Below are 72,089 nucleotides of genomic sequence, written 5' to 3' on the forward strand. Positions count from 1 at the left end.
TAAAATTAATTGCACCAAAATGTCTGCCACTTTACAAATCCTGTGTCGGAAATCTTTACTAACAGGTGAAGAAGCACATTCGCCGAAGTGCCCTACTCTTATCTCGCAGCAATGGCAAATCACAAGTAGGAATGATTCAGTTAAAGTACACATCATAATCCATAATCAACTGCAGGCTCCAGCTTTAGAGAAAATGGTTCGAAATGCAAGGTTTACCCCGAAATAGTTGCCAGATCGCCAAGTTGTTTACTAAATGATATATAAATAAAAAATGTAACACCGCAGTGCAGATAAAAAACCTTTTGCACCATCCAAAATTTTTCAGCTTTTCATATCCGTTGATAACTAGTATTGTACTTCTAATTCGGAATCTCTAGACTTGCATTAACTATATTTAAAATGTAATGGATGTAATAGTTATTTATTTGTGAATGTATATAACTGACTGTCCGCAGCTCATGGTCTCGCGCAGCGTTCTCGCTTCCCCTGGGGTCGTGGGTTCGATTCCCGGCGGGTTCAGGGATTTTCACCTACCTCGAAATGACTGGATGTTCTTGTGTCGTCTTCATCATCATTATTCATCCTTATTAGGGTCGGAGGAAGGCAATGGAAAACCACCTTCACTAGGACTTAGCCTAATCAGCGGTGCAGGTCTCCTGCATCGTCCCCTACGCTTTGTCGAGGAGTATGGGACTTCATCATCACCATATAATTGATTGTAAGTATAATGCAAATATTGTAAATTGCTGGGTAATAGCTAAGGGAACTTTATTGTAATATATCGATAGCAACGATGAAATGGCGCGCAGTTGTTCATTTTAGAGTATGGAGAGTCTGTGTTGCACTGCGAGCAGAGAGGAGAAAAAGGAGCTTGGGTCATGAAAGAGTGCAGAAATGTTTGTTGGGTGCTCCCGTAGACGCGGGCGGGTTCTCGTCGGACTGTGTACCTCAGAGCGGGCTGGATTTTAACTAGCTGCTGGGATTCTAGTGGTAACTTGTTTGCCTTGTGTTTGGAGGCGAAGACTGACATTTTGTTTCTCTTCTGTCAGTTTGAGGCACCGTTGAAGGAGACGAACCTGGGACACTAACTGAGGAGATGGTGTCTGAGGGCTCGGCTTCGTCGCACGCTGATGGCACCTTCGTTCACCACACAGCGAGTGGAACACCAAAGAAGAGTTAAGCTGGTGAGGAACATTCTTTTTACAACTGAATTTGTGGACCTCAGCTAACTGTTGTCACACATTTAAGCATCTTTAGCTCTGTCCCTGTTATTACAAGACTGTTTACCTTTGCAGGTGTTATCATTCCTGTAGCTTCCCTGCCAGAATAACGAAAAAAAGGTTATATGTGTTAAATTACCACTGATTCGATGATTATATGTTTATAATACATTGTATCTTGGATTCTGACATTATTTGTTGTTACTGGATTTAAGAAAGTGTTTTACAAGGTTGAAGGTAGTTGAAGGGAGTTCGACTTTCATAAAGTTGCAGCGCCCAGATACATTTTGACCGAATCTTATTTTCTCTCAGTGCCTAAACGCCGGCGACACAGCAGTTGTACACCAGTATGTGTGCTGAAGTGCGTAATACTGAAACAGGAAGCAACTGAAAGATGAATGACAGACAGCTGTATTGTTACTACTTTTACAGATTCAAAAATTTTCTTATTCAGACTTATGAATGCTTCTTGTTGTCTGTTTTGTCACATTACTTTTATTGACTTTACTTCATCTGTTTGCATGCTTTATAACAATGTTCCAAATATTGTGCCAATCCTCTACAGCCAGTTTAGTGTGACCGTGTATTGCGCTTGGTAAAATTATTTTGGTGCTGCTGGAGTACGTGACTAGTACTTATGATTGAAGCCACGCGCTAATAATATTGTGTAGACACTACGGGTTCTGTGCAGCCGTCACCTCAAAATAGTTGTTTTTCTCTGAGAGATTCCACTCCCAGCTCTTGGCCCTCTACCCTTCCACTAACCTGTCAGCAGCGATTTCAAACGAAAGGCGTTCAACTTTCACAAAGTTACAGAGCCCAGATACATTTTGACCGAGTCTTATTTTGTCTCAGTGCCTAAACGCCGGCGACATACCGAATAGTATTCGGCAGTTGTACACTAGTGTGTGTGTGTTTAAGTGCGTAAAACTGAAATAGGACGCAACTGAAAGATGAATGACAGACAGCTGTATCATTCAGAATGCAATAGAAATACTCACACTGACGATACGAGACTGTATACATCACAACCCGAAACGGGTTGTGATACATATAAAGAAACAAAAAGCGGATAGTTGCTGTACTTTTCCCGTGCCCAATGGCTATGAAGTTTTGTATGTGAATGCGCTTCCAGTTAATTCGATTTTTCTAATTTATGAGCTCTGATCAATGGTACTTGGTCAGTTATTTCATTTCGTTTTATGGTGCTGCGATTATTATTTTAGAATTTTGTTACGTACACCTAACCACTAAAATACTAGTCACGTTTACTAGTCTTTGTGTGTGGAAATTCATGAGCTTATCCGTAAAGACCCGCTATCATTTAAAAAATAATAATAATTTAGAAACTTATAGAGATGGGACATCGGGGTGTGTTGTAAAACTAAGCACCTCTTAAACTGTTTCTTCTGTATCGCCAGATTTCAATGTGGGCCCCACTCGCCGCTCGCCGATCATCAAGGTGATATTCGAGTTCAAAAAATATGTTCCAATGTGTATGAAATCTTATGGGACTTAACTGCTAAGGTCATCAGTCCCTAAGCTTACACACTACTTAACCTAAATTATCCTAAGGACAAACACACACATCCATGCCTGAGGGAGAACTCGAACCTCCGCCGGGACCAGCCGCACAGGCCATGACTGCAGCGCCTAAGACCGCTCGTCTAATCACGCTCGGCGATATTCGAGTACTGCCAATGTGCTGGTCAGTACTGCAGCATCAACAGTTCTGACTGCTTCATTGTGTTGTGTACATTCGATCCCAAGAAAAGAAGTCTATAGCGTGTCTTCGGAAAGCTCAGGGACCGCGCGCTGGAACCATCAAGACACATTCGCCTCTCAGGAAATGAATCATTCTGCACGATGAAACTCCAACATGGGGACTATGATGGACGGCTGCAGCTCTTCGAACTGTGGTGGCAGGAACTGTTCGGGCATGTTCACGTAAACGAGTCCTATTATTGCTTTCTCAGCGCAGGAAAACGGGCCTATAGTGCTTTAGGCTACACCAGACTTCTATCATAGTTGTGTTCAAGTGTACTGTATGGGTTTTCTGATTCCTAAATCCTAATACTGACTTACACATTCAGAAATGTGGTACGTATCTTCATCCGAAAACAGGCATTTTTCATATTGTCTTTGTCAGCTTTGTGGAGGCCAGCATGGAACACAGGAATGCATGCCGCAGCGGCTGCTGTGCTGGGACCAGCTGCACTTTGTACGCGGAAAGGCGTAACCGCTGACATAACGCTTTATTGTTCAATGATCTTGCTTCTTGAATTGGCATGATGCACGACGATTTGACTTTTATTGGGAGCCAAAATGTAGCTTGCACGCTGTGAACACTTGCCTGTAATAAAGGGGCACAACCACTGAGAGGAAGGTCTTTGGCACCACCTATCTTGGTAAAGTTTGAAAACGACGTCATTATGCTTGTTTCTGCAGATGCTCGACTCAGATTCATCTTAAGGAAAGGTAACTCATCCACGAAGGATGTGGCTTATAAGGCGCTTGTTCGACCGATTCTTGAGTATTGTTCATATATCTGGGATCCCTACCAGGTAGGAGTGATGTAAGATATAGTGAAGATCCAATGAAAAGTGCTGCGTTTCATCACAGGATCGTGTAGCCGGTGCGATAGCGTTAAAGAGACGTCAACCGCCTCCATTGGCAGACGTTACAAGAGAGGCGTTGTGCATCACGCAGAGATTTACTTTCCAGGAAGTATCGGACACCATATTACTTCTCCCCACATACGTCTCGCGTAATAACAATGAGGAGGAAGTTCGATGAACTAGAGCCAATACAGACGATTACTGACAATCGTTCTTCCCACGCGCTATTCGCGAGTGGAACAGAATTGAAGCGCTCAGTTAGTGGTATAAAAGTACCCTCCGCCATACACCATTATGTGGCTTGCGGAGTATGATGTAGATGTAAACTGTGTCCTCCCAGACTGGTGTCGCTAACTTGGCTGGTATTTATCCCGAATCTTTTAGTGACTAAGATGTTGATGTTTGGATTTGGCAACGATGGTGCTAGAGTGTGGCTGGATGCCCTTCCAGTCGCCACAAAATCCCGTTGTCCCCTTATTTCATCAGATTACCTATTTGACGCTCTTTTCTTTGCCACGTGTAGGTAACGATTATTATGATCACTATGGTCTTGTGAAGCGATAGTCACAGTGTAGTAATTAACTTTGTTCTTGATAATATCTCGTGTGTAAGTTCGTATCGAGATCTATATAGACCCTCGTTCAAGGTTCTTTGATATAGTTCTCGCAAACATTGACCGTAGGCTATTTCCTATACCGTGGACAACGCTTCGATCATCGCTTTGCGATGAGGAAGCCTTTAGCTTCATCTGACGCCTTCGAAACGGCTCCAGCGAAGCATGGTTCGCTACTTTCCCTACCCACGAAAACACATTTGTTATTAGGCCTTATGGTTCTGCAACATGGGTTAGTTCTTGGAACATATTAACAGTATTTGACAAAGGAGGTGTGTTTTAAGTAATAGTGCTCGACACGTTTTACGTGGGATTGATAATCAGTTCAGGATTTTCCTACATGAGCACAGGGGCCGCCTGAAACCACACACTGGCTGGCTAATGTAGCAAACCGACAGTCACTGCTCCGATACGGAATATCGATGTTGATCTGGCTTATCTACCTGTCTATGAAGTTTGAACATCATGCGTTACGCTACACGTGCAAATCTTCTTCCGCCTCCTTTACATTTAACGTCTTTTCACTAGAATGGTGTGTCTTATTTTACCATTGTATTACGTCGATTCAACCAAACAATTGGACAGAATTTTTGCCCTCATAAAAGTCCGATTAATTTTCTTCAAAACAGTTTTTACGGTCGCATTGATAATAATTCTATTATTTTGTTTCCTAGAAGGAATCTCTTATTTTGTCTTGGGCAATAACGAACCCATGTACATCATTGTAGCCCTCTGTCATATAGCTTTTGTTGTTGTTGTTATTGCGTTCAACTAGAATGTTACGGGCAAGGGGGACTTTTCATTCCATTCTGCAATTCTAAGTTTTTCTTACTGACAATCAATCAGGCATGCGACTTATTCAATCCTTAACCTTATCATCTGTTCCCGCTTCACATCTGTATTACTTCTTGTTTCCCCTATGTTAATGCTAAAGAGTTGTCATTAGCTGCTTATTGGTATTATAAATGATTTTAATGAGATGGTCTTTATTGGTTTTTCACTGCCTTATATCCACTAGTTTTTGCTGATATCCTAAGTTACATTTCTTTTTGTGCGTCACGTCCAGTCTTTCCGATTTTGCGAAGATGCTAATACATCTGTCATCGCAGTAGGCATTGTAAGGTTCACTTACGTCATTTTGGTGTAGCGATTTTTCTAATTTCTTGCCTCCATGACGAAGTTTAAAAGCAAAATTCTGGGTTCAAACTGTTTATCGTGTCGTGGAGTACGTACTCACTTGAAAGCTGACGTCCCCGAGACGACAGAGAGTACAGTGTCATGGCTGAAACCGGGGTCAATGAGGCATCAGTCAGCGCACTGCGGGTTAGGGCGTAACCCGCTGCGTTACAATCGCAGCAAGAATTGAGCCTGAGGAGCAGCGTACGAAATAGCAATGTCTGTGCCATTAAGAAGCACGATGCAATGTTCCTTTATTGCATCGTACTTCTTAATAAGACACGTACTGCTGTTACGTGTTTATTCACGAATACCAGGCCCAGGCCCTCAACTCTCAACAAAGCTGTCTTTCCTGGACAGGAATGTACGTAACGTAGGAGTGCAGGCTGTGACACATGGACGGACATATGGAAATTTGGGATCGGCTGTAATTCGTGCTAGGATGACTGAAGTGGTTTAGGCAAACGCTTACGGCAATGGGGAATCCGGGGTCCAGTCTGGTGTTTGGCGCCGTGCAGGTGAGCGCCACAATCAGGACTGCATACGACCGAGGCACACAGGGCCAACACCCGGCATCATGGTGTGGGGAGCGATCTCCTACACTGGCCGTACACCTCTGGTGATCGTCGAGGGGACACTGAATAGTGCACGGTACATCCAAATCGTCATCGAACCCATCGTTCTACCATTCCTAGACCGGCAAGGGAACTTGCTGTTCCAACAGGACAATGCACGTCCGCATGTACCCCGTGCCACCCAACGTGCTCTAGAAGGTGTAAGTCAACTACCCTGGCCAGCAAGATCTCCGGATCTGTCCTCCCTTGAGCATGTTTGGGACTGGATGAAGCGTCGTCTCACGTGGTCTGCACGTCCAGCACGAACGCTGGTCCAACTGAGGCGCCAGGTGGAAATGGCATGGCAAGCCGTTCCTCAGAATTACATCCAGCATCTCTACGATCGTCTCCATGGGAGAATAGCAGCCTGCATTGCTGCGAAAGGTGGATATACACTGTACTAGTGCCGACATTGTGCATGCTCTGTTGCCTGTGTCTATGTGCCTGTGGTTCTGTCAGTGTGATCATGTGATGTATCTGACCCCAGGAATGTGTCAATAAAGTTTCCCCTTCCTGGGACAATGAATTCACGGTGTTCTTATTTCAATTTCCAGGAGTGTAGGTTAAGAGGTGTGTGAGCTTAGGGACTGATGACCTTAGCAGTTGAGTCCCATGGGATTTCACACTCATTTGAACGTTTTTTTTTTAAAAGATAAGTTTTCCTTCTTCTGCTTGGCCATAAATTCAAAGGTCATGCTTTGAGTTCCAGTCTGGAAAACACACAATTTTAATTTGCCAGGAAGTTTCATACCAGAACAAACTCCGGTGCAGAGCGAAGAATAACTTCTGGAAACGTACCTCCTGCTGTGGCTAAGACTTGCCATCGCAATAGCCTTTCTAGAGTGTTAGCCCCTCATATTTTTCAGGGGAATTGTGATGTTAGAAAGGTAGGAGACGAGGTAGACGTGAAAGTATAGCTATGAGGACGTGTCGACTGTTGTGTTTGAGTGGGTGAGTTGGTAGAGCACTTGCACGCGAAAGGCGAAGACCCCAGTTCGTGTCTCAGTGATCATTTTGATATGGCAGGAAGTTTCAAGCAAATATTTGTGATGTCGGACATTTATTCAGTACAGCGAGATATTGATAAAAATCTATTGAAAGTAATGAAATATGTATAAAAATATAAATTACTTCAGTGTCCATAAATATTGTCTTCAAGCTTGTGTGTTACATGTTTATGTTCTTAGTAGATGTTATGACGCAAGTAGGTAGCCTTATGTCCCAGGGAGTCAAATGTTGTATCCTCGTCGCTGAAGATAAATGGGTGGAAGGTGGCCAAATGAACGTATCGCGGTAGGAATCTGGGCGGCCAAGCCATAGAATAACTAAATGCACTTTAAATAAATATAATTTACTCAGCTTATGCTAAAGATCTGCTACACTGTCAACGACTTGTAGGCACTGTGGCTAGCTATAAGAAGAGGCCCAACACGGGTGTGCGCCTATGTAACACTGAATGATTGCCGATATTATTTATTTTTATTTTGCACGTATAGTTCCGTAGGACCAAATTGAGAAGCAAATCTCCAATGTCATGGAACGTGTAAGTTCATGAAATTACAACATGAAACTAATAACACATTAAATAAAATGTTTATGAGCCCAAAAAAGACATGCCATAAGTTTAAATAAACGCAATGAACAATATAACACAGGAATCATCTTAATTTTTCAAGGAACTCCTCGACAGAATAGAAGGAGCGTCCATGATGAAATTCTTCAGTTTCGATTTGAAAGCGCGTGTATTACTGCTAAGATTTTTGAATTCTCATGGTAGCTTACGGAAAATGGATGCAGCAGCATACTGCATGTCTTTTTGCACAAGAGTCAAGGAAGTGCGATCCAAAAGCAGGTGGGATTTCTGCCAAGTATTAACTGAGTGAAAGCTGTTAATTCTTGGGAATAAGCTCATACTGCTAACAAGAAACGACAGTAAAGAATATATATGTATTGAGAGGCTAATGTCAGAATACCCTGACTAGCGGGCAACGGTCGGCAAGAGGTTCGCGAACTTACAATAAAATATCCTTTGAGAGTGGGAAGAGTTACTCAAAATATAATACCATACGACATAAGCGAATGAAAATAAGTAAAGTAGACTAATTTTTGTGTCGAACGGTCACTTACTTCAGATTCCGTTCGAATAGTAAAAATAACAGCATAAATTTTCTGAACAAGATTCTGAACGTTGGCTTCCCACGACATCTTACTGTCTATCTGAACACCAAGAAATTTGCTCTGTTCAGTTTGAATAATCAGAAGCCCATTCTGTGAAATTAAGACGTCAGGTTTTGTTGCATAGCGTTAGAAACTGTAAAAACCGAGTCTTACTGTGATTCAGCGTCAGTTCATTCTCTACAAGCCATGAACTTATGTCATAAAATGCACTATTTGAAAAATGGCAGCATAAATTTTCTGAACAAGATTCTGAACGTGGGCTTCCCACGTCATCTTACTGTCTATCTTAACACCAAGAAATTTGCTCAGTTCAGTTTCAATAATCAGAAGCCCATTCTGTGAAATTAAGACGTCAGGTTTTGTTGAATAGCGTTAGAAACTGTAAAAACCGAGTCTTACTGTGATTCAGCGTCAGTTCATTCTCTACAAGCCATGAACTTATGTCATAAACTGCACTATTTGAAACAGAGCCAATTTTGCAGACAACATCCTTTACTACCAAGCAAGTCTCATCAGGAATCAAAAATATTTTAGAATAACCTGTAATATTAGATCGCATATCATTTATGTAAATAATAAATAGGAGTGACCCCAACACTGATCCCTGGGACACCCTGCATCTAACCATGCCCCACTCAGACCCCACGTCACATCCATTCTCAACACTGTGAATAATGACCTTTTGCTGTCTGTTGTTAAAGTAAGAGCTGAACAAACTGCGAGATACTTCCCGTGTTCCATAACAGTCCATCTTCTGGAGCAATATTTTGTGATCAGCACAATCAACTGCATTAGTTAAATAAAAGAAATATGCCTAGCGTTCGAAACCTTTTGTTTAATCCATCCAGTATCTCACAGAGAAAAGAGAATATAGCATTTTCATTTGTTAAGCCATTTCTAAACCCGAACTGTATATTTGATAGCAAATTATGTGATATAAAATTATCAATTATCCTTGCATACACAGCCTATTCCATAACTGTATCAAAGAGTAATACCATAGAAATAGGCCTAAAATTGTCTACATTACCCCTTTCTCCCTTTTAATAAAGCGGCTTTACTACTGAGTACTTTAATCGTTTAGGAAACTGGCCATTCCTAAAGGAAAAATTACAAATTCGGTTAAGTACAGGGATAATATGTTCATCACAGTACTTGAATTTTCTACTAGGCACTCCATCATATCCATGAGAGTTCTTAGTCTACAGTGATTTAATTACTGACTTGTCAGTATCACAGAGGAGCATTTCAGACATCAGTCTCGGAAAGGCATTTTCCAAGAGAGTTATATGATCTCCTGTAGAAACTAAGTTTTTATGTAACTCACCACCAATGCTCAGAAAATGATTGTTAACTACTGTACGTATAAAAACTTAACAGTAACAGAAGTATTTTTACTACGAACGGAATTTATATCGTCGACCTTGTGTTGCTGACCAGACACTTCTTCCGCGATTGACCATATGGTTTTAATTTTATCCTGTGAATTAGCTATTCTGTTTTTGCCTTCCTAATGACTTGTTTAAGCTCCTTACAATACTATCTGTTACGGGTTAGTGTAGCTTGGTTGTGACTTCTAACACTTGGACACAATTCCCACTTTGCTCTACTTGATATCCTTATGCCACTAGTCAACCACCCAGGCTGCATTTTACTACTAGTACTCTGTTTAGAACGTTCTAATGGAAAGCAACTCTCAAGGAGCATGAGAAATGTGTTAAGGAAAGCATTATATTTGTCATCTATGTCATCGGCACTTTAAACACCCTCCTACTCATGTTCCTTATCGAGGTTTAAAAAACTCTCCATTGCCGTTGGGTTAACTTTCCTAGATAGTTCATAATTATATATAACATTTGTTTGAGTACAAAAGCCGTTTAGCATTAAAATTTGTGCATGATAATCTGAAAGGCATTTCACCCTTTTACTAACAGAATGCCATCTAGTAAAGAGGAATGAATAAAAATACTGTCAATGGATGTGTTACTGTTCGCCTGCACCCTGGTTGGAAAGAGCACAGTCTGCATCAGATTATATGAGTTTAGAAGCTCTTCCAAATTCCTTTTTCTTGCACAATCACATGTAAAATTAATATTGATGTCGCCACATACGAATAATTTTTGGTACTTACTATAAAGTGAACCGAGAACCCTTTCTAGCTTGAGCAGAAAAAGTCACGAGTTAGGGGACCTATAAACAACAACAATTACAAGTTTAGTTTCACTAAATTCAACTGCCCCTGCACAACTATCTACAACTCGGTGTAGCGTTCGGCACCAAATAGCAACTAAAAGTAAGTAATCTTGAACTATACGAATGGTGTCCAGATGGCAGTCGCTGAATACAGCCTCATGGTGGTCTTCATTCATTGGCGGCCTGGAGGTTCTTCATTGGTTGCGATGTCCAAAGTGCAGCTAGCGGCGCCCGCAGGAAATTTTGAGGCGTCGGCTCCGGCAGTATCGATAACCTACGGTACTACAGTATAACAGGTCCCTTTTTACACATCAGCAGTAGTCAGCCAATATTTTCTTGCTCAGTGTTCTTTATAACACTGTTCAATATCTTGATGTAATAGATCCCCACGTTCACTTATAATAGTTCCTAGATTCTCCACTTACTAATCCAGGTGATTGCAGAGAATTTTCATATTCAGATAAACGTTTTACCAAAGCTCACAAGTCCACAACATTCTCCAATCACGTCTGCATAGGTGTTTTTGTTGTCAACAAAGTTCCTCATAGTTTCCTTAAAATGAAACCTAGCTGCCATTTCCTTGCTGCTCATATTCCTAACGAATTCTTCGTCACTGGCAACGATGCAAGTTTGATGTCCGTTCAACACCCTTCTTTTGATCTTCTTGAGCGACGAAGCAGAGAAAGCGGAGACTGTGGTTGCAGACAATTTCCATTAAAATTCAGTAATGTTGTCTAACTGCTGCATCAAGTCATCTATTGTGTATAGCAGTGGAAATTTTATCCTGCTGGGGCTAACAACTAGATAATTAACAATAATTGCCATCTCTGCTTCCACAGTTTTACGGATGGGTCACTCCTCCTGTATTCAGTACTTCTGGTGATCTTCAATCGCATGAACAGATGGTGACGTTTCTCTTTTGTTACAGTAGGAAACTGACTATTTTCATAAATAGACTAATGTAACATTTGTGCTCCTGGTATTTATCAAATTGGGTTTATGCATTACTTTTATGTTATTATGCATTATACAAATTAAATATAGATTTTTTTCTCCTTAAGTGAAGCGCATCTGTGTGTCATGTTGTGTTTCGTATGACAGAAAATGTAACTAACCTGCTTAAAAAAAATGTTTTGCGTAAACTTTGCATGACTTGTTTACACTCATCCTGTTTTTTAGGCCAGGAACATATTTCACCTGCTGGTAGAGTGTATCACGCATTTCTTTACCTGGCGTGACGTATGTGTGACGCTCCGCCGACTGTAGATCTGGTACAGCAGCTTGCCTTCGGTAATTTTTTTGGTGGTTTTCCATACAAATCTAGGCAAACGCCTATCTACTACTAAGAAAATACAATAAACAAAAAATTAAAATGCGATGACACAAAGAACGTGAGTATTTGTGAAACAGGCATGGCAGTCGATGTAAGTCATTAAAGAAATACCAAGCAGATTTTTATTAGATTTTTATTAAACTAAAAATCGATAAATTAAACTAAAAACTTTGGTAACGTAATAATAGGCAGTACACCTTGACCAGAAGAAGGGGTCGGTTGGTAGGACATGTTCTGAGGCATCAAGGGATCACCAACTTAGTATTGGAGGGCAGCTTAGAGGATAAAAATCGTAGAGGGAGACCAAGAGATGATTCAGAAGGATGTGGGTTGCAGTGGGTTCTGGGAGATGAAGAAGCTTGCACAGGATAGAGTAGCATAGAGAGCTGCATCAAACCAGTCTCAGGACTGAAGACCACAACAACTTTGGCATTACGGAAAAATGTTGGTTCGACAACTGGCAGCTTCGGCATTTAGTTTCCGAAGAGGCGTCGGACGCTGGTGAGCGGCGAATATCCAGACGCGACGCAGCGGACGTGCTCGGCTACCACCTGTGAGAGAGGCGGACGCCCGCCGAGTACTTTGGCTTGCCGGCCGCCGGCCCGCGGTACACCCTCTGCCAGGAGCCGTCGGCGTCCACGCGGGTCCTGCCGTCGCCGCTCTTCCACACGTTGCCCTGGCCCTGCACCCCCACCACCGTGCCCACGCCCTTCTCCCTGTGCACGTCCACGTCCACTCCGCCACGGTCCTCCTGAAACGAAGACATCCATCCGGTAAGCAGGTTCATCGGCTTCTCCGATTTCAAAAAATGAGCTGCACCATCTGATCCCTAACGTTGACATATTTCTTATAGATCTTATTCGAATACATCATTGACAATACTATGGGATGTCAATGAACACAAAATGAATCAAATGAATAAAACAACTTATCGTAAATTTCTTTATCTGTATTACCATCACCATATTTGTTTTGGGTGTGCTTAAAGAACTTATAAACAGTCTGTGTGTTTTTCCTCGTGCCTAGAAGGCAGCCAGCGAAAAACGAATCAATCAATAGGATCGCAAGCAAGTCAGCTTCTGAAATATCGCGCCATTTGTACGACGCCATCCGTTGCAATAGCACGACCTAAGCTACCCGCCCTCCGAATGGATCCCCATCTCCAATAGTTTATAGACAAACATTTCATGCATTATAGCCTATACAGAACCAAACCATTAAACTACGAAATAACCACAAAATCAAACGACCGCTGTAGCACACACACGAACTAAATGACATTTAGGAAAGAAAATACACTAGCCACATCTACAGCAATAGCAAACTAGCAAAACGTGATACACAGCTTGTATGTAACTTACGAAGTCATGATTCGAAGAATATATCGATGGATCGCGTTCTTTACTAATGGCGACTTCCCTCGAACTCGCACGCGTATGACAACGATTACTAAACACGTTCGTTTGAGGAGACTCCGCCACTGGGTGCCGTTTGTGTGCTGTACGTAGAATACGAAGAGGAACCGGCCACTCTGATAGCATTGGTAGACACGTAAGTCCCAACAATCTTAAAGAAGTGTAGTGGGGCACGCCCAGCAAACTAAACATACGGCCACTGACGCCAGTTTATTGTAGGCATATGAAACGTGTTTACAGCTAGACCATAACTTCCTAAGCACCGAATGCATGCAACTCAGCTTCCTCTGTTCATTCACGAGACTCAGAAAACTGTAGACATTGCACTACTAGTTGTTGCCGTGTTTCTTCCGGTTCAATAAAGGCTTCGGGTTAGTGCAGAACTGTCGCCCGCAGTATGAAATACGAGCTTAAGCAACTTAGGAGAGAGATCGATACATTTAGTAAAGATGGTGAGACATTCTCAAGGGCGAAAGTTGCATCCTGTGTGCCTGAAGTGAGCGTGAAAGTTGCTGTCTTCGATGCTCAGCAGATACATAACAGACGCCGTTTGTAGCCCCCAGAGACTGGCAACAGAGCGGTAAAATCGTTACAGAATTGGTGCCTAATAGGAGAATACTTGTTAACGACTATCGCTTGGAGCAAAGAATAAATGCAATAATAAGGCACTTAAATCGCATTCGACTACACTGTTCGCGATCAGATATTCGAATGAGTCACAATCGTAAAGCACCCTCTAGTATGTGACCGACGTGATTGAGGATGAAACGATGAGAAAATAAAGCTGGGAGAAGCTATTTTCACAATGAGATTTCACGGATGGAAAAGGTCACTTTCAAGTCGCGTTCGACGGTTTGGGGCTATTACCAAATTGGAGCAGCTCAGGTTTGTGTAGTCGACGCGAGATCTTCGTATAAAAACTCATTAAATGCCTATAGGAGGTACCACAAGAAACACGTTGCACATCATATAGTGCCATACTTTCAGTAACTTGAGATTCAAAACGTACTACGTCCTGCAACATACAGCTTGAATATTGACCAAAACGGTAAAATTAGATAAATTATATGTAGAGCCACCGACACATTCACTCTCCGTGCAGTAGGAAAGAGGGGGAAGGGGAAAAACGATTCAGGTACACTATAGGCCCTCATACAAAAAAGTGAACAACGGCTTACCGAAATTCAAATTTAAATGAGGATTTAAAAGTAATCCTGCGAAAGAGTCCCATCTTGCATTTGTGTTTATTAATAAATTTCATTGTCTTGGTACACACCATAGTCGATTACTGGAGGGATTAAGAGTTGTTGCTACCAGAAAAAGGAAGTGTACGAAGAGTAAGGCGCTCACCTTTTCCTTGGGTGAAGGGAACGCGCAGCTGAGCGCTATGGCACTCAGTAAGACGAGGAGCACCGCTGCCTTCATACTGGTTCAATCTGGAACGGAAACATTTACGGTTAGGTTAGCACTACATTAGCACGTGAACGAACACTTGCCAATAAACGTCCAATAATGATTACTTTTGCTTAAAGCTTAACATTTATATATCTTTAAATATCCAGCCGCCTTTTGCATCATGCCTAAATATCCATCTTTTAAAGAAAGAAGTATCACTGTCACGATACACTCTATTCGGACACCCTTACGTAATGTGAAATTGAACACTAGATGCTGTGAGAGGCGAACCCGCCAGTGTTAAAGGAGGTGGGGAGTAATCGGATATCGCCTGAGCAAAAAATCAACTAGGGACATTTGAGACCTTCTGAAGCTGCCTAAGTGGACTGTTACTAGTGTGATTCTGAAGTAGAAAAACAAAGAAACAACCACAGCGACATCCATAGTCACCTCAAGACCAGGCAGACGTATTGGCGGACAGGGACCGTCGAACATTGCGGACAGCATTTGTAAAAATAGCATGAAAGCAGCACACGGAATTACTCGAGAGTTCCAAAGTGCTACCTGCAGCCCAGCTAGAGAGTTAGAAAAAATTGGGTACGATGGTCGAGCAGCTCCTGATCACCACATGTTTAAGAAGTCATTGCTGGGGGACGCGTGAGGTGACGTAAAGACAGACGCCACTGGGCAGTGGCTCACTGAAAACAAGTGGAGGGATGAATCACGCTGTACCCTGGATCAGCCCGATGGAAATGTTTGGGTTTGGTGAATGCATGCAGAACGTTACTTGCCATCATATGTAGTGCCAACAGTGAAATACCAAGGATGTGGTGTTAGAGGAGGCTGAGAGTATTGTATTGTGTTGTCAGTAACAGTGACAGCAGTAAATTGCAAGCGGGTGCTGTTCATGGTCAACGTGTGGTATCCTCATTAAGCGTATGAAGGATATGAAGACATTTTACAGCACTGTGTACTGCGTGCCGTAGAGGTACAGTTCGTAGACAATGGTTGTTTACATCAATCCGACGAAGCATTTCCTGTCAAAGAGAAGCATCTATGAGGCACGTTCCTGAGGCAGACCTGCTTGCCGAGAGTACCGACCTGAACAAAATGGAAGACATTTGGGATGAGCTTGGGTGCCGATTTCGCTCAAGACCCCAGCGTCCAACATCACTTATTACTCTCTGGTTTCGGCTTTTGAGTAAGAATGAACTGCGTTTCCTCCACAGACACAGAAACACGTAACTGGATGTTTCTCCAGCAATGTTCAAGCCTTGTTAAAGGCGATGGATGGACACACCCCACGTTAATACCGACTAATAGTAACTGGATACTTTTGGTCAGATAGAGCACCTTCGATCGTGTGTAAAATGTATAAGCACATTCTTTAGGTGGAGAGCCTTGTCCATGTGAATAAAAGAACAGCGAACAGCAGAAGGAAACGGAACCGTGTGAACTCAACAAAAAAATCTACATTCTGTGCTGCATAACAGACAGAAATCATAAACAGAGTGTCGCGTAATAGTTACGAACTAGTCCTGTTTCTTTTTTTTTTTTTTTAAAAAAAAAGATTTGGCAATCACATACATGAAGTTTCCCTCCGAGTTCGCTAGATTATCGAGAGTATATCTATGGACTGAAAGGAGGAAGACGTTGCTGTGATTAGAGAGTATTGCACTCGCTGTTGGATATCTTGATATGGGAACTTAGTAACACATTAAAATTGTGTGCCGCACCGGGTCTGCAATATGAGGTCTCTTGTGGACAACGCTATTGGCATCTGAGCTACTCAGGCGTAACTCACGAGTCTCCTTCAACATATCAATTCTTCCGTCACACCCGTGCTTCGTTCCGCAGGCTGAACCAAGCGGAGTGAAAGTTCCACTACAGAGCGAAAGATAGTTTATGTCAATCATTGTTTTAATGAACCGTTTCAGGGGAACAATAGCGCGATTTATCGGTTGACCACTCATATCTCGCCTGTATTTCTGTTAGTGCTTCGTTCTAAATGACGTAATAAATGCCTAGGCGTTAACATTGCCTTCCACGCAAATGACAACTAAGAAATTTCTCTTAACTTTTCCGTCATCACCAGTGTGTACCTACAATGAAGTGGATACATTAGGAATAAACAAATAAGGACTATGTTGGAAACACAGAAACAGCTACTTGCTAAAGAAATAAATGGTTGAGAAAGTGAACGAATTCTCTTATCTGGGCAGCAAGATCAAGTAATATATCCGAAACAAGAGATCCGTCTAAGGCAGCGGAAGATTGGTTGATTTGGGTGAGGGGACCAAACAGTGAGGTCATTGGTCCCATCGTATGGAGGAAGGATGGGGAAGGAAATCGGCTTTGTCCTGTCAAAGGACCATCCCGGCATTTGCCTGAAGTTATAGGAAAATCACGGAGAACCTAAATCAGCAGCCGAAAGCAGGTTTGAACCATCTTCTTCCCGAATGCAAGTCCAGTGTGCTAAAGACTGTGCCACCTCGCTCTGTCAGTGGCGGAAAAACACATTTTCAATGAAAATGGACGCCACATTGACACGAATTCCGTAGTGTTTTTATGAAACACTGACCGATGAGAAACAATGTATGCAAGTAGTATATGGCCTATGGAGGAATTGGAGAAACTGAAATTCTAAGCATCCGATATCTTTTGCAACAGAAGAATGTTAAGTGTCTGTAATAAGCGTATTAAGGAGTCCACCGAAAATCCGATCACGAGAAGAGATTGGTCACAGAAACACTCCTAAGGCAATCAGGAATAGGCAACTTGGTAATGTAAGTAACAATATCTGGACAAATTTGTAGGGAAAACCCAAGTTTAAAGATGTGTAACACATCAATAAGTTTTTACTAGATAAAGATAGATGAAACGGTCCGCGCAGCCTGAAAAGTCAGTCGGGAGAATCAAACTAGCCACAATATTGAAACTTCCTGGCAGATTAAAACTGTGTACCGAACCGAGACTCGAACTCCTTTCTTTCAGGAGTGCTAGTTCTGCATGGTTCGCAGGAGAGCTTCTTTAAAGTTTGGAAGGTAGGAAACAAGGTACCCTGAAAAAAAAAAAAAAATTAAAAAAAAAAAAAACCTGAGTAAAGGAACCAACGATAAACTTGAACGGATGTCTTATGACATCCGCCCAGACCAAACACAACGAACAATACCGAACAGAATGAAGAAAAAAAGAAGTTGGTAGAGCACTTGCCCGCGAAACGCAAAGGTCCCCAGTTCGAGTCTCGGTCCGGCACACAGCTTTAATCTGCCAGGAAGTTTCATATCAGCGCATACTCCGCTGCAGAGTGAATATGTCATTCTGCTAGCCATGTTATTGTTGATTTAAATTTTATAAAACAGCTGCTATTCATAAATCGCCTGGTGTTCTTTAGACAATCGGATTTTCATGTATAAAACGCTTTCAGGATCTGATTATGTTGCAAATGAGACAATATGTTAAATATTTGATGTTACGCGTGTAAGCAAGAAAAAGTTTAGGAAAGGTCTGAAATTGTGTTTACAGTTTTTTGAAAGTCACTAGGTGGTCTCTTGGATAATTTGCGCGAGGTTAATTACGCTGCTTCACGATATGTACACAGTTTCTAACTGTACTACTGGCGTACACCTATTAAACAATTTTAAATTTTCAAATTCGATGAAAAATTGTATGAAATATTGAAATTAAATTTTGTTGCCCCTGGACGCCGTCACATATGCATCCTGCGACTAGGACCAAGCCTTGGGTTAGCAGTTTGGTAGCACAGATAATGAGGATCTGCGTGTTCACAACGTCCAGTGCTGTCTGAACTTACCGGAGTTCCTGGTGCTGCTGCTACTGTGTGCGCCGGGGCCGCTGCCTTGGCTTTACTGAAGGTGTCCTGCGCCTGCTGCCGTTTATACAGGACGGCGATAGTGCGTATTTCCCGTCGGTTCATCCCCGGCCGGTACCTCGGCGGCACCGCTATTCGAGCTGAGCCGCTCTGGCCCGGGGCCGCGTCACCGTGACGTCAGCCTGTTCCACCAGAGGCTGCGTTTCACGCGGAGCGCTGACAGGGTCTGACTCAAAGAGCGAACGGCCTTGGCCTCGCAGGCTCTCCGAAAAACCGGTGATAACTACGTGGGGGAGAGGGGGATTACTATCTTATTAACGCCGCTAGTTTCCGGGACTGTATAACATCAAAGAGCCCGAAGCCCACATCGTTGTTCCGAGAATGGCTTATGAAAGTAAGATGATGGATTTCTAGGTGAGTTTTATAGCTATCTACGCGATGTACTGACCGTACCAGAGAATTCACAAGCTCTCCAGGGATTCTAACCTACCCGTGTATAGCGGCCTGCCACTTTTAAATGGTAAGAGACTGAAATCACGCCATCCAACTATGTGCGATGCAGCTGATATGGTTGCTAAGGATTTCAAAGAAAAGGTCGGTGGGAAGCAGTGACAGATGGGCGCCTGCGTAACATCTTCTCTGGCGCTAAACTTCCAACTGGATTCGACGTACCGCGCAAGACCTGGACTACTCTCAACAGAATCCGTACCGGCCATGGCCGATGCAGGGATGCTCCCTTTAAGTGGAAGAAACTGTCTAATCTAGCCTGTGACTATGGAGCTCCATACCAGACTGTTCACCACATTGTCAACGAATGCAGGATTCGAGCCTATCACGCTGCTGAAGATTACTTCCTGGTAGCAACTCCAGATGCAGCGCACTGGATTGAAGTTTCTTGTGTGTCAATATGTACATATGTATATGTAATTTAATTTTATGATATGTCTGTATTAGCCATACGCTAAATAAATAAATAAATAAATAAATAATGGCTATCGTTGGCGTCACTTTACTTCCAGTATTCTGACTTCTGAGCAAAAAGTTGCTTGCAAAGGCTAATCACATCCGAACAAAAGTTGGCAGAACATGTTCCCGATTAATTGTAAACAATTAATAAGTATAACTTTAATTTTATTTGCAATGGATTTAATCCGAAACTTTATAATTGCAGTAGTTAAAATTATTAATGAATGTCTGCCTAAACTAAATTTCTTTTTACTATTGCTGCTTTGTATTGGCGAAACTTATCATCAAATACTCATACTTTCTAATCTATATATTTTAATGTTTTAGCAGTTAACCTACACCGAAGAAATAATTTTAGCTCAACTTTATTGATATTATAAGAAAGGAGACGGAAAAAACACGGCTGTATATCCAAAGCGTCCGCTTTTTTGGTATCTTAGTTTAAATATTGGCACCCTAAAATACATAACTTTAGATGAATGACCCTGTTGTGTTGCGTTTTGACTCTCGAAACCAAAAACAGCACAAGTAAGTATATTTTAAAGTCAGGGACTGAGGTTTCATCTTTTGTGGACCTTTCTGGATGCCGTTACTTTGATTACAATTAAATCTACAGACAAACGACTACCAAACGTCGCTGATGAAATCCACTTCTCTAAGACGCAGAGTTTGAGTCATAACACAAGGGGTGAACTTTGGAAGGGTAAATTGTCAGCTTATAACATTTTATAAGCTTGCTGCTGACATCGTCAATGAAATAATGTGGTGACGACAAAAACAACCATTGTGTTTAGTGACGAACAGAGACTCAGAACCCTGAAATAGTGTTATATAATTAATCGTGCAAGAGCTGGGTGTGTGACAACTTCAGCAACACTTGACTAACGCTAGCAGTTTTGTTCAGCAGAGCCGGCCGCGGTGACCGCTCGGTTCTAGGCACTTCAGTCCGGAACCGCACGACTTCTACGGTCCCAGGTTCGAATCCTGCCTCGGACATGGATGTGTGTGATGTCCTTAGGTTGGTTAGGTTTAAGTAGTTCTAAGTTCTAGGGGACTGATGACCTCAGATGTTAAGTCCAGTAGTGCTCAGAGCCATTTGAACCTTTTTTTTTTTTTTTGTTCATTACATGTAACAGGGGAATGGGGACCTCATACGAAACTTCCGGTCCATTTATGAACACACAGTAGAAACATTATTCTTGGTCTGGAACACTCTATTTACATTTGTGAGATCATGTGAACAGGTAAGTGACCTGCCCATGACACAACAATCCATGCTTCCTAATCTATGATGTCATTGTGTCGTTCTAAACATTCATGGTGGTGTCTGTTTGTTCTATATCGTGTCTCCCTACCACTTTCGCGCAACGACGCTCTGAGCGTGTTTTTTTTAGGGAATTAACTAGTTTGAACCTGGGACCTGTTGCTGGTAAGGAGACGCCAGACCACACATGACATGTAGAATTCAGAAGAGTTCAGTGAGACTAGCGATGATATAACCAAATACTAAATGATCTCAGCGTCAGCTCCACTGCACTCCCTGTAAAAGAATCTTAATACTAACTAAATTTAGTGGAAAGGGTTCAAGGCTTTCCTATTTTTAGTTAGCTGGTAAAATAACATCGAAAAATCAGTTAAGTTTACCATTGGAAATTTTATTCAACTCACAAAACATTGTTTATAAATTGCGCTATTGATAAAAGGAAATGTTTTAATACAGGATGGTAAAAACCAACTGCGTTCAACAAAAAAGTGAACGAATATTCCCTAAATGGGTTTCCAAGTTCTACAATCGATCGAAGGATGACCTATGCCATATCACATATATAATCTAGGTTTAAATTAAGTTTCACAAAAGAGAAAACTATCAAAATGGTCTACAGTGACCCTCAGTTATCTTTAATTACTTATCTACACTGTCGTAAATTACAGTGGCTGATGTGGCTTCTCAATAACTATAAAATAGAAAAATCATCGCGTTTGAGATCTTTACTTCAAGTGGCAAATGTGAACACCATGAGTTTTAATTAACGATCGACACTAGTATTACGCAAAAAGGGTGTGTAACAGATGAGTCTTCTGCAGTTCTGAGTGAAGCCTTATGCGCTCAAAAATGCGGCATCGCGTGCGTTCATTACCTTGTAGGTGTTTAGGCAGCGTCAGGGCGACATCGGTCGGCGCACCAGGCATCCAGCTCGCCGTGTCGGAACCAACTCTCTCCTAACTTTTCCTTACCGAAGTTAGTTTAAAAAAAAACTATCTGGCTATGTTTTCATCTGATCAATCAGGGTCTCAATGTTAACCTTAAGCTCCGCCTACACAAATTCTGTCTATCCAATGAGAAACGTTATACTTTTCGTGGTGGGGCAATGTTCTTAAAGTTTGCAACGTAACAGGGACGCGAAAATGTCTCACGCTAAAACGTGCGGGTGGTAGTCGTACAGGTAGGCTGGCCCGTCCGTCCCTTATCGTAGGGCCTTCTAGCTTAACACGGTTCTGCTCTCGGCTTCTGTCCTCGTTCCTCCCCTCGGAACTGCGTCTGCCTCACGGTGGGAAGGTACGACATTCATTTAGGCATTCTTGTGTTAGTCTGTGGCATTCCATTTGCTCACTCGTTACTTGTATTACTTTGGTTAATTTAATGTCACGATTTATTCGGAGCTATGTGACATACTAGTAGATTTGCTTATTATGTCAGGGTTTTCATGGAAGGTGTTGGATTTGCCTGACACCTTACATCGTCACAAGTCATGTCCATTTATCGGTATCGTCATTAACATGGCGAATGGCGGGAAATATTTTTACACTGGTGGTAAATATTATTTTTACAACCAATCACACTGTGGCATATATTGTTTGCCAGAGCCCACCATGTTCACACACAGACACACAGACACACACACACACACACACACACACACACACACACAGAGAGAGAGAGAGAGAGAGCTCTAGAGAGAGAGAGAGAGAGAGAGAGAGAGAAAGAAAGAAAGAGAGAGCTTAAAGTTATCCGAACATTGTGAATATTTATTCGCACTATATTCAAAAGCATTTGTCTACATAAAGGGCATTTATCTACATAAAGGGCGTAATTTTTAGTATTTCAAGGTACTTTACTATTTGTACTTTTCTGCGCCATATTTATCCAAAAAGCAAGTAAATGTGCTAAACGTATCAGAACGCTCTGGTTCCTTCTGCGCCATATTTATCAAGAAGTTACGTAAATGATATAAATTACAGTTCTTCAAATTACTGTACAGGATGCTCAAACGTATCTGAAGGCTCTGAATCGTTTTGCTTCTTATTGATGAGTACGAGGGCGTGCTGAAAGGCAGTGCCTCCAAATTTTTAAGAGAAAAATCTTAAAGCTTTTTAAATGAAACAAACGTTATTAACATTGCACGTCTTTTTTCTTCTTGTCTATGTATTTGCAGCCGTTTGCCGCTAGAGGGCTCCGAACTGTAGCGTTTAACATGGCGGTGTGTAACGTAGTTACGCCAGTGCGTGAGAAACAGTGTGCTGTAATCGAATTTCGAATCCGAAGAGTTCGCTCAGACAAGTAGAGCACCCTCTCCTTCAGCTTGACAATGCCTGTCTATACACGGCTACTGCGACGTCTTTAACAATTCGATACCTTCGGTTTACTGTTACTCATCATTCTCCATACAGTTCCGACTTGGTACAACCGATTTTTATCTGTTTGCGAAACTTGAAGAACACATTCGAAGATTTAACTTTGTTAGTAACAAAGCTGTGCAAGCAATGGTGAGGTTGTTAGCTCCGTCAACGAAGTCAAACATCCTGAAGTGACGGTATCTACAAACTGGTCTCTTATTGGGAGAACTGTGTTCGTCGCCAGCGTCATTCTGCTGAGAAAGAATAAAAATTTAAAATTTCAATGTCGCTTGTTTTATTTAAAGCATTAAGGGTTTTCACATAAAAAATCGCATTGCTTTCCAGCATGCCATCATATTTGTCAAAACATTAGGTAAAGCAGCGCTTACGCACGTACCAAATTCGCACGAATCCTCAGATTAATTATTTTCACATCTAAATTTTTCTGTGATGTTTACCAGGTGTCACAAGATAGGCAGGCAGCAAGCCAGACATCAGCAAGACCGAACTCATTGACTGGGCGTTTTGCTTGTACCTACAATTATTTTCTTACTGTGGCGTCCAAAAGGCGTAATATGACACGAACGTCGCACTACAAAACACACATGGTCACTATTTTTGAGGTAGTTTACCACTTAACGTGCGCTTGTCGATGAAAGTAAGCAGTGTTTCTCTCACCTCAAAAACTCATCTTTCACTGCTCACTCCATACTCTTAATTTTCCACATATTTCTGATGTTAACCTTAGCATGGAAAGGTACAGGCAAGAGTTTACTACAAAATTCTCACTGAATGGAGTGTTTCTGTCTGTCACGTGTTAATGCATTAGTTCTTTATGGAGCAGCATCAAACACAGATAGTTGGTTAGTCACATGTTGTACAGGAGAAATGATTTTAAGTTAGACCTAAAAACTGTTTTGCAAGCTGTCATACATTTCACGTTATTGTGCAAATGTTCAAAAATGTTTGCTTTCCGAGCCAATTTGAGCTTTAACAGTGGGTGATAAAGGTGATTTCTCCCTCTAGTGTTGCAGGTATGTACGAATGTGGGTATTATGACGGCACAATTAAAATGGCTAGTTTGTTGAAGAAGTACCTACATGATCTCCACGGGCGAACGCCACATATTATTCTTACTGCTCACTTTTGTGCAATAAGTAGTTTCTCTCTAAATGATGACTTATGCCATAAAATTATTCTATGAGATATTACTGACTAGAAATTTGCAGAATATATCAGCAGGTGTATATGTGTGTTTAGAAGATTAGCAGTTATATGAAGAGCAAAAGTAATTGAAATTAATTGTCTGAGAAGCTCGGTATTATGCTTCTTCCATTTCATATTTTCATCAATATACACCTAAATATTTGGAGCGTTATACCCCATTTACTGACTCCTGCTCATGTGCTATACCAGTTTCTGTTCTACAGAACTATGTCAGTATTTGTTGTACAGAACGGAATGTAGTGTGCTTTCAAAATTTAGGGAGCGTCCATTTTCAGAGAACCAGTTAATAATTCTTAGGACACATCATTCACCAACTTTTGTGTTGCTTTCTCGCTAATGAGATTGATTATAACACTAGTGTCATCTCCAAAAAGTATCAACATTTCTTGATGATCCTTATGTGGTCGATCATTCACATATGTAATGAATAAGAATGGACCCAAAATTGAAACCTGTGGGAATCTCTTTGTGATTTTTCCTCAGTGGCTAAAATTTTCCACCTTTTGTCTGAATTATTCAACACAAACTTTTGCATTCTGTTTGTTAATTATGATTCAGACCAGCTACACATAAAGCCATCAGTTCCATAAAACTTGATTTTTTTCCAAGAGTAACATAATATGCACAGTCAAAGGCCTTGGAAATGTCACAAAATTACCGACTGGCGATATGCTATTATTTAAGGCTTGTACTATTTGGTGAGTGAATGTGTACATAGCGTTTTCACTCGAGGAGCTTCTGCAATCCAAACTATGGTATGGTAAGTAGATTGTTTCACGTAAGTGTGAAACTACTTTTGAGTACATTAGTTTTTGGGATGTTTTGTAAAACGAGTTCAGTAAGGAAACTGAAGGATAATTGCATAAATCTGTCTTGTCAGCTTTCTAATGATTTGGTTTGTTAATTGCATATTTTAACTTGTTTGGAAAAATTCCCTGTGCTATTGATGGATTGCATGTATAAGGACATAACTTACTAAGTTGGAAAATCATTTCAGACACTTTGGGTATGTCTTAACCGACACTTTGTGTGTGTTCTCACTGAAAAATTTCTTGTACTTTTCTTTCATACATTAGATGTATATTAGAAATAAGAAGTCAAACTCAGAGTCGTTTTTGAGGAAAAGGGTTTCTTTAGGGCTTTGTAAAATATTTAGTGTTTAAAAAGGTCCCGTCGCTGAAAACGTTTGAGAACCGCTGAACTAGACAGTTATTGCAGATTCCGAATTTAAAATAATTTGGGTGAAGTTTAGCAATAAAAGTGGATCAAAAAAAGTAATTTTATAGACAGCCTGTTGAGATGGCGTCGTGGCTGACTTATTCATAGAAAAGTTGGGGAATAACGCAAATAACTTTCCTCTCAACTAGAGAATGGGAGATTGTAACTGGTCCCAGAGACAGGGCTTAAAGTGAAATTGTTCTGAATGTTTCCTCTGAAAATTACTTCGAGTAGACAGAAAACAAACGTATGAGGATAACGTCTTAGACCTCCTAGACGCCCAAACTGGGTGATAAGAACAATAATAGAATCATTCAACAAATTCTAAAAACAATTTAAATATCCTTACGAAATGAGGTCTCATAAAGAGTCAGCATGCAGATGAAAAATATCTATTCAGTTGCTCAGTGAGCAAGGTAGCACCGGAAATGAAGCTTACTGAGAGGAGGCCAAAATACAGTCGGTCTCCCGAAATTATTTCATCGTGGAAGTTCGAAATACACTTCCTTCTTAAAAAATCGTCATCCGATCGCTGGAACGGTTACTACTGAGATCAACGATCGAGGAGTAAAAATCCAACTAAATTGATCAACAGACAGACGGAAACTGTTTTATTCCTAAAATTTTTTGGAGAACGAAAATCTCCTATAAAAATCAACATGGATTACGAAAACAGAGACCTTATGGAACTCAGCCAGCTCTGACCCTCCATAATATCCAGAGCACCGTAGACAAAGGCACTCGAGTTGATTCCGTGTCGTTGGACCAGCGTGCAGCTGATACAGCTCCACACTGTCGTTCAGTGGCGAGTCGTCGGTGGACGCCGAGCGGGGACGACCTCGCAGCGCAGCCGCCGACCGCCACCAGCCGCAGCTGCCCGCTGCCCCCTCCAGCCGGTCGCGCGCCACCTCCCCGCACCCAGTCGCCCGGCAGCGCCCGGGCACTGTGCATCAGCAGCTTCCGGCGCAGCCAACCGCCAAGCGGCAACCGGCCGAGTGCCGAGAGGTTGAGCTCGCTCCCCTTCGACACATAGCCGCGTAACCAGTCGCGGACTGCCGCGAAAAGGCTTCGGCTCACAGCTCCCGGTAACCTCCGGTTACCCAACGTGATTCTCACGTTCTTTTAGGGACTCTGAGGCAGTACCAGGGCTCCTTCACGGGACCACGCCCGCGTGCTCCAGGCTATTCTTCTTCCGCACCTCCTTTAGGTGCCGCGCTTGCACCAACAGCGCATGTCAGTATAACGTAGGGAACTCCCAGTTCAATAGGGAACAAGATACACTTTTCTCGCATATCGAGAAAAGCAAAATTGTCGTCTCCCCCTCTCCACCTAATAAATAATCCTAATTGGAGATGGCGGACTCTGCTAACACTTCGCTTGCTGTTACCCGCAGTAAGACTGCAACACACGAGGCTGCACCCGCCGAAACTCGCGCCCCGCCCGCTACCCAAGGCAAGGCAGCGACTGGCGACGTTCGACAGCTTGGCGCGAAAGCGCAAAAGCAGCTTTAGTCGCGCCGGCTAATCACGGGACTCCCCAGTCACTGTACAGTCATGTACCATTGTCCCACCGATGCCGCAGCCTCAAGAGATCGAGGCAGCGGCGGCGGATGCGGACCCACAAAACCCCTACATAGAGCCCTGGCAGGGGGAGGGCCTTAAACGCAGACCCAGAACAACACCAACACAGACAAGCGAATAACCAAACTCGCTAGGCAACCCAAAGGCGCTGTTGCCTACACCTACTAGCTCTTCTCAGGCTAGCAACAATAATAACACGAAACAAAACGCAAACACGGCTGTCGTGAACAACAACAAAGCACACAAAGCCGCAGCGGCGCCCACACAACACAAGACTGGTTTCCCCCCAGTCGTTATACAAAACTATGGGAACCTTACTGTCCTTAACACTGCATTCGCGGAAAGGCACATTAACAGCACACTACACGCAAAGTACTCGGGGATAGGGCCTCACTGTACGTTGCTACAGACAACGAATATAAAGATCTTCTGACCTTCCTCAAAGATCGGAAGATGGAACACTACACGTACAGAACGCTGGGCGAAAGAACCCAGCAGTACGTGATCAAGGGAGTGGATCCCAGTACCCCCAACGAGACAGTACAGGCGGTGCTCTGTTATCTGGGATTCGACTGTAAAGGTGCCTCCCGGATGACGGGGTTCCGCACACACGCACCGCTACCACACTACATGGTTGAGGTAGCTGACACGGCTGATTCCCGCGCCATCCTGCAGATAAAGAGGTTTCTGCGGATGGACGTACGTGTAGAACATTACGAACCACCCAATGTCTCCCAACAATGTAACAACTGCCAGCGATTCGGCCACTGGGCCCTCTGCTGCGGCCTGGCAACTCGTTGCTGCGGATGTGCTGGCAATCACCTGCACACAAACACAGCTAAACCAGCGACTCTGTGCCAACTGCAGTGGGCTCCGTGCGGCCAACTTCAGGCAGTGCAGTGCATTCAAACAGACGCTGAAGCGTAAACAAGACAAGAACAGGGTACAGTACGACATTCCACGCCCAAGGCCAGCGCCGAACCCAGTAAGGGACGGCGTAACGTTTGCCACGGTTGCACACCCAGGCGGAACGGCACAGCGCCCTTCACACACACTCGAAACAACCGCTGCAACAGCTACACAACAGCCACATACAACACCTGAAAACCAACAAGCATCGGTACCAACACCTATGCCCCCAAACAACACGACCCCACTCCCGGAAGTCACGTGCTGCGAAGATACGCACGCTATACAGAAAAACTCATCCACACAAGAACCCCCAGAACCCCAAGCCCAGAGGAGGAATAGACGTACACGTAAACACCGGGCGGGGATCACCAAATCACCACAACAGGCCACCCAGCATCAACAGACCAATCACACACAGGAAAACAGTCAACAAGACATCGAGACTGTAACCCACACTACCATTCCCCTCACCACAGAAGTAACACAGGCGCCACAACCTATCTCACAAAACATAAACACAAATGGACCCCTAACAACACACCAATACCCGCAAAACCGGCCGCTAACTCTACAACAGCACGTCAGGCTGCCACACCCAACACCAACAAATCACCTGGGGGAATACTGGATACACTATTCCCTCGACACACGACCGTTCAAATCCCTACGAAGGTGTTGACGGCCGTCACCACACTCATCATCCAGCTCATGAGCGCCGAACCCGGGCAATGCTGGGCTGTCATACACACTGCCATCACAACACTCTTTCACACTCTTACATGAATGACATACCACACCCGGCCCGTAACGCAAACCCGCACACACTATCACAGATCCTGTTCTGGAATGCACACCTGATCCACAATAAAAGGGCAGAATTTGCCGCGTTCATGGAACACAAGCGAATCCTTGTCGCGCGAGACTAAGCTTAAACCGCACAAACAGCTAAACTTTCCTAGCTTCTGCGTCTATCGTACCGACCGACCGGGCGACGCCGTAGCAGGTGGAACTGCAATCGTCATACACAAAGACATTGAGCACACAAACATAGAGCTCCCTGAACTGGAAAAAATCGAGGCTATGGCCGTCAGAGTGAAGTTCAACGGAGCCTACACCACACTGATATCGGTATACAACAGCCCTGTAGGCATTTCAACACGCGATATCAGCACACTATTCAACATCTCACCGCGCGTAATAGTCGCTAGAGATCGGAACGCAAAACACCCAGAATGGAATTCAAGCATACAAAATCCCAACGGCAAAAATTGTATGAACATTCACTAGGCAGAAACTACACCACACTAGCGCCGACTGAACCGACGCACATTTCCTATCAGAGGGGACACAGGCCAGACGTGTTAAACATGGCCCTCATCAACGGCATTACATCGACACTCAACGTTGCAGTTGAAAACCATCTGCCCTCAAACCACCAACCTGTAATACTATACCTTGAGGAAACACTACAGTACATGGAACAAAGCAGGATGTTGGACTACGGGCGTGCGAATTGGACATTGTTCAAGAAAACGCTCGATAGCCACATCCCACCCATACACGAAATTAACGAAACAGCACAAATTGATGAGGCAGTAGAAATACTAACGCCGTCCAGGACGCATTGGCGGGCACCATACCTGATCGCACCTCACAACAACACAGTGCGGCCCTGCCCAAGGAAATCCTGGGCCTAATCTCAATGAGGAATAGCCTCAGGAGACAATGGCAGTGCACCAGGCGTCAGTACTTCAAACGGCACATTAACAGGCTACAGGACATCATACACTATAAAATACAAACACATAGTGGAACCAAAAAATCGAACGGCTGGACACCGCGCGAGCTGGCGTGTGGCAACTAGCCCGACACTTCACCAGGGAGAAAATATATACCCCAACGCTTCAAGGGCCTGACGGACCTGCATACTCAGCGGAAGAGAAAGGAGAACTAATGGCCCGCACACTCGCAGCGTCATTCACACCGAACCTGGTACCATCAGGTCCAGTGTTCACACTTGCTACAGAACAGGAGGTTACACGCATTCTAGCCCAACATCGCGCTACGACATTCGACAAGCTAGCACAGCTGAAGTCTCCTGGGCTATAAAGACCACAGCCTCCCAAAACATTACCGACCCATCAGCCTTCTGAGCTCACTCAGTAGGATTGTTGAGAAGGTAATTCTCAAACGCATCACTAGGCACTGCATAAAAAATGACATCCTGAGACCGGAGCAATTCGGCTTCAGGAATCACCACTACACAACACAACAACTCTTACGGGTCGTTAAACACATAACACATGGCTTCAGCACAAACAAAGCTACAGGGGCGGTGTTCCTGGACATCGAAAATGCTTTCGACCATCTATGACACAGCGGCCTCATTCGCAAACTCAGCGACGCGAATTTCCCCGACGGGCTGGTGCGTCTCATGCACTCATACCTCACAGACAGGAGTTTCAATACTGAAGTGCAGGGAAAACAATCAACACGACACGGTATACACGCGGGAGTACCTCAGGGAAGCATCCTAGGGTCCCTACTGTTTAACCTCTACATAAACGATCTCCCAACCACACACAACACAACGGTGGCAACTAAGCAGATGACACAGCCATCCTCGTGCAAGATTGGATACCATCAAACATTACGTCACGCTTACAGACTGCACTCAGAGTGGCTGAGCCTTGGTTGGAGAAATGGCGTGTTAGAGGAAACATCGACAAGTGCGAAGCCGTTCTGTTCACTAGAAGACCAAAGCAACTGATCAAACACCTATACTGCAGACCAATAACTTTACATGCACGCCCAATACGTTTCCGTGAGAAAGTCAAATACCTCGGTATCTGGCTGGACCGGAAATTACTCTGGGAGGACCACATACAACACATGACCAACCGAGCTAGCGCGAGGCTCAAACAGCTCTACCCTATGCGCAACAGGCATAGCACACTGAACAGAAGGGTGTCGAGGTCCATGTACATGACACTTATCCGACCCCTGATGACGTACGCAGCTCCTGTCTGAGGATACGCTGCGCCTACACGCCTGCGCCAACTGCAGATCATACAAAACAAAGTACGTAAAATCATAAGCAATGCTGCACGATACACACGCATCACGGACCTTCACCGGGAATACCGACTTGAGACTCTCGCGGAGGTAATCCACAAACTCACCACAAGACTAAACAGAAACTCCAGACATTCGCAGCACCCGTTTATTCTGAATCTGGGGAACTACGACCACAACCGTAGATGGAAACATAAAAGACCAAAAGACATACTTGTAAGGACATAACATCTATGACCAAGCAGGTGAGCCCCTGTTAATCAGACGCCATTACTGGATATCCAGCTGGAACACACTGCCGAATAACTGCCACCACGCAGGGAAGTCGTACCGTACACTGCATGCAGACAAGCTCCACACATCCCCCACACAGTGAGATGATCTATGGCCGATCTCCCACTAATATATAACGATCTTGATTGTTCCAGGAATGTAGCGGCTGAAGCAACTGGGATACATCGCCATCGCTTGCCACGATAATGATGCATGACACCCATACTAACAAATCCAACCTTGCATGAACTATCGCAGCTAGTAATCCACTACTGCTCTTACTACCTATTCCACTGTCGCAGAGGATTTATTTCCCAAGGCACGAGCCTTGGCACTTTTTTCCCTCTGCTCTTCAAATCGCTACCCTCATTCGCGTTTCGTCCACTATCTATCACCTGATGGACCGTGTTAATGCGTTGTCCTACCCAGACGCACGGATAACATCACAGCCCAGCATCCTGGGATCCACTTACTATATAACTAACATGTTGACGGAGGTGACAGTGGAACTTTTCGTCTGGTCACCACGTTGGTGCGGGCGTGGAGGAGCCCCATTTCTAATTGCCGTTCAGTGATCAAATTAGGAGCTTACTGAGTATAGTACCAGATCTGCGACTGGATTCACGATTGCGTTATAGACAGAACGCCACATAGCCCTTTTTTAATGGACCAAAACCGATAGATATAGAGATAGTGGCGGGAGTACCTCAAAGGCGTTTTATACGACCGTTACTGTTTGCAACTCATATATATTGTTCTAGTGGATTGTGATTAAGGCCCCTTGAGGATATTTGCAAACGATACTGTTGTCCACAGAAAGTTTGTAAAGCCTAAAAATCCTAGAGAAATGCCGGAGAAGCTGCAAAGGATGATTTGGTGTAGGAATTCACAGTTGACACATAAATAGGCGATCTGATCGACTACTGTCCAACCAATCACGGAAACAGTAATTGCAGTAGAAACTAGGAGTAAGCATCAGAGGCGATCAACAATGGAATGACCACATACGGGGGCGTGCCTCCGAATTTTTTTATTCTTTTCTCAATTCGGTTGAGGTATTATGCATATTACTCGATCGACTTTCCCACTCCGCTGGAGTCCGTGGGCCGACGGACAGACGAGTTTACGCAGGGTGATTCAAAAGTAGCTGTACAGATTTCGTGGGTGTAATGGTTAGATGAAAATAAAAGTAAAATATTATGTAAAGCTTTGTTTGAGAGTGCTTTAGTTCCGAGTTTGATGCGTAATGTCGTTTGTGGTAGGCATTACATCATGGGCCATTATAGGCTTACGCGTGTCATGTTCGCCTGCATATCGAGAGATGTTCCTTTGCCGCGGCGCCCCTGCACATTTTAGTCGGGAGGCAAGAGAGTATCTCAGAGTCCCTCATCCCGATAAGAGGGCAGGTCGTGCAGGACCAGTTGCTTGGCCCGCCATACCTCCGGATCTTAAGCCTTGGACTGCTCTCGAGGTCCTCGTGTACGGTGTTTAGAATGTAGCACAACTACAGCAGCGAATTGAAAGTTGGTGTGCAAGTGTAGAGTGGGGCGAACGGAGGCGACAATACTCCGAGACTCGTAAGAAGTCGAGCACATCACTGTCTTCGTCTATATTTGACCATATTCTGGGGTAAATGTACAGCGGACACCTGATCTGAATTTAAGGTCCCTTCGGATCGTTGCTTTCGGAGAAGAAATAATTTTCTGTTTCTTGTGTTGCACTTGTGATTCCCACTCTACTGCATCATCCTGAAATAAAGCAATTTTAGTCAAAACTCTATTTAACGTTTTCCTCTTATTTTGATTCATACATTACACCCACGAAATGTGTACAGTTACTCTTTAAATCACTGTGCTGAGTAAGAAGTGTATATACACTGAAGAGCCTAAGACACTGGAACATGTGTGTAATAACGTGTAGTGCCCCCTCGAGCACGCAGAAGTGCTTAAATACGATGTGACATTGGATCAACGAATGTCTGAAGCAGTGTTGGGGGGTACTGACACCATACTATTCATGTCTGGGGAGTTTCGTGGCCAGCGGAAGTGTTTAAAATCAGAAGAATGTTCTTGGAGACACTGAAAGGTGGCTACACTGAGTCACAGCGCCAGAGATTGCGCCAAAGAGTATTATTCAGTCGCCTCCACAGGCAGTTGCCGCTGAGAAGTTGGTGAGTGCAGTAGTAGTTCTGAGGTAGGTGTGATCTGTGCTTGTTGAGACGTCGATAGAGTACTAGTTGTTCTTTTTGGGCAAGACACCATTTGTTATTCGATTGGGGATGTTGTAATGATCAGAGTATGTTTTTCGTCAATATATATGAAGGTAAAGAAAATTTTTTATTTTTAATGTCCTATGTAACAATGCCTCTTGGTCACAGGTTCAGTCAACAAACCATCTGGCTCGTGTTTTTGTATTAGACGGTAATTCTGGTTTCTGTATCCAATTATAGTATTTCTGGTTTTTTTAAATTACTTTAGTGTAAAAGGATGTTTAAAATATCTTGTCTTATCATGTACCTTGAATCACACTTCCACACACAGAACAGTTACATTTGTGCTTTGTTGTTTCGTAGCTTTTATAGTTGCTGGGGACTTAATTAATTAACTGTGTTAACGGAAATTTCCTTTCATTCTTTGTTGTTATTCTCTGCAGTCAGATTGCGTACTGATATTATTCAGAACCAACCGGTTACGAGACTGCGTAATCGGACAGACAGCGACCTAAAACTAAAATTATTTGCTTTCTATTTAATTAAGCCCCCATGCAACACTCTGTAGCAATTCTGGATGTGTGAGGGTCGCATTGTCCTGCTCGAATTGGCCGATTCCATCTGAATGCACAATGGACAGCAATGGATGCAGGTGATCAGACGGGATGCGTACGTACGTTTCACCTAGCAGAGACGTATCTAGACGTATCAGGGGTACTACCGTATCACTCCAATTGCACGTGCCCCACACCATTACAGAGCCTCCACAAGCTTGAACAGTCCACTGCTGACATGCAGGGTGCATGGATTCATGAGGTTGTCTTCATATCCGTAGACGTCCATCCGCTCGATACAGGTTGAAACAGACTCATCCGACCAGGAAAAATGTTTCCAGTCATCAACAGTGGAAGTCCGATGTTGACGGGCGCAGAGAAGGCGTAAAGCATTGTGTCGCTCCGAAAGCCCATATCGATGTGTTTCGTTGAATGATTCGCACTCTGACACTTGTATATAGCCCAGCATTGAAATGTACAGCAATTTGCGGAAGGGATGCACATCTGCCACGTTGAAAGATTCTCTTCAATTGTCGTTGGTCCCGTTCTTGCAGGATCTTCTCCGGCCACAGCGATGTCGGGGATCTGATATTTTACCTGATTCCTGATATTCATGGTACACTCGTGAAATGGTCGTACGGGAAAATCCCCACTTCATAGTTACTTCGGAGATGCTGTGTCGCATCGCTCGTACGCCGACTATAACTTCACGTTCAAAGTCATTTAAATCTTGGTAACGAGACTTTGTAGCAGCAGTGACCGGTCTATCAACTGCGCCAGACACATGTTATCTTATGCGGGCGTTGCCGATCGCAGCGTAGTATTCTGCCTGTTTACCTATCTCTGTATATCAGTACGTATGCCTATACCAGTTGTTGGGTTGGGTTGTTTGGGGGAAGAGACCAAACAGCGAAGTCATCGGATTAGGGAAGGACGGGGAAGGAAGTCGGCCGTGCCCTTTCAAAAGAACCATCCAGGCATTTGCCTGGGCGATTTAGGGAAATCACGGAAAACCTAAATCAGGATGGCCGACTGCGAGTCCAGTGTGCTTACCACCTATACCAGTTGTATAACATCAATATACATCTTCTCGTTTCTGAAATTTGTTATTAAAGGCATGAATTTATTTAAAAGGGACATCAACGTCCATCCTGTATACACAGTGATTATAATTAAAGTTCCATTTTCAAAACAGTTCAGAATGATGTCAAATTTGAACGGAATATTATCGAAGGAGGACTAGCCGTTACGGAAACAAACAAAAAAATTAACGAAATTTTACCGCTAGATAGTGCTTTAAGTGGCATGATATGCAGAATAATAGACATAGGTCGTGCGGTTGTTCATGTCCCATCTGTTGTGTTGGCATGACTGTCTCCATGCAGGATCGCGCACTGTTGCTAAAGCTGTTTTACAAGAATGGTGCCTGACTGTGCGCTAGTAGCTCGTCAGAAATTCTGGACACTCCATGTTACTAAAAAGGGCGTTGATCTGATGACTGGTAACGGTCTGGAGAAAATACTTATAAAGTTTGAGAAGACAGTTTCTTTGGCATTACAGTGCAGCGGAGGAGGAAAACGATTGATCTGACATCAGTAGAAGATGCAACCACAGCTCTGCAGGAGCAGTTATGCAGTGATGTCCAAACATGTAGTGCACGTGGAGTTGACAGTCTTTGTATATGCCTGTGAGCACGATGCATAAAATTCTACGAAATATCCTGCATTGTTATCAATATAAAGTTGTTACCCATGTCAGGAGTTGGTCCATGCTGACCTGGTAGTATTACAAACGTTTACTCCAGAATTTCTTGCTTGCATGGAACTGGCAAATGAATGTTCATGGAACATTCTGTGGACAGAGGAAGCCCATTTCCAAAAATGTCAATACAAATGGCGGCATCTTTCATCGTAAGGCCATATCTTTTCGAGGGGATGGGTCCTGCGGCTTCTATTACGTATACCATGAATGGTAAAAGCTATGAGTGGAGCAACGTAATTCCAACTCAAGAGCGTTAATGAGTAGGTAGAACCATTGAATCATTTTTGTGCAAAATGGCGCTTCTCTGCACACTGCACAGCTAGTTGTAGTGGCGCGACTGAGTATTTGAACAGCATATTACTAGAATTAAAAAAAAAGGGAGTAAAGGCTTCGATGAGCCAAAGAATGCTATCTCAGCAGCTGCCAGTGCGGCAACTTCTGGGTCACAATAATAGACACTAATGCAGCTGCATGCGGTACCGAGGGGACGTCTCCCAGGTGGGACGCCATTATAGAGGCCAGCGCGAGGTGCGAGCTCAGCAGCACCATGCAGAAGCTGCCGCCCGTTCAACTCCAGCCAGGATCAACAACGAGAAGCGTGCCTGCTTCAGTACGGCACGTATCGCTATCAATAAAAATTCTTTGTAAATGGTAAGAGAGTTAGTCTCGTACCCCACCAGCTGCCACCATCACTCGTTCATACCTTCAGCGTGTCCATCTCGCTACACAGTGGTGCACTAGTTGTGCTGTTGTTTGTCTTCGCGTATGGACAGTCCGTCGTGTTGTGAGCAGAGAGGAGGCAGAGCAGCTTGAGTCTTGAAACAGTGCGGAAGTTCTTGTTGGGCGCTCCAGCAGCTTTCATCGCGCCAGCGAAGGCGCGCATAGTTCGTTAACCCGCGAGTATTGAGAGCACGTTAGAAGTGAACAGGCGGAGGAAGCTGCAGTTCTTGCTATCACCTGTCCCATAATTATCCGTGGCTCTGGAGACGACTCGGAGCTCTCATCCAACAGCAGCAGCTGCAGCAACTACGGCAGCTCAGAATTGTCGGCGGCTACATTATTCGCCATCCGCACAGCTACATCGTAAAAAGTCAAGTGAAAAATTATAAACCTACGTAGGCATTGTTGTTGTTGTTGTTGTTGTTGTGGTCTTCAGTCCTGAGACTGGTTTGATGCAGCTCTCCATGCTACTCTATCCTGTGTAAGCTTCTTCATCTCCCAGTACCTACTGCAACCTACATCCTTCTGAATCTGCTTAGTGTAGTCATCTCTTGGTCTCCCTCTATGGTTTTTACCCTCCACGCTGCCCTCCAATACTAAATTGGTGATCCCTTGATGCCTCAGAACATGTCCTACCAACCGATCCCTTCTTCTGGTCAAATTGTGCCACAAACTTCTCTTCTCCTCAATCCTATTCAATACTTCCTCATTAGTTATGTGATCTACCCATCTAATCTTCAGCATTCTTCTGTAGCACCACATTTCGAAAGCTTCTTTTCTCTATTCTAGGCATTACCCAGTGAAATTGCTTTCACAAAGTATGAGTTACTTGAATAATAACCTGCAATAGTTAAAACTGGCAGGGCATATGTGTTGTCATTGTCTTCAGACATTATATCCAGGCAGGGTCCCTTTCCTTCCAAATCACCGAGCGTCGTAAGACTCTGAAACTTGATTAACTATCGACTGCCAGTTTTGTATGTTTGCTAAAGACCAGTTACAGTCTAAATGTTCTGCTTCAGTAACTGTTCTTGTACTCCATAACAGAGACTTAACTACTTTGCAATTTTGCGTATTAACTTCGATCACTCAAAGTAACGTAAAATGTCATTGCCAAGACAAATGAAGATACAGCACGAATTAAGAGTACACATTTCATTTATTCTGTATTTAGCATAGCGAATGGCTTCTGCTGGCTTGGTATGTATCTTGTTGTTAAATAAAAAGTAAAATGAGTTGCTCATTTGCTTAAAATAATCAAAAGTAAATTGCTTGACTTTTCCTAAATTTTATATTACATCACAAAGAGGGTACTGAAAGTCATTCTTTATGTAACAAAATTTAGGTTAAGCCAGTCATTTATTTAACCACTAAGGACATCTAAATTTACTTTTAAAATTTAGTATTTCAAAATAAATAACTGCAAACTCAGTGCTTCCTGATTCACTTATATTCACGTGAACTGTTGTGCTGTTGAAAGGCGAGACAACCTTTGGTTGTATTATCAGTAACTTTTGTAGTAAATATTACATGGTATCCTTTTCAGCACTGTGTGGTTCTTGAACGATTACAGTATATTCCACCAATTTCAAAATATGATCAGTATTTTGCTTAAGTTTAGAATGGATTATTCCTTCAGAAGAGTCGGTTGTACACGTTCCTCCAAATAACAGGTGTTATTTTCCTTCGGTAACGATAGCCTTACTCTCTGTAAAATTTCGTTATGCATGTGCGATCTCCCACGTGGGAGACGTCCCCTCGGTCGCACTCGCGCCTGCAGTATGTGTCCGTTACAGCGGCCGACAAGTCGCGACACTGGGAGCTGCTAAGGCAGCAATCTATGACGCTTCGGAGCTTCTTAACACTATTCCTTTAAAATACGAGTAATATTCTGCCCAGTGACTGGGTCGTGCCACTACAACTGGCTGTGCAGTGTGCAGAGAAGCGCCATCTTGCACAAAAATGATTCTACCTACACATACACACTCTTGAAAGGGTTGGAAAGACGTTGGTCCTCAGCTTTTACCATTGATGGTATAGATAATAGAAGCCGCAGAATCCATCTCCTCGAAAAAAAATATGGTCTTACGACAAAAGATGCTGCCATTTGCGTTGACAATTCTGGAAATAGGCTTCGTCTCTCCACGGAATGTTCCATGGCTATTCACTGTACAGTTACACACAAGCAATAAATTCTAGAGGAAATTTTTGTCCCACTGCCAAGTCAGCATGAAACAACTTTTGAAATGGATAATTTTATATTGATAGCAATTTACGATGTGTCGTAGAATTTTATGCTGATAATGATAGCATTTCCACATTCTAGCGTTATCAGCCATTATTTCCGTCCAGCCTGCCTGCCCATATCGCCTCTTCTTAATCTGTGAAATATGCTGTGTGCAGTGCCCCAATCACAAACGTAGCTGAACTGAGGGCACGCATTGTGCAACGCATTCTGAATGTGACTTATGAGACACTCTGTTGTGGAATATGCTGTTTCTAGATTCCAACTTGCGGCAGCACAAGGTGAACAGCATACTGATCATATGTCATGCCAGACGCATGAGATTTAAAAAGCGATTACGTTGTTGCTTTTTATGCGGTTTTTGGCCTAAGGACTATTGAAAACAGATTTTTTCCACCTGATGTGGTACGATCTTGCAACGGTGTATGCGCTTAATAAATGACAGTGCCACAACTGCTGAATTCTAACTCGTGTGGTCACACACATCACACGACACGATTGGCATAATGTGCGACTCACAGCATAGCTCCCGTATTGCATTTCACCTGTCACTGTAGCCGAACCCATTTATGTTAGGACGCTCTAGTGGGTAATTTTTTAATTAAACTTTTTTTGTTTTCGTAACGTTCCCCCTTTCTTCGGTGATATTCGGTTCAAATTTGGCGTTATACTGAGCTGCAATTCTTTGTTTACAGCGTTTTGGAGCTGGATCTTTAATTGTAACCACCCTGTACGAGACTATCATCGACCTTTATTTTGTGAGTGCATCCTTATGTACTGTCAGAAACGTGTGCCTCAACAGCAAATATTTTCAGTGAGGCTCTTAGCAAAAGGTTTTGCAAACTTAATTTCAGTTATTTGCTTCCCATAAAATCATTCTATATAATACTTCTGTATAACACTAATGCTTCTATTTAATTCTCTTCTGATAACCTGTAAATATTATTTGATAATGAACCCGATTTAGGCTTCTGATGTCAGCGTTAGGTGACAATGGAATTTCGCAGTGATATGTAAAGTCACGTGCGACGAACAAATGTTACTGGTAAAGATATAGCTCATACATGAAATGATGATATAAAGAGTATTAACCAAGGAAAGTACTACTTTTTACGTTGTATGCAAATGAAACATAAAGTTAAATTTGCTGTTGTTAACTATCATTTGTACTACATTTAACACGAGCGAAAAGAAATTGTATTTTGTCATTCTGTGTCAAAAGTTTCTTTCTTTCAAGTATTTCTCGTCGCATCATCGTCCTGTTTTTATGAGTAATATGTAAAACATGACAATCTATATCGCATAGGATTTTCTGTTTAAAAAAAAAGTCAACAGACATTGAATTTGTCTTCCCTAGTCTCCAGCTTCTCTCGTTTTCCCGTTTCTTAATTTCCACAGCTATGCGCTACTGACTGACATACACTTTCACAAACTGACTACAGGGGATTTTATACGTACCAGTCTGTACCACAGGTGTCATTGTGACCTTGGTTTTGAATAATAATTTAGCTACAATGTTATTATTGTAAAGTACAGGTCTGCAGTTGCGTTACTGTTTTTTCATAACTATCTAAAATATTTACACCAGTTTTTCGAGTTTTTGGCTACTTCCAATTAGCCAAGCTAACAGAAGTGACGTTATTTTGGGTATTTTCCTTTTCCGTAGAATGTTGTGAATCAGGTCAGAGCCATATCCATTATTGAAAGCAATGAGATTCATTGCCTGCAATTTCTACATCAGTTTTTCTAATTTCGGTTGATTCCTGTTGGCCAAACGTCAGAAGTATTGTTATTTTATGTATTTTCCTTTTTCGTAGAATGTTATGAATCAGGTCAGAGCTCTATCCATTACTGAAAACGATGAGTCTGATTGCCTATAATTTAGTTTGAAATGGAGGAATACTTTAAGCTCATCTAGTTTCCCGTCACTGTCTCAAAAAGTAACGTAGAAATAGTGAAAAACAGAGGACCAAAATTTACAAGGTTCACAGACACTCATGACACACACTCTGCTCTTAAATGACATTGTGGAGATATCGTCACTGACTATAAAAGTAAAGTAACTCTCGTCGAGAACGGCGGCCGTCATGAGTTGCCTGCCAGTTATTTCCTTCTCTCACGTCAGATGAATGTCGGGACTGGGTATCAGCGACTGCCTGGTTTAATCGGGGCAATGGCGGATTTCCTTCATCATCATCATCTTAGTGCTCCAGTGAAATGGATATCGACAGAAAGTTGTAAACTTAAACTTATGTCCTGATATGTCTTTATGAAATGAGTACTTGCGTTTTGTCGTGGTACATCCCCGCACGTTTGTTTTCTGAATAGCTGGATGTGTCATCCGTTTTAATGCACAACGGAAAGCGGTGTGTACCTCCAGAGCTACATCTGATAACGAGCGGTATTCCAAGAAGGCACGCACACGTCGTTAGGCGGGATTTCTCGCCTTTGTTCAGCGAGCGCGGAACGACCCAGCTTCGCAGTCTGCCGATACCGACGTGGTTCCTCTTATATTGCTGCCTTCAACGAGTATTGGTCTCTAGAGGGCAATGAAAATCACACTTATTTTTTGGCAAATTTAAGTGGCACGAGAGTCCGCTCACAACTGTCTATAGGGTATTCCACTGAAGTTTCGATATTTTTACTATTTTCAAACACAATCAGTTCTTGCCCACGGATAATATTATTGAAGTTATAAATTATGGATACTGTGAAGTATTGCACACCATTTAACAAATTCGGAAGACCTTACGCGCGAAACCATAAACACAACACACATAGTTAGTCACCCTTGACCTCTCGAACGCATACCACAAGAGGTGAAACGCCAGTGTAACTAATGCAAAAGTGTGCTGCAGCCGGCCGGTGTGGCCGTGTGGTTCTAGGCGCCTCAGTCTGGAACCGCGTGACCGCTACGGTCGCAGGTTCGAATCGTGCCTCGGGCATGGATGTGTGTGATGTCCTTGGGTTAGTTAGGTTTAAGTAGTTCTATGTTTTAGGGGACTGATGACCACAGATGTTAAGTCCCATACTGCTCAGAGCCATTTGAACTATTTTTCTTTGGTAAGACCCTATAAAACGTATGGCTCTTCAACACAGATTAAGAGAGGAATCTACGTTTCTGAGTGCAACAGGTTTGTTGATTGAAGAAATTTGGAATGTGATAGCTGGATCGACAGCAAATGCCATACTTCTTGCTTTCATTGAAATTTTGGATTTACTTAATGTATCTTTGTGTTCCCAACAGATAGGTAATATCAGGTTACCTTCCATTCAGAAGGTTGTTGTATGCAGTGATTACTATACTGAATTGTAAATAACAGATTTCAACTATCAGCTGTCCTTTTTAAATTTTATTGGCGGATCTAGATTTCAGCTAGAAACTAGTCATTCTCAATGCACTATCATTTTTGATCAATGCATGTCATGCCTGTTGGTCGGGCTTTATCCACAGTTCATTGAATTGATAGTTAATGAAGAGCCGCTCCAGTTTGCTTTTTTAAAAACGTATATTAAGTTTACACGTCCGGTTTGGGCCTTTATATTAGACCTTAATCAAGCATATCTGAAACGGCCAGATGTTAATAGAAATTGTACTGACAGGCGGACAATTTCTATTAACATCTGTCAGTACAATTTCTTTGTTTTCTTCTTCTGATCCCGGCGGAGGTTCGATTCCTCCCTCGGGCATGGGTGTGTGTGTTTGTCCTTAGGATAATTTAGGTTAAGTAGTGTGTAAGCTTAGGGACTGATGACCTTAGCGTTTAAGTCCCATAAGATTTCACACACATTTGAACATTTTTTTCTTCTTTTGGAACGGGGCTCAGAAATGGCACACGTGAAACTTCTTGTAAAAGTTATTTAATACATCAACCTGCATGCGGAGTGGATGTCGCTACTCTTTCTCGCATGTTTCTGTCATTGAACCTTGCAGGCACTGTGAAGCCTGCGTCTTCGGAAGCTGTCAGCTCATCTACAATCAAACTCCGAATAGTACTTATCAGCTCAACATCTGAAATTCTGAAAGCTTCGATATTTTCTGTGGATTATATAGGAAAATATCACAGGCCTCAAACACTCTGCAAGCATTTGATAGAGTAGCAGGTTTCTGCCATGCTTCCTTTAACTGAGGTCCGAACGGAAATCGTGAAACTTTTCTATCAGCATGAGATTGCTTCCAAATTTTCGTCGCTCAGTAGAAAATGCCAAGGCTTGATTACACACCAATCCAGAGGCTGCTTCGAGTGAGGTGGCGGGCAGGGCAAATCAATAAGACATCTCGGTTACTACTCAGTTACATGTTATGTAGGTCAGTGTCGTGATATGAGCGGCTATCCAGAGTCAGTAGCCACACGTAAATTCGAATCATTTTCTGCTTTAAGAAAAAAGTTAAAATTCGATGTATAGCTGAAATCGTACCCCAAATACAATGCGGCATCTTCCCCAACTATTAGGGAGAGACGCCTAGTTGTTTCAAATGACCAAATATGGCCCAGAACGTCGGTTGCTGGTGGCAATGAAACTCCGAAACTCAACCTACAGTCTACATTAATAGCTATTCTAAATTTTCAAACATACGAACATTCAAGTTTTGACATTCCTTTGTAGTAACTTCAGCACTGTGAAAGATACTCTTTTCGAAGTTTAACACCACGACCACTCGAGCAGCGGTGCTAGTTTTAACTTTCCCTCTGCGCAATTGACTCTTTGATTACGTAATCCAATGCGTGGCGTCCTGTGCTGTCCGAATGTGGTACTACAAGAAATCAGCCATGATGCCCCGATCCACTCTAGACGCAAGTAAGTAACAACACTGATACAGTAGAAACACTTAAAGACAATAAAAACTACTGTCGAAGCAGGAATTAATTTGATAATTTGCGGTTTCACACTTCCTCAGCCACGCAGAATCTATGTAGACCACACTCTAAAAATTTTACGTCCACAGTTTTTTTTACGGCTACAATATATTTGAAGAACGAAATAATTCCTTTGTTTCGCATTGTTCAGCGCTGGCTAGGCTCTAAAAATTTTACGTCCATAATTTTTTTTTACGGCTACAATATATTTGAAGAACGAAATAATTCCTTTGTTTCGCATTGTTCAGCGCTGGCTAGGCTCTAAAAATTTTACGTCCATAATTTTTTTTTACGGCTACAATATATTTGAAGAACGAAATAATTCCTTTGTTTCGCATTGTTCAGCGCTGACTAAGCTGCACACCGCTCGGTCAACAACGGCCTACTGCAGACCGACACTTTAGCGACGCCAAATGCAGATCGACATCGAGAGAGAGGCCCTGTCATATGGCACTCGCAGTGTATACGCTGAAATGAAATGTAAATAATACGTATTTTGTAGTGGGCGACGCTCTACTGCAGTGTCACACATGCCGAATGAGTAGGAAAACAGTAGAACGTCTGCGTAGGGCCATGATTTTACCTCCAGTGTCACGTGGCTGAATGTGTATAAGGCTCTGTGGCATCATTCAAACACAGCCAAATTGTCACACTAGCTGTGTATCTCTATCAAAGTCGACATATGTCCTCTCCTCGGTGGCGATTAAAACGGTTTCGCCCCCAGGTGGGCTCGAACCACCAACCTTTCGGTTAACAGCCGAACGCGTTAGGCGATTGCGCCACGGAGGCCTTGACTTTCGTTCACTTCTGCTCTGTTTATCAAAGCAACTCGTATACTTTCTGCAGGCATCTCGCAGAATGGTAGCATCTGCATTCTATGGGAAACCTGCTATCTCAAGCAGAAATATGTGTGCAACACTCACTACCCATGGAATAAAGACAAGAAGCCTAGGGTTCGGTCCATTTTCGTTTCCTAGAAGATAAAACTAATGATCACCAAAAATATAAATGTGATATGGACATCTCAACTGCAGAAATTCCAGTGCGCATAGAAAATAAGATGTTTTCGTACACACAAAATAAAGAAATAAAGGTTTTGTACTCAGGCACTGGAAGATCTTATAAACTGACAAATTAGGAGCAGGAAATTATCATATTCATCCTTTACAAGACTTGAAATGCTTTGCAAATATTAATACATTGGAAACTCGTCGTGGCGGTTGAGCGAATAGACGGATAACAGAAACACTGTCTGTATTCCTCCAAAACATAACCTCAATCAATTATTTTTTGTATAGACACATATCACTCTCACAGTAATATAGTAATATTTCGGAGCGAAAACAAATTAAACACGATTGTAATAGCAAATAAAACTATTTATTACATGATAAAAACATCCGTACAGTAGCTACAAAAGTTGTGAAAATATAGTACTGTACTGTACTATAAACTTACAGGTGAAATAGTTTATCTACCTTGGAAATAGTCAGTCAATTTCTTCTGCCTTTTTGATGTTCGAGCTTTCACCGCGGCAATATTTCGTAATATTCGGAGCAGTAGTGCCTGCGTTGCATTAGCATCTTCTTGAATTTCGAACCGTTCTATGTACTTGGACAGCATTGTTTCGGCCTCTGAATGGCTATTAGTTTGTTTTTCTTCATGTTTTGAAAACTCGTCTTCATCAGCCCCTTCTTCTTTTTCTTTGGTGGCACTTACACTGGCAACAATTTCGTCATCACTCAAAATTTGATAACCCCAGTCCACTTTGTCACACTCTAACCATTCTGATACTTCTTCTGACATCAAATTTGTGCTGATTTGTAAATTATTGCACAAATTGACCAACTCGTCAACTGTCATACACTCAGGTTCCTCCGATTCTTCACCTCTAGGTTGAGGCCAAGGTTTATTCCAGCCGTTCTTGAGATTTGACACTGATATATCACTCCATGCACTGGCAACATTGAAAATGGCATCTTTAATACTGTAAGACCTCCAAAACTGTTTTACAGATGTTGATTCATCAGATGAGAGCAAACTTCCGATAAATATTTTTCTATGACGACCTTTAATGTCTTCGATGATTCCCTGATCCATGGGCTGTATAAGTGTTTGGTGGAAGGAAGAGACATGTTACGTTGCCCTAATCACTTTTCATTTCACAAGTAGGCTGCGTTGGGGCATTGTCTAATAACAATAGCGCTTTCTGTGGCAACTTTTTTCAGCCAAATGTGCTCTAACTTGAGGTACAAATTGTTTGTGAAACCAGTCATAAAAAATTGATATATCCATCCCAGCACTCTTCTGAGCGTAGTATTGTACAGGGAGAGCATTCAAATTCAAATTCAAATTCTTGAATGCACGAGGTTTTCTTGGTTTCCCAATCACAAGCAGGGGTAACCTATGACTGCCGGTCGCATTTGCGCAAACCATAGAAGTGATGCGATCTTTTTGTACCTTGAAACCTGGAGCAGCTTTTTCAGAGAGTGATGCTAATGTCTTTTGTGGTAAAGCCTTCCAATGAAGCCCAGTTTCATCACAATTGAAAACTCTCTCCCTGACAAGATTCAATTCAGCCATTTTTTCTTTAAATTGTTCCTGGAACTCAGCAATTACAGAGCTATCAACGCTGAGTTTTTCTCCACTGATATCAAGTTGGCGAACGCCATGACGAAATTTAATCTCTTCGAGCCATCCGATACTTGCTTTAAAAGAAGAGTCACCATCAAGTTTGTTGTTCATTTCAACAGCCTCGGCCATTATTATAGGTCCTGAAAGTGGAATTCCCTGACTTCTTACTTGTATAAACCATCGGTACATTGCAGTGTCCAATTCATCATACTGTGCACGTTTCATTGTCTTTCTTGTTCGCACATCTCCATCCATGCTCTGCATTGTTGACACATGTTGTTCTATTTTATCAGCATCACGTTTTATATCGTTAACTGTTGTTCTTCCAATACCATAAATCAGCGCTACACTTGTCACAGTTTCGCCCTTTCTTAAGCGTTTTATAATTTCAAGTTTTTGATTAAGTCCTAAAAGAACACGTTTACGTTTTTCAGACATTTTATCAAGTCAGTGTATCACACACACCTGCACTAAATACGGTAGTGTAAAATATTAGTCAATAAAGCTTATTCAAGTGGAAAACACGTAACACGGCATAGCCCGCTAGATTACAGTCTTCTCGTCACAACTGGAAACCGATCCAGTGGTGATTGTTGACTCACAAGTGAGACAAAGACAAGAAAATTGGGAGATGTGTTAGCACGTCAACTGAAGGTCATATTATATGTACCATTCTACGGCGGGCGGGTACATTCACTTCCCAATAAAATAGAGTAAATAAACAAAGCGAACGCGTCACTGCACCTTAGAACGTTCTGTTATTACAGTATTACTATGCTGTTACAGCAGTGACGGTTAACAGAAACGGACGGTTTAAAGAGTGACGGTTAATCGAGTTTTTACTGTATTGTAATTTATTTTTAGTCGTCTTTGTGTACTTTGCCTTTCCTTTGGCTGAATGGCGGTTTGATTGCATCTCCCACCTGGATGAAATGACAGATAAAATAATGTCACCTTATTCATCAGTACGACTTACTTTGAAACAAGATGTCTTATACTTCGTTGGGACAAGAATCTTAGATCAGTTTCATATACATAAAATAGCAGATTATGCTTAAATAAAATTGAAAACTTCCGTTCTTGACAATAACTCAAAGAGTCTCATATATCTCACTTCTTTCACTGTATTTGCTGCATTTAACAACAACGTGAACAATATCGCGATCATACAGAGTGCTTCGAGAGCTGTGGATACACATAGTGCAAAACCGTGGAGATACTGAAACCATGTTTTCGGTGAGTGATACAACGCTATGGATCGAGTATTTTATTGCATAAGATAAAAAACATTTTTGTCGACCCAGATATTAATGCCATGAGAACATTCTCTGTCTCTTTTTATTTCTTGGATTTTTTTAAAGTGGCGTAGGATTTTAATGACCTTCAACGTCAATAGTTGCAGTTAATGTTTTCGCACAAGTGGCTCATACATGTGCTCAATATCCAAGCCCAGATCTTTCTTAGCAGAACTGTCTGTGATATTTTCTTGTTAACGATGTTCAGTTGAACTTAGTCGCACATTTCACGTATATTTTTTAGAACGAGTTTCATTGTGAAATGGTTGGCATATGCTGTATTGCTATAGTTTCCTTTCCCCAGTTTCTCAAACATCGTTAAAGCAGACACACACACACATACACACGCACACACACACACACACACACACACACACACACACACACACACACACACACACACTTGTTTCAGTATCTTGGCAATCGAAAAGAAGTAGTATCAACAACACAGCAAAACACTCGTCTCTTTACCTGTTATCAATTACTGATAACTAATTTCGAAATCTGGAACTGGTTAGGGCTATACTCGTTCAGTATCTTTAGGAAAGAACTGAAAACATCGTGGCAACAAGAGCGTTTCTAGAGACGGTACCGCGGTAAGATTCTCGATTTGCATTTACCTGGAGTTAGCTGATGCATTTATTTAAAATAGAGATACACGGGCAGATATTGTACTATTACAGAAAAACGAATCACTATTCCAGATACTCTGAAAATAAAGGCGAACAGGGAAATAGCAAACGCAAACCATACACGCTGGAAAGGAACGGACATCAGTACTCAGGAGCAGAAACTACAGGAATAACGGAACGGCACTGGCGGGAAGGGAAACGTGTTGCGCTATGAATACCCTGACCGAACGCTGGCAAACTGACACTTCAACAATGACATGCTTGTGGGATATGTTGATTTGAAATTTCGTCCTTAGATGAACTTACTTTCAATAGAGAAAGCAAGGTCCACCTAAAAATGAAAAATGAGGTTATGGATAGTGAGTGTGTCTAACGTTACTGGAACTTCTCAGGTGGATGTTGCAACACAGCTTGTCCAGAGGATATACACGTGCAGCTTTGGGACTTTGCGAAATGTAGAATAATTTACGTGATGAACATGGGAATACCATACCGATGGATCACACATTTGGCAGTAGCACACTGACTGGAGAAGGGGTGGCTGTGAGGAGGACACAACATTGTGGCAAGAATAGAGAGCACCATGTCTTTCCGGATGCACTCCACCACAATAATGTTGCAGGATTGTTCGATTGGCTGTGACGAATAGACGGATGATAACAGCTGGAATCCTGGCAGAGGTTACAGCCAGAGCGTGACCCAGAATTTTTGGGCACAGTTTATAGGAAGGTGGTTTCTGGTTTCGAGCTGCCACACATCGTTCACCGGCGACAATATAACTCAGGCAACAGAGGGTTGCATGGTATAGTGCTAGAGTCGAGTAGGCCACTGACTAAAATTTTACGCTTCTCTGCGCTGAGTCTCGCTTCCGTTTTAAGGCGTAGCGCCTTTCTGATAGCGCCAATATCATTTAACGACATAAGTAATCTCATGCAGAGACGACGCATGGTTCTATCTTGACAGACGTACGCTTGAGACTCCGTCTAACTGGTAGCCTGCGCAGCAATATGGCGCAGGCTCTGTGCCACCTGTTAGCACTGACAACTTGACGCAGAGGCCAGTGACCTCTGTCGTTATGTGAGGGCCGTCGATCACTGCGTTATCCGTGGTGATAGGTAATGCCTGAAATCTGGTATTCTTGTCACACTCTTGGCATACAGGATTTCGGAATATTTAATTCCTCAACTATCTCCGAAATTGAATGTCCAATGTGTCTTGCTCCTACTACTATTCCCAATTCAAATTCTGTTGATTCCCATCGTGTGGCCATAATCACGTCGGAAACATTTTCACAAGAATCAGCTGAGTACAACGCACTGCCCTTTTATACCTCGTGTACGCAAAACAATCAGTGTCTGTGTGTGTGTTTATCACTGTCCAGGTCAGTATATATTACAACGAAGTCTTTCACGGCGGATTATTTGTAAAAAAAGTTCTAGTTGCACAAATGTCGCGCTGAAAACATATCGAACGAGAAACATTTCTGTGTCGAAATAAACCATTAAACCCCTTCTTCAGACAAAATGAAATTAAGTCAACTCTCTTCAGAAAACGCAAACCCAAATCCAGTCATTCAACCGAACAAATTCAGCACACGAGGTTCCTTTCGTCGTGTCGAGCAATATCAAACAAAACTGGACAAATATTAAAAAGGTCTGGTATTAAATCCCTCTTTCGGGCGTCCTGTGAATGTCAGTCCCGACTTTAGTTGTTTCGAACATTCAGTGTGAATGAAAGAGTTGTTACTTGGGAAAACCTGTTCACACCGTTTCCCAGAGATGTGTCGAACATCAGTCATACATCAAGTATAGTAGTCTAGAAAAATTGTCTGTTACCGAGCGCAGTCTTACGAATCACAAGATCTTACTTGAACTGCCACAAATTCTAGCGCAAAGCTTGCTGCACACCTTGGTTGGAACCGGGCGATTGGAACAAATTTTAATTTATTTCTGGGGCAGTTTTATCCATTATACTAGACAAAAATAAAAAAAAGATGTGTGCATATATGTTCATGAGTACGTCCCGTATCATTAATCGCGATGGAAACAAGAAAACTGAGAGTCGTCAATGTAATCTCTCGTTGTAATGAGTACCTCTACATCTTTATATCAGCGTGATTTCTTCAACCAGCAGTCTCGACAAAGACGATAGTGGATTTTGTGGAAAGCTAACATTTTCGTATGAACTAACGCGGCAAGCGTATTCACAATACTGACTGCATGGAAAATATATTTCCTCCACTAGCGGTGTAACAATGCAACAGTTATTCCTCCGTGGATCCTAAATGAGCCATTTAGCGGCTCACGGAGAGATTGTCGATAGAGGCCTTCCCGCTATGCTATTTTTGATAGTCGTTATCTAGCAACGAGTTCTATGGCGTCCTGTAAGAGGGAGCAGCAAGTCCCATCTACCGGAGCTAAGACTGCTCTCTGCCAAGAGGAACTTGCCATAGGTCGTTCTCGGATACGATCGAAACTTGGTAGAGTCTTAAAAGGACTAAAATAAATGTCTTGCGACAAGACGGAGTTGCTTCCTAGAAAGTGACGGTAAAGTTTCGCTGCGATTTTATCGAGCTACTCACTCCATGCAAAAACCAACAGAGTTGATAGTGCAGTGGTTATGAACACAATTTTGACTTTTTTTTTTGCTCCGTGTTAAAACATAATCGTATGCTTTTCTTCTTTCGCTGTCGCGACGTGTGTTGCTGTATGTGACATCAATATTTTTCATGACATTGTGAAATACAATGTAATGAATAGCAAAAGAAGTAAAGATTTCAAGTCTAATTAAAAATAGATTTTATCGTCACAGCTGACAGAAATTAACACCCTCCAGAAAACCACTACCAACAATTTTCGTTAGTCTACAAGAAGTTAGAGACAAATTTGGAAGTACGAAAGAATACGCACGCAGCACCCTAAATATCTGGAAAGAACTCTATCATCAGTTTCTGGACAAAGTTTTACCACCTTACGTAAAAACAGAATAGTTTCTGTAGGTTATTGTCTGGTGGGGTGAGCAAAACTATCCATCTTAAAAGATGGGTTATTTGTCGCTTAAACCGTAATACCGACATGTTCAGTAAAATTAATCCCGACCTAATGTATGCTGCTATGTAAACCCTGTGATGTATACTAACAGATGAAGAAGTACATTCGCCGACTACAGAAGTGCCTTACTCACATCACACAGCAAATAAAATCACAAGTAGGATCAGTGCAGCTAAAATACACAATTTGATCCATAATCAGTTACAGGCTTCAGCTTTCGACAAAATGCTTCAAAATGTGTGGTTTACAGCGAAATTGTGGCCAGATCGCGAGGTTGTTTTCCTAATCATATATACATAAAAAAGATATGACTGTCGTATATCTGCCTTCGCACAATGATCGTCGTGCTCCAAATGTTTATGCTCTGAATGTTTTTTGTGAATGCGCAAGATTATTTAAGACCGGTGACGATACAATCCATTTTTGATAATATTTGAAATGTGTATTCCACTTGTCAATAATTCCATTGTATTTTGCGATGTTACAAAAAATAATGATGAGACATACTTCCGCAACAGCAAAAGAAAAGAAAAACAGTGGACTGGATCTGAACATGGGGCGAGAAATTTCGAAACTTCACTCTTAGCCACTGAGCTACCAAATCACTAGGTTTCGCGATACGCCGGAGGAGTGATGAAGTAGCGTCGAAAGTTTGGCTGTCATTTTCTGGAAAAATATTGATTTTTGGCACCTAAACCGAAATAGGTGTCCCTTCCATCAACACGGCAAGTTAAGATTGTATCAGGGTGTGACTTATGGCGGATTCATCTTGCCAGACTGTGTTCCTCAGAGCGGCGTGGAGTCTAACAAGCCGCTGGGATTCTAGTGGTAATTTGTTTGTCTTGTGTTTGAAGGCAAAGACTGACTTTCGTTTCTGTTCTCTCACTTCGAGGCACTGTTCAAGGAGACGTACTTGGGACATTAACTGAGGAGATCCCAGCCGGAACACGTTGCAGTGTGAGGGCTAGGGCTGGTCGCAGACTGATGGCAACTTCGTTCAGGGAACAGCGAGTGGAACACCGAAGAAGAAGCAAGCTGGTGAGAAAGATTCTGAAGCGGTTCCGAACATTCTCTTTACCAGTCGATTTGTGGACCTCAGCTGACTGTTGTTATACTGTTAAGCATCTCTCCATCTGTCCCTGTTATTCAAATGGTTCAAATGGCTCTGAGCACTATGGGACTTAACTGCTGAGGTCATCAGTCCCCTAGAACTTAGAACTACTTAAACCTAACTAACCTAAGGACAACACACACATCCATGCCCGAGGCAGAATTCGAACCTGCGACCGTAGCGGTCGCGCGGCTCCAGACTGTAGCGCCTACAACCGGTCGGCCACTTCGTCCGGCTGTACCTGTTATTGTGGGACTGTTTGCTGGGTTGGGTTGTTTTTAGGGGAGGAGACCAAACAGCGAGGTCTTCGGTCTCATGGGATTAGGGAAGGACGGGGAAAGAAGTCGCCGTCCCCTTTCAAAGGAACTATCCCGGCATTAGTCTGGAACAATTTAGTGAAATCATGGAAAACCTAAATCAGGATGGCCGGAAGTGGAATTGAACCGTCTTCCTCCCGAATAAGAGTCCAGTGTGATAGCCACTGCGCCACCTCGCTCGGTGACTGTTTGCCTTTGAGGTGTTGTCAGTCCTGTAGGTCCCCTGCCAGAATAACGAAAAAAGGGTAATATGTATTAAATTATCACTGCATCGCTGGGCTTGTTTGTAATTTATTATACGCTGGATTCTGATATTATTTATTGTTATTGGATTTAAGATATTTTTTCTTAAGGTTAATGGTTTTTATATGTCATGTTACCAGCTTTATGGATTTAAATATTTTCTTATTCAGAATTATGAATGTTTCTTGTTGTCTGTTTTGGGACAGTCCTTTTACTGACTTTGTTTCATCTATTAGCATGCTTTATAACAAAGTTCCAAATGTTGTGCCTATCCTTTACGGCCAGTTAATGTGATCGTGTGTTGCATCCATTAATACACGTGTTGGCAAAACTATTCTGGTGCAGCTGGAGGACGGGACTAGTATTTAAGACTGAAGCCTCGCGCTAATAATATTTTATAGAGTCTACGGTTTTTGTGCAGCCATCAGCTCAAAACGGTTGTTTTTGGTCTGGCAGCTTCCACTTCCAGCTCCTGGCTCTCCACCCTTCCACTAACTTTTCAGTAGCGATTTCAGCGATTTGAAACGAAGTGAGTTTAACTTTCACTGCCATAAAGTTACAGAGTCCAGATATATTTTAACCGAATCTTGTTTACTCTGAGTGCCTACATGCCGGCGACGTTGCTAATAGTGGTTCAAATGGCTTTGAGCACTATGGGACTTAACATCTGCGGTCATCAGTCCCCTAGAACTTAGAACTACTTAAACATAACTAACCTAAGGACATCACACACATCCACGCCCGAGGCAGGATTCGAACCTGCGACCGTAGCAGTCGCGCGGTTCCGGACTGAGCGCCTATCCAATAGTTTTCGGCAGTTATGGCTCTGAGCACTATGGGACTCAACTGCTGTGGTTATTAGTCCCCTAGAACTTAGAACTACTTAAACCTAACTAACCTAAGGACATCACACACATCCATGCCCGAGGCAGGATTCGAACCTGCGACCGTAGCAATCGCACGGTTCCGGACTGCGTTTCGGCAGTTATACGCCAGTGTATGTGTAAGTGCGTTGTACTGGAACAGGAAACAACTGAAAGATGAATGAAAGACAGCTGCATTATTCAAAATGCAGTAGAAATAATCACACTGACGATAAGTGACTGTATTAAGCCAAATGAATATGCATTACAGCCCAAACGCGTCATGATACATTGAAACAAACAAAAAGCGGGTGGTTGCTGTACTTTTCCCGTAGCCAGTGACTCTGTAGTTAAGATTACTTCTGGTGTGTGCTTGCTCTTCCAGATAAATTGATTTTCTAATCCATGAAACCTGATCAAAAGATACTTCTTCAGTTATTTTAATTTGTTCTCTACTGTTGCGATCATTGCTTTAGAATTTTGCTATGCACACTCAACTACCAAAATACTAGTCACGTTTACAAGTCTTCACGTGCGGAATTTCGTGTGCTACATTTGTCGTCGTTATTACACTTCTGAAAAGAACGGAATATACCGGATATCCATAAAGTCCCGCTATCATTAAGAATATCATGACTTAGAACTATTAGCGATGGGGTATCGCGGTTTGTTGTAAAACTAAACAGCTCTCTAAGTGTTTTTTCTGTTTCGCCAACATTTTATTTTGAGCCCCACTCGTCGCTCGCAGAACATCAAGGCGGTATGCGAGTACTGCCCGTGTGCGGGTCAGCGCTGCAGTGTCAACAGTTCTGTTTGCTTCATTGATGCCTGCACGAAGTGTAGAAATGTGTATGACTGGTATCATGTACATACCCTCTGTGGTGTCACCGCCAGACACCACACTTGCTAGGTGGTAGCCTTTAATTCGGCCGCGGCCCGTTAGTATACGTGTCGCCACTATCAGTGATTGCAGACCGAGAGCCGCCACACGGCAGGTCTAGTCTAAGAGACTCCCTGGCGCTCGCCCCAGTTGTACAGCCGACTTTACTAGCGGTGGTTCACTGTCTACATACGCTCTCATTTGCCGAGACGACAGTTTAGCATAACCTTCAGCTATGTCATTTGCTACGACCTAGCAAGGTGCCATATTCTTCAAGAATGCATTCTGAACTGATAATATTGTGAATCATGTACGGTCAAGAGCGACGTTCATCATTAATGGATTAAAGTTAAGTATCAAACTAATTACGTCCGCTTTCTGAATTCTAATTCCTTGGCATGTTCCAGACCTCACGTCAGTATAGTTCTTCCCTCCTCACGCCAGCCTGCGAGAGCTAAAACGCGTACATTTCGGCCTCCTCTCGTAAGACGGTGTTGGCTCTTCAGCCAGTACAACACCCTCCTTGCCTTAAATCCCCAAAAAAGAAGTATGTGACTTCGGAACAGCTCAGTGGCCATGCGTTGGAACCATCAAGACCCATTCTACTCTCAGAAAATGAGTCATTCAGCACATCCAGTGTGAAACCCAAATGAAGGGGTGCTCCATCATGATGGTAGATGGTGGGCGGTTGCAGCTCTTCGGTCTGTGGTATCAGGAAAACTGTTCGAGGATGTTCATGTTAACGTATCGCTATATTGCTTTCTTTGGGAAGAAAAAGGGGCCTATCGTGCGTTAGGCCACATCAGACATGACAGCTAAACTCAGTTGTTTTGTGTGGGTTCTCTGAGCCCCAAATCCTAATGCTGATACATACGTCCAGAAACGTGTGCATGATACACAACGAACTGAATTCTACTGTGCGCGTTAAAATGCAGCTTGCACTCTGTCAACACTTGATTGAGACAAAGAGGGACAGCAACGGAAAGTCATTGATAATGCTTGTCTCAGTAGAGTTTTTAAATCACATCATTAGGCTTGTTTCTGCCGGTGGTGCCTTTCCAAACTGCTGTCGGTAACTCGGTAATACTTTCTTCTTTTTCCGGCCTTTATCCCTAATTTTCAAGGGGTTGACATGCTGATGATTGGATTTGGCAATGATAGTGGTGGAGAGTGGTTTTATAACACCATACTCAAACAGAACAAATAGTCGTGCTAAGGAGGAACCACTTATAACGCTTTTACGTGGAATTGTGCATACAGTATGCAGCAGTCGTATAACGATACCTCTCTTACAATATCTACCCATGACGTGTGACTAATGGATCTTAAAATCAGGTTATTAGTTCCTTTTCCTAAGAATTTTCTAGTTGTTAGAAAGAAACGCAGTAAAATGGAATAATACTGAATCCAGGACCTTTCTGTAAGAAGTTCTTTAAGTGGTTTGTCTAATGGATTTTTGGTCGCCAGCCTATCTAGACAAAGAAATGGTTGAGTTTCAGAAAAACAGAAGTAGTAAATTTTGCTTTCTTCTGCTGTTCTCTGAATTAATTTCACGAATAAGTACAACTTTTCAGGTTCTGAGAAAGACACAGGAATCTTTCAGCTACTACACCGTAGTGCATATACAGGGTGACTTTTTTCCAACGTGTAAAACTCTGGGGATTGATCGATGAGAGAATACGGAACAAAGAAGGTCTAATGAGCTTATGGTTTCCATGCTAGAGACCATTTATTGTCATATGTTGTTATAAACACTTGTGACGGTACGCCACATAAATATTGACATTTTTATCGGTTGTAAACCGTAATTAAGTATTTTATGAATATAATTAGTGTAAAAGATATAGTTAGTGTTCTTGAAACAAGTGATATACAGTTGTTAATTAAAGAGTAGCATCTTTACTTAATGTCTATGAAAATAAAAAAGGAACAAAAGAGACGCGATTGTACGGCCGAGGAGGAAGGACATATTTTGTGGTACACACACATTTTTTTTGTTTCGCTATACGGAAGGCAGCCATTGAGCGGCTACACATATTTTATGTAAGTTATTCGTATTTATTGCTAAAATAAACTTATTATTATTACAAAATGAATTTCTTTGTAATAGTTGTCACCTCAAATGTTCACAGTAGCTAATTATTTATAATAAGCATTTTTTCAGTAATTTGCGCTGCGAGAAGCTCATCTTCCGATGCAGCCTCTGGTCGGCCATTACGCGCCGAAGTATTAATGTATTTTTAAGTGTTAACAGTAACTGTAAATGCGAGAGATTTCGTTATAAGAACCTTTTTAAATTGCAACAGATAATTACTTTACGTTAAAGTTCATGTTACGAAACTACACAGATTCCATGAGTTCAGTAAGTTTTACCTTGGCCGCTCCACTGCAACAATCGAAATTCTGTCAAGCCTTGCATTGCAATCAATAAATAGAAATTAACAAAATTACATTTAATTCTGTTAATTACATTCAATCCCCCCCATGAACCATGGACCTAGCCGTTGGTGGGGAGGCTTGCGTGCCTCAGCGATACAGATAGCCGTACCGTAGGTACAACCACAACGGAGGGGTATTTGTTGAGAGGCCAGACAAACGTGTGGTTCTTGAAGAGGGGCAGCAGCCTTTTCAGAAGATGCAAGTGCAACAGTCTGGATAATTGATTGATCTGGCCTTGTAACAATAACCAAACCGGCCTTTCTGTGCTGGTACTGCGAACGGAAGAAAGCAATGGGAAACTACAGCCGTAATTTTTCCCAAGGGCATGCAGCTTTACTGTATGGGTAAATGATGATTGCGTCCTCTTGGGTAAAATATTCCGGAGGTAAAATAGTCCCCCATTCGGAACTCCGGGCGGGGACTACTCAAGAGAATGTCGTTATTAGGAGAAAGAAAAATGACGTTCTACGGATCGGATAGTGGAATGTCAGATCCCTTAATCGGGCAGGTAGGTTAGAAAATTTAAAAAGGGAAATGGATAGGTTAAAGTTAGATATAGTGGGAATTAGTGAAGTTCTGTGGCAGGAGGAACAAGATTTTTGGTCAGGTGACAACAGGGTTATAAACACAAAATCAAATAGGGGTAATGCAGGAAGAGGTTTAATAATGAATAGGAAAATAGGAATGCGGGTAAGCTACTACAAACACCATAGTGAACGCATTATTGTGGCCAAGATAGATACGAAGCCCACACCTACTACAGTAGTACAAGTTTATATGCCAACTAGCTCCGCAGATGACGAATAGATTGATGAAATATATGATGAGATAAAAGAAATTATTCAGATAGTGAAGGGAGACGAAACTTTAATAGTCATGGGTGACTGGAATTCGAGTGTATGAATAGGGAGAGAAGGAAACATAGTAGGTGGATATGGATTGGGGCTAAGAAATGAAAGAGGAAGCCGCCTGGTAGAATTTTGCACAGAGCACAATTTAATCATAGCTAACACTTGGTTCAAGAATCATAAAAGAAGGTTGTATACGTGGAAGAACCCTGGAGATACTAAAAGGTATCAGATAGATTATATAATGGTAAGATAGAGATTTAGGAACCAGGTTTTAAATTGTAATACATTTCCAGGGACAGATGTGGACTCTGACCACAATCTATTGGTTATGACCTGTAGATTAAAACTAAAGAAACTGCAAAAAGGCGGGAATTTAAGGAGATGGGATCTGGATAAAGTGAAAGAACCAGAAGTTGTACAGAGTTTCAGGGAGAGCATAAGGAAACAATTGACAGGAATGGGGGAAAGAAATACAGTAGAAGAAGAATGCGTAGCTTTGAGAGATGAAGTAGTGAAGGCAGCATAGGATCTAGTAGGTAAAAAGACAAGGGCTTGTAGAAATCCTTGGGTAACAGAAGAAATATTGAATTTAATCTATGAAAGGAGAAAATATAAAAATGCAGTAAATGAAGCAGGCAAAAAGGAATACAAACGTCTCAAAAATGAGATCGACAGGAAGTGCAAAATGGCTAAGCAGGGATGGCTAGAGGACAAATGTAAAGATGTAGAGGCTTATCTCACTAGGGGTAAGATAGATACTGCCTACAGGAAAATTAAAGAGACCTTTGGAGAGAAGAGAACCACTTGTATGAACATCAAGAGTTCAGATAGAAACCCAGTTCTAAGCAAAGAAGGGAAAGCAGAAAGGAGGAAGGAGTATATAGATGGTGTATACAAGGGCGATGTACTTGAAGACAATATTATGGAAATGGAAGAGTATGTAGATGAAGATGAAATGGGAGATACAATACTGCGTGAAGAATTTGACAGAGCACTGAAAGACCTGAGTCGAAACAAGGCCCCGGGAGTAGATAACATTCCATTGGAACTACTGACGGCCTTGGGAGAGCCAGTCTTGACAAAACTCTACCATCTGGTGAGCAAGATGTATGAAACAGGCGATATACCCTCAGACTTCAAGAAGAATATAATAATTCCAATCCCAAATAAAGCATGTGCTGACAGATGTGAAAAATACCGAACAATCAGTTTAATAAATCACAGCTGCAAAATACTAACACGAATTCTTTACAGACGAATGGAAAAAACTAGTAGAAGCCGAAGGTCAGTTTGGATTCCGTAGAAATATTGGAACACGTGAGGCAATACTGAGTTGATGACTTATCTTAGAAGAAAGATTAAGAAAAGTGAAACCTACGTTTTGACAATGTTGACTGGAATACTCTCTTTCAAATTCTAAAAGTGGCAGGGGTAAAATACAGGGAGCGAATGGTTATTTACAGTTTGTACAGAAACCAGATGGCAGTTATAAGAGTCAAGTGACATGAAAGGGAAGCAGTGGTTGGGAAGGGAGTAAGACAGGGTTGTAGCCACTCCCCGATGTTATTCAATCTGTATATTGAGCAAGCAGTAAAGGAAACAAAAGAAAAATTCGGAGTAGGTATTAAAATCCATGGAGAAGAAATAAATACTTTGAGGTATATAAGATGAACATCAACAAAAGCAAAACGAGGATAATGGAAAGTAGTCAAATTAAATCGGGTGATGCTGAGGGAATTAGATTAGGAAATGAGACACTTAAAGTAGTAAAGGAGTTTTGCTATTTAGGAAGTAAAATAACTGATGATGGTCGAAGTAGAGAGGATATAAAATGTAGACTGACAATGGCAAGGAAAGCGCTTCTGAAGAAGAGAAATTTGTTAACTTAGAATATAGATTTATGTATCAGGAAGTCTTTTCTGAAAGTATTTGTAAGGAGTGTAGCCATGTATGGAAGTGAAACATGGACGATAAATCGTTTGGACAAGAAGAGAATAGAAGCTTTCGAAATGTGGTGCTACAGAAAAATGCTGAAGTTTAGATAGGTAGATCACATAACTAATGAGGAAGTATTGAATAGGATTGGGGAGAAGTTTGTGGCACAACTTGAGTAGAAGAAGGGTTCGGTTGTTCTGAGGCAGCAAGGGATCACCAATTTAGTATTGGAGGGCAGCATGGAGGGTAAAAGTCGTAGAGCGACACCAAGAGATGAATACACTAAGCAGATTTAGATGGATGTAGGTTGCAGTAGGTACAGGGAGATTAAGAAGCTTGCACAGGATAGAGTTGCATGGAGAGCTGCATCAAACCAGTCTCAGGACTAAACACCACAACAACAGCAACAACAACATTCAATTCTGTTAACGGCAACTATATTTTAGTAACCACATTCAAAATCTATAGTTGGTACATGAATAACTGAGGCCCTTCAAGAACGAGTTTCGTATTTACTTATGCACGTAAGTAAAAGTAATAAGAAAAGACAATATCCCTGAGAGAAAGAAGCATGCTGATAAATTAAAAATAAAAGTATATGAAATATATATATGTAATTTTTGTGTGTGACGTAACGAATCCCAAACGACGACACAAGTGGCGCCCAACAACGTGAGGGCTCGAAATTTTATGTAGCAATATTAAATACATAGAAAATGACTGAGATATGGTTGTCTGTCTAGAAAACTATATTTAAAACAAAATTTTTATGTATATAATTATACGTATGTGAAATTAATTCCATATATGTAATCTATTTCAATGTACCAAAAATACAAAACTTGTACGAGATCCAACCAGTGAAGATAAATGGACATGAAGCTTACTAGATGCGTACCATTGTCTCGACTGAGATAAAGACAACACCAAGCAACAATAACTAATAAAGGTAAGGGTGTATATGCATGCGCTTCTGGGCTGGAAACTAAAGGAAGAAAGGATCCGTTGTCCATGCACTGTGTTTATCTTCTTGAGTGAAAATTTGTCAAAAGTGTTTAAGCAATTTGTTTTAATGTCAGTGGACAGTGAAACAGATTCATTTACTACTACTGAACAAAAATCAGTGTTAGAATTCTGAGACAGTGATTAGTGTTCTGGATTTGAGGTCACACAATCAGCTATGTGAATCAAATAAATACTAGTGCAGTTGATTGCCAAAGTAAAGTTTCTGCAGAAGTTAAAATTTTCACAGTGCAGCGGAAATATAACGAGTACGAAAGTGTAACTGTTAGTTTCAGCAGTAATAGTAGTAGGTAGCTTCTTTGCTTTACTTGATTTCAGTGTTTTGTGTAGTTAGTATGTTTTATGTGTCTCATTTTTGGGGGAAAATAGATTCTGTGTGTACTCGTGTCTTACCAGTCAGGATTAATACTAGTCGAAATGGTGAAGACACGCAAGGACAAACGGTTAGAGAGGGAAGATCTGTCAGGCTATGACACAGACGAAAATATACAAGAGTTTTCAATGAGAAACCAACCCACAATGACGGGTTCTCAACTTCCAAAACCGGAAGCTGAGCAACCTGAAACGGAAAAAATATTGGGCACTGATCAGGTTCAAGCTCAACTGAGCAAAGAAATCCACTCGATTACTGGCACAGGGAAGGAGGATGCTACTGAATCGGCAGCAAATATTGTACAAGTACTTGTACCAACGACCAATTTTCTAACGGTGCTGATGGCACAATTTGACATGAAAGACAAGCAACGGGAGCAGGCATTAATTAACCAAGTTAAGGACATTTTAGCGGAAGACCGTGAGGAAAAGGAAAGACAGGAACGCCTTGAACGCGAATGCACGGAGCAGGAGCGTGATGCTCAGTTCCTGGCAAAAATTAATGAAATGTTTGAACAACCTGACAGGGCGCTAGTGTCGTATTTGTCACATATGATCGATGTAGTAATGCAGCAAGTCGCTGAATTGTTTGAACAACAGAAGGACATTCCGCAAAGGGTAATGCAAATAGACGGTGGACGAAATTTTAAAAATATTAGATTTAAAACAGCGATGACTGTGTCAAACGCTGTGCATAGAACGGGGTTCGAGGCAATGTGATCGACCCTGAGCCAATCAACCACAACATACAGTATGGAAAAGTGCCGATAAATGTATGCCGAGTGGAAAAAGCTGATTGCGAGACAGTGCAACCGTACTCGCCATTCAATTGTTCAGGCGTTGTCGCCGCGAACGGAGAGGTAGCGCTACCAACCGTAGCGCAAGTAAAGCTCGAGGCATCACTATTAAAACACAGGCAGTTCCAGACGTTTAATGATGAGAAAAGGAATGACCATCCGGTAATATTTATAAAAAGTTTCCGGAATGTAATCCCGGCATCATGGACTGAGCACCAAAAGGTTGAGTTTGTGATCCCTTTCATCACAGGAGACGCGGCACTGTGGGCGATGGAAATCGCGGGGCAGTGTCCGCCGTTGTCTGAATTCGAAAGTAAATTTCTTGCCACATACTGGTCCAGGTCTGTTCAGGAGCGTCTCCGGAAACAAGAGTATAACCCGGAACCAATCAATCCCCTTTGAGGTAACTTGAGAAAATATTTTGAAAGATACCTGAACAAAAAAAACAGATACTGGGACGAATCCATGCCTGCCAGGGACGTTCCAAGAATTTTGAAGGGTAATCTGCCTATAACGATAAGAGAGAAACTCGTTACACGTCCCTGACATGGACTTGGAGTTGTTTATGGCAACCATAGACTCCCTCCATTTAATAGACGAGGATGCCAGGCAGGGAAATCAGGGGAGTACAAACAGCGGACAAGCGAACGGTAAAGGAGAAAGTCAATCCAGTAATAGCCCTCGTAAGAACGGATATTCAAAGAGTGACGCATATTCGCAATGGGAAAACTTAACTAAGAAAGGAAACACTATGAATAGTTGTGCCCACTGTGGATGGTCAGTGGCACAGCACTGGATGCAATACGTACCAGCATGGCCAGTCAAACCTGTCTTCACCAAAACGTGGTGGAGAAAACTACAATCAAAAGAGAAGAGGTGAAGGGGGAGGAAACTCCAACTTTGGCAATAAAAATATGAGAACTAACAATGAGCAATGGCAACGGGCAGGGCCAGCAAACTGGCAGGCACATCAAAACATGCCGTCAGGTCATGTGCTTATTAGTCACATCAATGTCATCCCGATCCCACTGTCTCCACCTCAGCCTCCGAACACTCAGTCACACGTGTACGCACCGCAGTGCATGTCACCAATTGTGACTGATAATGTTCGAATAACCGATGTGTCTGATCACGTGTCGGCAGGCTGCGACAGGCCGTCAAACTCTGGCCCACCTCTGTAGGGCCCTCCCCCCCCCCCCTTCCCAGATCCCCAGATGAAAGAGGGGGGGCAGACAGAATGTGTGGGTGAATGTGCTCTGCTACAATGACGGATGCGAGATGAAAGATGAACTGACAGTTGACCTGCGGACCAACAAGAAATGCAACATGTGTAGCCTGCCTTTGTGGCAAAGATAAATGGGGTCGAAGTAATAATAATATTGGATACAGGGGCGAGTGCTTCTTGTATTGATGAGCAGTTATTCAAGTGCGTCGTGGATCGTGTGAACAAGTTACCGAGCCTGCCAGTAAAAAATTGTAGAATAGTAGGTGCCCTACGGGGCAGGGTGCAGCTCATAAAGAATCAGATGCAGGCAGAGATTGCCCTGGAAAACGAAGCCATACTGTGCTCATTCCTGGTGGTCAAAAATCTCACAGTACCTTGCATCCTGGGCCTTGACGCGCTTAGGGAATTGAAGGCAAAAATTGACCTCTCCCGAGCCACATGCACCTTAACCTATCTAAACCGACAAACTGATCTGGCATTAATGAGGACTCCGAACGCGTATGTGAACTACTGCCGGAACGTCCGGGTAACTTTACAGGATCCTGACACGTTGAATCACAACTACTGTGTTGTAAATCAAGACAGCAGTGAACAGGAACCCGTTTGGGAACGGGAAAATGCTATTATTAAGCAACATATTGCATCAAAAGTAGCCGAATCTTCGTACCTCAGCCTGTCACAGCAATCTGATTTGAGCCAAGTGCTGAACCAATTTCTAGAAGTGTTTTCAGAAAAACCGGGGATAATAAAAGAATATGAGTTCGACATGCAAGTAAAACCTCACCAGACTTTCTGCCGTTCCTCCTGTTCAATGACGTGGTCGAAAAGACAAACAGTGGGGAGAGAAATTCAGAAAATGTTGCGATGACAAATAATAAAACCGTTTATATCCGGGGATACTTAAGGGTTTAAGTTTAAAATGCGTAGTGTGTAAAGGTAGATGTAAGTTACATGCCTAGTTAGTAAGATTTATTTAATGTTTATTTGATTTTATACTTCTGGTTGTTAGATATAGAGTAGTTGCTAAGTGTATGTATGAGTGAGTTGTGACAGAAGGAGAATCCTGACCTTAACAAGTACCGTGACAGAAAAGAGATTAGCAAATGAATCTGCATAAGGACGCTCTGCACAGGATAAACCTTGAAAAGAGAAGAAGCATTGTGCATGGTCGTCGGACGCGCAAATTAACAGCGAATCGCTGTGCAAACGCGAGAATTCGCGTAATAAAAAATTTCAAACGGAATAATACCTCTTAATTTCCACACTGATTCCAGCTTGAAGGCGCTTGCAGCTACACCCGCGCGTAAGCAAGGCAGCTGCAAACGCTACAATGACAAAAGTTTCTGAATCAGTGTTGAATGAATAAATAATACACATGTCATAAAACCTACAGAACTCATGGGTCCAGTATGACAAACTGGTCAACACTTTAAATAAGAGGTGACAACTAGGTCAATCACTGAATAGTAAGTGTTAAACGGACCTAGAAGGAACTCTAATTGTACCATATCTATATAGATACATAATATTAACATATAAAATGGAAAGCAAATTTATTATGTAATTCTAGTAAAATGCAATAAACCATGTTCCAATTTAAAAGTGACTATCCGAACCCTCAAATAGTGAAAAAACGGATCGACTGAACTACGAATTGGAACGACATAAAAGTTTGAACAGTTAAACTGTGCAAGAACACAACTTGTGTGACTGTGTTTAACAGTGGAAGACTGTTCTGAAAGTATAGTGAAAAAAAGAATAAAAATTAATAGCTCAAATGGTGTGCCTTTCGCAGAAAACAATTTAGATGCGAAACATGATAGGCATTCACAATATGGATAAATGTTTCGGCAAAGAAGTGACACTTCTGATAAACGGAACCATAGCAGTGGACTGTCAAAATACGCTATAGGTAGCGCACAGCGAAATAGATGTTAAGTGCCATAGTGCTCAGAGCCATTTTTGAACTAATACTCGGCGAAATGTTTACATGTTGTGCTACGCGGCGAGCGATCGCCGGTTGTCCCGTCCGGGCAGCGGACGCCGCGCCACGCCCAACCGACCGGCAGCTGTTCGCGCCTACGTCACCGCTTGGGCCAACGAACCGGCGCCGGCTGCTACAAGCGGTCACATACGCTATCGTCTACGCCAGCAGTGACACACCGCCAGACCAACAACAAACCGCTGTCCGCAACGTTTACTTTGATCAGATCCAAAAATATTGTAGTCGACGATGAACTGATATACCATACGATCAGGACCGAGGGGACATAGTCCATACGCAGCAGTGAAAGAGGCGACACTCGGACGGAGCCCGAAATTTTGCACAGCAGCCTCGGATGATGAGTGCTGAATTATTACGGCTTTGGTACAAGTTGTTGGGCTATGTTATTGGTGTTAAAACGAAAGAAGAATTATCAGTCCATATTTCAAGAGACTTGTACGCGTACCATGGGTAGTGTAGTGCTGTTACTATCCACCACACCCAACGACTACAGCCAACAGGTTACGATCTGTATAATTAGAAATGTGGAAGTGTGAACCATTAATCCAAAATTAAGTTTTTTAAATAATTATTTCATTAAACATAAAATTTTTTCACCTTGTTATTTTATTTCTTATCATTGACCCATATAGGGTGTTGTCCTACTGTTTGATTATTCCGAGTAAACCTGTACATAAAAACATTTGAAATGCTTTATTCAGTATCTACAAGCACTAATTTTCATCGTTGAATGTACGTATGAAAGTGAAATTTTGCTTAAGTACTGCTATTGATTGTTTTTCAGACAAATTTGACGATTTTAATATTCTTACTCTCTTTGTGGTAGTAAGCAAAGTGAAAGTGAGTAAATATGTTTTGCTAAGAAGACGAACTGCTCATATACAAATACTAAGGTTCTCCAGATTTAAGTTTTGAGTAAAATAAAGTGAAATTCTTTCAGTTACAAATGAAATTCAGTAAAGTACAAAGAGTTATATGGAGAAAGTTTCTTATGTGGCTCAGTAACACTGCAGTAGGGTTGTATAAATATTCTGAACGACAATATAGAGTGACCACACCCTACCTTTGCCTTTTGACAGATCGTTTGTTAAGAGAAAGGTATAACTGTCTTAATAAATCTTAATGTGTGCACTAAGCTATTAGAATATTTAAGTATTTCATTTGTTGATTATACAAAATGTAAACATAGAAGGCCCCTTTGGCCAGTTTTTTTAGGATTAAAATTTCGTGGCCTTTCTGGATCTGATCTATACAGGGGTGATTCTTTCCACCGTGTACAAACGCTAGGGATTGATCGACGAGAGGGTATGGAACGAAACATGTCTAGTGAACTTATGTCCGGAAATGCGTGGTTTCCATGTTAGACACCATTTTGAAACATCCCCTTAGAAGCCTTGAAACTCAGTAGAGTGTTCCTGGAGCCACTCTGTAGCATTTCCGGACGTGAGGGGTGTCGCATTGTCGTCTTGGAATTGCACAAGTCCATTGGAATGCACGATGGACATGAATGGATGCAGGTAATCAGACAGGGTGCTTATGTACGTGTCACCAGTCATAGTCGTATCTAATGGAACTACTCTATTTTTTTTTTTAATTAAACACTGGCCAACAAAATTTTTCCAGACAAAGACAACTCAAACTTAAGCTATTCATTTATTACCCACAATATACAAGCCCAACAAAATCTATACGTTGACAACATGATTTCCAATAATACCAAGAATGGCCCTGAATTGCAAGAAATCCTAACAATAATACAAATCCAAACAATGTGAAATTAAAGAAATATGAAACTACCTCCAGTTCTATTAATTGCCTACACTCATTTCACTCACGAATTCTAATAGTGGAAACCCCATTCTTTTTCATAAGTCAAGTACTTCACAGAAAATCTTCATAACACTAGCTATAGAAATTACAGCAAGTAGCAACAACAGCCAGCTAAATAAAAGGATTCTAATTACTATAGACTCTAACTTCTACGGTTAGCAGAAGAAAGGTTTTGTTGAAGAGTAAACAATATATTTAGAAAATTTCATCCTATTCATGTGACATCCAGTTGCAAAAATTATCTAGTTGTCAATAATTCCACAACTCGAACATTATCAACAACATCCATCCTCATTTTACAATGCATATCCTACCAACACAGAGTCTCCACTAAGAAAAACATGTCCATACAATTCTCTAGCTAATTGCTAGTCCGTCCAATCTCAGAACCTCTTGAAGAGGGCACAGAGCGCTGTCAGCAATATTAACATATTCTATAACGCAGCCAACATCAAAACATAAAATTACAGGACCTTCACCAGCTTGAACAAACCCCAGCTGACATGCACGTCTATCCGCTCGATACAATTTGAAATGATACTCGTCTGCAGTCAGCATTTTCCAGTCATCAACAGTCCAGTGTCGGTTTGACGGGCCCAGGCGATACGTAAAGGTTTGTGTTCTGCAGTCATCAAGGGTACAAGAGTAGGCTTTCGGCACCGAAGGCCCATAACGATGATGTTTCGTTGAATGGTTCTCACGCTGACACTTGGTGATGCCCCAGAAATGAAATCTGGTACAATTTGTGGAAGGTTTGCACGTCTGTCACGGTGAACGATTCTCTTCAGTCGTCTTTGGTCCCGTTCTTGCAGAATCTTTTTCCCGCCGCAGCGATATCGGAGACTGGATGTTATACCGGGATTCCTGATATTCATGTGAAATGGTCGTACGGGAAAATCTCCACATAAACGCTACCTCGGAGATGCAGTGTTCCTTCGCTCGTGCGCCGACTGTAACATCACCTTCTAACTCTCTTAAATCTTGATAACCTGCCATTGTAGCAGCAGTAACCGATCTAACAACTGCGCTAAGCACTTGTCTTATATAGGCGTTGGCGGTCGCAGCGCCGTATTCTACCTATTTACATATCTCTGTATTTGAATACGCATGGTTATACCAGTTTCTTTGGCGCTTTAGTGTCTATTACACTACACTTTAAACACTTTTTTTATATAAATTAGATGACTGATTGAATAACAGTGTTATAGTCGCATGCCCTTCCTGTCGCCACCAGATTCCTTTATCTCTTTAATCCATCAGCTTGCCTGATGAAGCTGTTTCTTTTACCGCGTTTAGTTATAAAAACTAAAATCTTGTGAACCGATACTCACAGTGCATAAGTTTTCATCGAGCTCCATTTAGACCCTCACTCAAGGTTTCTTGATAAAACAACTCTCGCACACTTTTGTTATTGGGCCTCATGATTCTGAAAAAATGGGTTAGTTCTTGATACAAACGAACAGCATGTATGACCACATCCAATTCACAAAAGAGGTGTGATTTAAGTATTTGTGTGCTACACGTGTCATGTGGGGGTGGAAATCAGTTCAGCATTCCTTATACGAACATGTGAAACCACCTAAAACCACGCTCTGGCTGACCGATGTACCAAACCGACAGTCACTACTCGACACGGAATATCGATGTTGATCTGGCTTGTCTACCTGCTTATGGAGTCTGAACATAATGTGTTACGTTAAACGAGCAAATCTTCGTCCTCTATTGTTAAAGTCTTTACACAAAGATATTGTATTAAAGTGTTTCCCATTTTACCATTTTATCACATCCATTCAGAAAGGTAGCATACATTTTGTCCCTAATTGAAAAGTCAGAGTTATTTTTTTTCGAAGCTGTTTTTATAGTCCCCGCCATTTTTTTGTTTTCGCATTGACAATAATTCTATTTTTTTGTTTGCTAGAGGAAACATCTATTATTTTTTCTTGAACAATATCAATACCATGTACGTGCTTGCGGCGCCCACAACAAACGTTGAGGCGTCGGCTCCGACAGAATCGATAAGTTGCGGTACAACAGTATGGGAGGTCTATTTTTACATCTCTGCAGTAGTCAGCCAATATATTATTGCATCATAGTACTTTATTACACTGTTCCACTCTCTCCATGTCCGTTTGTAACAGTCCCTAGACTCTCCACATTCATCTTCATCTACACGGTTTACCAAAACTTGTATGTCCACAACATTCCTCCAGTCACGTTTCATAATTTTCTTAAATGAAAACCTAGCTACCTTTTTCCTTGCTACTCATATTCCTGATGAATTCTTCGTCACTTACAGCGATGCGAATTTGAGGTCCATTGAAGAGCATTTTTTTAATCTTCTCGAACGACGAAGTAGGGAAAGCGGAGACTATGGTTGCAAAACATTTCCATTGAAATTCAATATCGCTGTCTAACAGCTGCATCAAATAATCCATTGTATAAAGCAGGGGAAATTTTATCCTGTTGCAGCTAACAACTACATAATTAGCAATAATTGCCATAAATGCCTCCAGAGTCTTACCGATGGGTCACTCCTCCTGTACTCAGTACTTCTGTTGACCTCCCATTGGGTGAACAGATGGTGACGTGTCTCTCTTGTTAACATACGAAACTGACCTTTTTATAAACACTCAAAAGACACAGTTTTTCTCCTAATATCTTAGCAAATTAGTTTTATACTTCACTTTTATGCGTTATATAAATTAAATGTAGATTTTTTTTTCTTCTCCCTAAATGCAGCGCATCTGTGTGTCTTGTGTTTCATATGACGGAAGATGTAACTAACCTGCTCAGAAAAGTTTTGCGTAAGTTTTGCATGACTTGTTTACACTCTTCCTATTTTTTAGTCCAGGAACATATTTCACCGGCTCGTACTGTGTAACGCACATTGCTTTACCTACCGTGACGGATGTGTGATGCACTGCCGACTGTAGATCTAGTACAGCAGCTTGCCTTCCGTTCTTTTTTGGCAGTTTTCCATAAACATTTAGGCAAATGCCTATCTACGACTCAGAAAATACGATAAACAAAAAATTAAAATACGATGACACACGTAAAGTGAGTATTTGTGAAATAGGCATGTCAGTCGATGTAAGTCTTTAAAGAAATACAAAGCTGAGTGTTATTAGATTTTTATTGAAGTAAAAATCAGAAAATTAAGCATAAAACGTTGGTAAACGTAACAACAGGCAGTACTTTGTTATTACCAACATAATGTTGGTTCAACAACTGGCAGTGTGCGGCATTCAGTTTCCGAAGAGAGGTGGGACGCTGGTTAGCGGCGAATATCCAGACGCGACGCAGCGAACGTGCTCGGCTACCACCTGTGAGAGAGGCGGACGCCCGCCGAGTACTTTGGTCTGCCGGCCGCCGGCCCGCGGTACACCCTCTGCCAGGAGCCGTCGGCGTCCACGCGGGTCCTGCCGTCGCCGCTCTTCCACACGTTGCCCTGGCCCTGCACCCCCACCACCGTGCCCACGCCCTTCTCCCTGTGCACGTCCACGTCCACTCCGCCACGGTCCTCCTGAAACGAAATGATGTGCCGGTAAGAAGGATCCGATTTCAAAATGTGAGGTGAACCATCTGATTCCAATAGTTGACATATTTCTTATATACCCTATTCGAATATATCAGTGGCAATAGTAAGGCATATCAATGAACTCAAAATAAATGAAATGAATGAAATAAGCATTTGTAAATTTTTTGCATCTGTGTCACCGTCTCCATTTTTAATCTTAGGTGTGCTTAGAGAACTTATAAAATAACAGTTGTGTGTTTTTCCATGTGCCTAGAAGGCGGCCAGCGGAAGACAAATCAGTCAATAGGATCGCAAACAAGTCAGCTTCTGAAACATCGCGCCAACTGGACGACGCCATCCGTAGCAATAACACGACCTAAGCAGCCCGCTCTTCGAACGGATCCCAATCTCCACTCGATTCTAGACAAGTATTTCATACATTATAGCCTATACAAAACCAAATCACCTGATAAATTAAGATACGAAATAACCACAAAATTAAACGGCAGCTGTGGAGCACTCGCGAACCGACATGTTGGAGAAAACTACACGAACCACGATTACAACTACAGCAAATTAGCAATAACCTCGTAGACAGCATGTAGGTCACTTATGATGTCATAATTCGAAGAATACATAGATGGATAGCGCTCTTTACTAGAATCGACTTTCCTCGAACTGTCACGCTTGAAACAATGTTTGCTAAACACGTTTGTTTGGGGAGACGCCGCCACTGGGTCCCGTTTGTGTATTGCACGTAGAATACGGGAAGGGACCGGCAACTCTTACAGCACTGGGTATAGGCGCTGGTCCCTACAATCTTGAAGTGTCGTGGGACACGTCCAGCGAATTAACAATATGGCAACGGACGCCAGTTTGTTGCACGCATACTAAACGTATTTACGGCTAGACCATAAGTTCGCAAGCATCGAACGGATGAAACTCAGCTTCCTCTGTTTACTCACTTGGCTCAGAGCACTGTAGACAGCCGACTACAAGATGTTGCCGTATTTCCTTCGGTTCAAAAAAAGCATTCGATTCAGTGTAGAACTGTCGCCCACACTACGAAATACGAGCTTGCACAACACTGGAGAAAGATTTCGTAAAGACATCGTACCCAATGGAACCCAGCACTGTGGTGCGACATTGTCAGAAGCAAAAGTAGCATCTTGCGTGTTTGAAAGTTGTCTTCTGCTATGCACAGTAGAAACATACGAGACGGCATCTGTAACTCTCAGAGGCTGTACGGTGACAGAGTGGTAAAATCGT

The 72,089-nt window shown here is 42.2% G+C and overlaps 2 protein-coding genes and 1 non-coding gene across 3 annotated transcripts in view; all 3 read right to left on the minus strand.

Moving 5' to 3' along the window:
- Positions 1–12,044: 12,044 nt before the first annotated feature.
- Positions 12,045–18,672, minus strand: LOC126323183 (uncharacterized). Its single transcript, XM_049994613.1, has 3 exons — positions 18,570–18,672; positions 14,711–14,796; positions 12,045–12,696 (listed from the first exon to the last, which is right to left on the minus strand). The coding sequence occupies exons 2-3, from the start codon at positions 14,783–14,785 to the stop codon at positions 12,490–12,492; spliced, it is 282 nt and encodes a 93-aa protein (XP_049850570.1). The 5' UTR covers positions 14,786–14,796; positions 18,570–18,672; the 3' UTR covers positions 12,045–12,489.
- A 25,844-nt stretch (positions 18,673–44,516) lies between these two features.
- Trnan-guu (transfer RNA asparagine (anticodon GUU)) lies at positions 44,517–44,590 on the minus strand. Its single transcript has one exon. It is a non-coding gene; the product is annotated as a tRNA-Asn (tRNA).
- Positions 44,591–70,418: 25,828 nt separating this feature from the next.
- Positions 70,419–72,089, minus strand: part of LOC126323167 (uncharacterized) — a 5,914-nt gene continuing 4,243 nt past the window's right edge. The window contains exon 3 of the mRNA XM_049994612.1: positions 70,419–70,826. Within this exon, the coding sequence (XP_049850569.1) occupies positions 70,620–70,826 (207 nt within the window). The 3' untranslated portion in view covers positions 70,419–70,619. The remainder of the gene's footprint in view (positions 70,827–72,089) is intronic.

The sequence above is a fragment of the Schistocerca gregaria genome, chromosome 2 (assembly GCF_023897955.1).
Source record: "Schistocerca gregaria isolate iqSchGreg1 chromosome 2, iqSchGreg1.2, whole genome shotgun sequence".
NCBI lineage: Eukaryota > Metazoa > Arthropoda > Insecta > Orthoptera > Acrididae > Schistocerca > Schistocerca gregaria.

Excerpts from the sequence above, each read along its gene's own strand:
- LOC126323183 (XM_049994613.1), bottom strand. The coding sequence starts at position 14,785 with ATGAAGGCAGCGGTGCTCCTCGTCTTACTGAGTGCCATAGCGCTCAGC. Across the intron at positions 12,697-14,710 it reads TCCCTTCACCCAAGGAAAAG|GAGGACCGTGGCGGAGTGGA; the intron begins GTGAGCGCCTTA and ends TCTTCGTTTCAG.